Raw genomic sequence first — 65,434 nt, 5'->3', positions numbered from 1 at the left:
GCAGCCTTGACTACCTCCAAAAGCCAGTTTACTGCACAAATGCTTCTGCTGGCACAATGGCAAAATGGGGAACTGCCTCTTCTGCTGGTACTTCATGCCACTTTCAGACCCAAGCTTGTTCTGCCTAGGCTCCAAATCAGACCAGGGCAAGATGGCATTGGCTCAGAGACACATCACTCTATGAGCTGTGAACTTAAATGAACCTTAAGTGCACTGTGCCACTTAAAGCAGTCCTTAATACATGTGTGCTGCTGTACATCCCCTGCCTAAAATTCCTGGTGTCCAGAACAGAAACCCAGCACTCAGAGACAGAAATCAGAGATGAGCTAGCAGATTTCTATCATACCTCAGTTACTTAGAGGTTTAGATTAAAAAAAAAAAATGCACACACATTATTAGTAAGACAGGTTAACCCTTTATTGTTTTGATATTCCTTTTAGACAAATCACAGAAGACAAGAGTTTAGTGCTAAGGCGATCACACTCTGCTCCCAATATACTTGTATGCAGTTCACAACCTCTGATATCACTGCCACTACTGTGAGCAGACCAGAGCAGACCAAGCAGGCACACAAAAGTTGAGGATTTTGAGGAGGTATCCCAGGCTAGTGAGAGCCCTGACATGCTCCTGCATCACAAAGAGCTACATTACCTAAGTAAAGAGCCAATTAAGATAGGGCAGCAAGGCTTTAATATTTAAACATAACGAGGGTGGTGGTTGAAGATCAGGAGAAAATGTTAGCAAGGTGAAAGGTGGTGAAACCACTTACCCCACAACACCTCCTCAGTATCCCTAGGATCCTGTCTACTGCCTCAGACTTGAGTTCAATCATATGCAAGAAAACAACTCCTGCACTCTGTCTCTTAACATTTTCATTTTATCTGTTCTTGTTGCAATATTAACAGATAAAACATGCAGACCAATTTCAAGCTTATGACTACGGCTGTAAGGAAAACATGAAGAAATACAACCAGGTAAGGCAATTCATTTTTCTGAGAACTCATCCTTGGGTCCTGGAAAAACTAAAAATAGAAAAATTCATATACTAGCACCTTGAATGCTACAAAACGAAGGGAAGGGTGGTCTTAGGCAAAGCTTCACCTGAATCTAATAGTCATAATTGTCAGAGTCGATTCACAAACATGGCATATACAGATTTTTGCAGCCTCCCCTACTGATGCAGGGATGTGTCCAACAACACGTCAGCTTACCTGCCATTCCCAAAAGGCCAAGAGTCACATCCAGGTCCTAGACTGGATAAGTACAGAGCTCCTCCCCAGAAATCCTCAAAGTCTACGTTTCAGTTAAACACTAAAATGGGGATGAAAAAAAATAAGTGGAAATGCATACCTTGGTTTTCAGAGGCTACTTGCTGTAAAAATTAAACTTAAGGGATAGTTCAGTATGGCACAATGTAGACTGCTGGGGAGAACTAAAGTATCCTGTATGGAAAAATGGAAACAGGCAAAATTTGGTCTGTAGGAGCTTTATTTACTGTGTAGTCAACACCTGAAAATGCTCTGCTCCTCTTGCAACACTTATAACTCATCTGATTATTTTTTGAGGTTTGCTTTGTGAGTCAAAGGGTGGCACATTATTTTGCAAGTGGATAAAGATTCCAAGGACACCTTCCTTCTCAGACATCTTGCATACACACATACCTGAAGTTTAAATTTTGAAATGGGCAATGTTTTATTCCCAATACTGTGGAAGGCTGGGAAATGGCCCAAAAAAGCAGTCAAGAAGAAAGATAACTGAACTGTCCTTTCATAAGGGTAAGTTTCAAAACATCTTGTGCACGGTCCCTTACCACACTGACAAATAACCATCCTGCACTAAGGCTTTTGGTTCAGATCTCAAAGGATCTCCATTTTAATCTTCTGTGTTCCTTTAACTTCTTCTGTGATGACAAGCAAGACAGGGAATGGGGTCAGGGCAATGAGCAGTAAGACCTTCATCCTCATGGTTTTACTGTAGGCAGTGCAGAAGCAAAAGACCAAGAGAGGTGCTTGCATAGAAACCTTTCTCTAAACATAACTTTGATACCCAGCACTCACTCAGGTCTCCTCCCTCTCTTACAGACTGCTCCTCCTGCGTACAAGATAGAGGAGATAAAGGTGCCAACTGCTGTTTGGAGTGGTGGGCAGGACAAATTTGCAGATCCAAAAGACATAGCAAGGCTTCTTCCTCGGATCACTAATCTCATTTACCATGAGCATTTTCCTGCATGGGGACATCTTGATTTCCTCTGGGGCCTTGATGCAACTGAGAAAATGTATCTGAAAATCATTGAACTACTGAAGAAATATGCTTAGAGTGCCACAGAAGGCAGTAGAAACCCCAGGTATTTCTATTTAGCAGTTGATTATTGGTACAGGTATAGAGGTTTACAAACTACTGACAATTGGTTTGCAATATTTTTACACTACTTCCTTTGGTGTTACACTAATTTGGTGATTGCAGAAGAAGCTGGGGTTTGTGTGAATGACCACTGAAATTACAAATACATTACATAGAAAATTTAGGGATCCCTTACTTTGGAAGATTTCTGTTTTTATATGACTGATTTGATCTGCACTACATATTTCACTTGAGACAAACGTGATTTCCCCTGAAAACCCAAAATGGGAGATAATCTCTCTGTTTACTGAACTTTGCTGAAGTTGAGTCATCTGTCATCCTGATAGTGTTTCACCTGTTTTCCTCTCTTCACAATACCAACAGCAGCAAGGAAGACCCAAAAGGTTTTCACTTGTAAAACTACCCTGGCATTTAAGCAGACAGGAGTTGGCTATACTGGCCCAAATGCAAGAAATCCAACACCACAACATATATGTCAGAGAAAAAGCACCTGACTGTCGGACAGATGCAGATATTCTCTTATCCTTACACTAACTAATGGTTTGTTACCCCTCTTACTACAAAGAGCACAATTGTCTTCATGCTCATAACCGGGCAACAGCAGCAAACTGTACATAAAAGACAACCGCATCCATCTCAATAAATATTCCTGCCACCATCAGTAAACAAGTTTAAGTTCTTCTAGGTCCTCATCTCACCATGTCAGTGCTTGCCTATGGGACTATCCCAGGGGGTACAGATCACACCAAAGGCTTCATCATTGCAGGGCAAGCCAGGAGAGCTCAGGCACTGTGGGTGTTTCTGGGTGGGAGCATAAGCCCAGATTCCTCAGTCAAGACTTGTGGAAGGTGAAACCCATTTGATAATAATCCGGGAGATAGAGAGCAATATAAACAAAACATGTTTGTCTCTCGTAATACAGAAAACACATGCAAAGGCCACCTTCATGCAAACACATGCAAACAACACACCTCCTCTAGCAACCCGTGGTACCACTGGGAACTGAGTTCTCAGCTTCTGGAGGAGTGGTTTGCAGTCCAAGACACAGAGTGGCTTCTCTTGCCCACACCCTCTCATTTATAAATCCCAGTGTCCTGGCTGCCCAGGGAACTCACAGCAGACCTGCCCACCCCCATGAAGCAGCAGGGCAGAGCCAGCACTGGCACAGCAAACACTGCACCCCACACAGACACGGGCTCAGCTCTGCACGGAGGGGGAGTAGGAGCCACAATCCCAGCTCAGGCAAAGAGGAGGAGAGGGCCTCTGTGGAGGATCTGGCAGCAAAGCCCTTCAGCTCTGCTCTCATTCACACTCCTGCAGCACCACCCAGCATTCAGACACGGTGCGTGGGACGAACCTGACAGTGTGACTCTGCACAAAATGTACATGGAAGGGAGGGAAAAACCAGAATCACAGCACTGAACTCCTTCCACCCTCACCAACAGTGCCTTTTCCCTGCTGCAGAGTCAGGGCTAACCATGAACTAGAACTGATTCTCCATGAGCCAGAGCACATGGCTCTGCCCAGCTGAAGAAAGCAGTGGGGATACACTGCCCTTTCAAGGAGGTGAATCTAGCAGCTCCTCAAAATCTGGTTGTGTGGTCACTGGTCTGATATTAAGTTTACTCATCCTGGAAGCAGCCACCAAGAGCTGCCCCAGGACATCAAATTCAATCTTTTCTAGACCATCTTCCCATGCTGTAGAAGAAGAACCAGCTTGCAAGAGTTTACAGGGAAACATTCAGGTCAGTGACCAACAGTTCTTGGGAAAGAGGACTATGTGCACTGTCTTCAATACTGAACACCTAAATCAGGCTAATGTTCAGCCTAATTGCACCTCTGACATAACTGAGTTTTAGAAAGGATTGCCAGTTTTTCTAACAGAAGACAATTTCCTAATACCCATCTGATAGGCTCTCCATTTACCAAAGTTTCCTGCAAGCAAACTTGATCTTCTTATTGCCATCCATCAGAAATCAGTCCTGGAATGCACAGGGTCTGGACAATAGCAATAGCCATTCTTTACATTTCCCCTTGGAAAATCATCAGCTATCCAGACAAAATCCTTGCAGCACTGAAAGTGTCCTTCCCATGACTGCTTCAGGACAGGATTAACTCAACAGTGCAGTGAAAACCCTCCATGGCATAGACTGGAGCCTCTATTTCATAACTCTCTCAGCCAAATCCAAGATAACAAGGTAGGTGCTTGAACATACTGGATTTTTGTTGCTTGCCCAAATCAGTCCCTCCTGTTCTTAAAGCCAGGGCCAAGACCTGTGGTGTCACTCCACAGCCACCAGCACCAAGAGCGGAAGCCAAGCAGCCAGAACAGCCTCACACACAATGAAAGGAGGGAAGGAAAAATACATTACTGTGTTTGGGGGTGCAAGATGAGCTAAATACAAATATCTTAGATCATGTCTAGACTTCCATGTTCAGGTTTGGAGTCCAGGAAAGGCATCAATATGATCAATACCTTCCGAGCAAGTTCAGCAAAAAGACAGCATAAGGGTCATCCAAACTTATCATGGAGTGACTATCTGCTGCATTGGCTGAACACTCAGAGAACAGCAAAGATCTAGGCCAGCCCACAGCAGTGCCCTGCCTCCTCAGAAACCCAGCCTACCTCCTCTGCTTCAGAGGAAGGCCCTCCTGTCCAGCATGCCGCTTTCCAGGTACAGCAGCCTCACACTGCCAACCACACCTTCAGTTATCTTTCGTCCTTTTCCTCCTTACCCACAGCTTCCTCCAAAACATTGTTTCCCCTGAGTTAGCCCTTCCCAAAGTTCAGGAGAGCCCAGGTGAGGTGTGCATGCCCTCCGGTACCCAAGCACATAAAGACTGACTCAGTGATGGCCGGGCTGGCGCCGGTACCGTGGGGAACGCGGAGGGGGCCCATCCCAGGTGCGCACGGACCGTGCTGCCCCCAGCACCCTCCGCCCCCGCAGGGCGCTCCCGCTGCCCTCAGCCCCGGCACCAGCAGCAGCAGCGGCGGGGCTGCGCCGGCCGGAGCCCGCAGCGCGGAGCGGCACGGCTCGCTCGCTCTCCCGGCGCGGCGCAGGCTCCTCCCTTCGCCCCGCACGGTGACGGGCCCGGCTGCGGCGGCGCAGGGCGCTCGGTGCCCGCCGCCACCTGCCCGCCCGCCCGGGGCCGCTCCCGCGCAGGGCGCCCGCGGAGCCGCGGCCCGGCCGGGCGAGGCGAGGCGAGGCGGGAGGAGGAAGAAGAAGAGAGAGAGAAGCAGGACGAGGCCCAGGCCGCCCGGCGCTCCTGCCTCCCCCCGGCCCGCGCTTTGTCCGCGGCAGCCGCCGCCAGCGCGGATGCGAGAGCCGGTAAGCAGCACCGCCCTGCCCCTGCGGGAGCGGAGCGGCCAGGCGAGGCGCTGCCTCCGCCTCCATCCATCCATCTCGCCGCCTGCGCCGGCGGCCCCTGCGGGCACAGCCACAAGGGCCGGGACCCCTTCCGGGGCCGCGGCAGCGGCAAGGGCCGGTACCCGCTCCATCCGCTCCTCGGCCCGGGCAGCGCCCGTCCCCGCCCCGGTGTCAGGTGCGGAGCCGCGGAGGCCTCTCGGGACAGCCCTCCTCCCTCCGGGCAGGGCGGGACCCGGCGGGAGCGGGGAGCGGGAGCGGCGGGGGCAGCGCGGGGCTGTGAGGGGCTGTGCCTTGCGGGGGGCGGCGGGCAGCGCGCCCGGCCGGCCGGACCTGCTGACTCCGCTGCGGCTCGCAAAGGGCTGGGGCGGTGTGGTGGGAGTCCGGAATGGTGCCGTGTGCCAGGGGCACATCAAACCGATAATAGTGTTTTGGCTTTAAATTATTTCCGTATATATGTGAAAGGTGGTCATCGGAATAGAAAGTGAAAGAATCTAAACCAGTAGAAATTGTGGTTGCTGAGCATCTGTAACTCTGTGATGAGCTTTTTCTGTTCATGTACTTGGTTTTGTACCTGCCTCCTTTTGACCTCTCTAGGATCTCAGGTGTCCTTCTGAAGTGCCCTGAGGAATGTGTCTCACTCTTGCACATGCTGCCCGGTTTCAGGAAGGTGCCAGAAAGTCTCTTCTGGGGGAATTCCTCTTGATCTGGAATGATTTGTGTTTAATATGCACGTGGTTCTGAATGCTCTGAGAAGTCATGGGCAGGAAACCCTCCACCTTCTACTGACAATGGGAAGCAGTGAGATTATGAGATCTTGGAGACACTGTAATTCTCAGGACATTCATTCCCCAGGTTGAAGACCAGCTTTGAGAAAGTTCTGTCTGCACAGAAGTGAGGTTTCTCCTCATTCCAGGCTTAAATGGATTACTATCCAAAACTGTAGGTAGCATATATTGATGACTTGCCTTAGACAACCAAGTTGTAGAAAATAGGATATAGACCTAGAACTTCATTGAATGTTCCCAGGAGAATGGAGCCCGGGTTTGTTGTTGTGGGTGCTGGTCGGGCAATTTACTCTGAAACAGATGAGTTTTCTCATGTACTAAATGCATTGCAGCTGGTATATTGCATGTCAAAGTGCTAAATGTTTGGATAACTAAAGGCCAGTGTTTACAAGTCTGGAGTTTCATAGATCACAGGATAGGGTAGGAATGCAGGAAGCATTCATCCCAAATTCTGTATAATTCTGCAGGTACCAGTTTCATAGTTGGGGGTCCTTGTGTGGGTGTGTGTGTACAGTATTTTAAATGGCTGTAAGTACAAGGAGGTATTTTGTAGCATTATGTTTAAAAATTATTTTGATCAATCCTGCAGTCATTTGTATTACTTGATATTGCTCTGCAGACGCTGTGAAGGCATTTATTGTGTGGTTTTCTTTATGTGCATTAAGCCTCCTGAAGGTTAGGCCTTAAGGCTTTTCCTGGAAGTTAATCACCAGGATCAGGAACAGTATAGCTCAAGGTGAGGGATGTTGTAAAATCCTTCAGCTGCTGAGGGAATGGCAAGGTGACTTGTGCATTGAAGGCACTGAACAAATACCGTATAAAACTAAGTTTTTGGTCTCTGTTTGCTGGACATGTATGAATAATGCTTTTTTCTGGTTTTATGAGACTCCTGAAATTTTATTTCTTTACCAAATGTTACACTTCCAATTTTTGTTCTGAAAATTAGTCTGCTGCCATGTAAAGGAAGTCTTTGTCTATACAATTTTGATAAAATTAGAACATTTAGGTTGTTATGCCAGGAAACACATTTTCTGGTCATGCTTTCCATTATAAATAGAAGTATCAATCCATGAAAGAAAATTACCTTGTTTGTGCAGTTCCTGAACAATCCTTGTGCAGTGGCTTAGTGCTGTTGTTGTAAAGAAATTCCTATGATAAAAACCCAGGCTTGTCAATCTTGCCCAGGTGCTGGTGCCTCTCAGAGGTGCTGTGAGTCAGGCAGCTCCTCAGACACAACCCTCTGCCTACCACTTCCTACTGGCAGCTCTGGATGAGTCACATTCAGCTCACAACACAGGGAATTGCGTTATGGAAGCTGTGGGCTCTGCACACAATCAGCATAGGAGCAGCTTTTAGCATCTCTGACCCATCAGCATCTCTGCACTGCTGTCAAAAAGCCTTCAGAGACATCTAATGCTCGATGTTGGTATAAAAAGGAGCTTGTGTATGCTGCAAAGATCAATGGGCTCGTCCTGAGGGGAAAAGCAGATAATTTGAAAGGCTCAAAGGTAGACTGTGGGTAGGTGCACTGGGATGAAGCTGTTGGCCTGCAGGGGTACAAAATGTCAACCAAAAGTCATCATGCTCAGCTTTGGTATTCTGGATCATTCAGCTGACTGTCAAGCAGCCCTGTGAGCTGTGTTACAGCCAGTGCTGCTATAAAACATGTGCTTAACACTGTCAATCTTAGAAACCTAAGTAAGAGAAATGAAATATTGTAACTATCCAAGTAGAACAAGCAGTCTAAAGCTCACAGAAATCTTTTCATAGAACCAGGCATTCCTCTTGTTTTTCCTGGGTTTTTTTTGGTCATAGCATGTTACATCCTGAATCATCTGGAATAGGGGAGAAGGTCAAAGATTCCCTTATGAAATCAATTAACTGTGTTATTTTAATATAAACATTGTACAGCAGAATCATGCTAGATAAAATGGTAGTTGTTCGTACTGATTGATCACACTTCATCCTGTAGGTAATCTCACTATCCATTTCTTACCTTTCCTTACTTAACCATTTTTGTACAAAACAGTCAGAATCCTTTGAACGAATGCCTCAAATTATTTTTTTCTAGATGTGAGGCCAAAAAAACAAGTTTCATTCTTTATAGGCACTTTAATAGGCTTCAAATAAAGTGTGAATTTATATGTCAGAAATGTCAAATAAATTTGGCTCACTTTTATTTTGTCCCCTATATTTTGAACTATAGAAAGTAAGACAGCATAAAAATTTGTCATCTGATAGAAACAGAAATTGATTGCTGCAACCAGTTACTCAGTTAATCAACAAGTGTCCTTGTTAGATGCTATGGAGTCTCAAGTGTTCTAAATTTAGGTAGAATGTATTTTGCCAAAAAAAAAATCATTGCATTTTATAGGAAGAACCAGAAGATTCTTAACCCCTCTAGCCTAGTGGGACCTTGTCCCTGAGAGAAATAGGGATACAGATAAAAATAAATCTGTGACACCTAAGGCTTTGCAAGGAATCCTGCTTTCTTTGGTTCTCAGAAGTGTATGGAGTTGCAGGCCTCTGTGCTGATTTTAACCTCTCATTTGTTTCCCTTAGCAACACAGCTTCTTGTCTTCATGGTGGAAGTTAGTTTTATTACTGATGTAATGGATTGCAAGTATCTCCTTTTTTCAGTATTTCAGTTGAATCATCAAAGAACAAATTGTATAAAAGCAGCTCTTTCTTGTACTTCTGTCCTCTTCTGGGTTACTGTGCCCTGGTGCAATTTTCTTGGGAGATTGTTGTGGATTTCCCAAAGGAAGGAAATGGCACTGTTTTTCTACATCATGTCTAGAACATCCTTTTAGTGGGTCACTGGAAAGATGCTGTTCTGTGTTGCATAAGTAATATTTCACTGACTGCCTAAGAAAGATTTTGCTTGTAATCCAAGACATTCTACCATGGTTGATATTTATCCATTAAGTTAAAAATGCTTTTTTGCTAAAACTGAATGGTGTCACTAAAGAAAGGAGGGGGGAGGAGGGATTGTGTTTTCTTTTAACACAAGAATCCACAAGAGCATGAACTGTCAGTTCACAAGTGCATGTTTGAATGTTTAATATTTCCAGTCCTTTTTTGAGGACATTCTGCTAAAAGTCACTAGTATTGTTATAGACAGAGCTTGTTAACAAATCTGGAAGAAAGATGCCATCTATCTGTACAGCTCAAATGCATTGGGTTATGTTGTAGTAGCACAACCATACTAGATGTTGATTTCAAAACAGCCTGAATAAAAATGAATGAGAAAATAGTTGCCAATCAGAGGTGTCCTCTGTGCTGTGAAGCAATAGGAGAGAGAAGCCTGTAGGCTCTGCATTCACATACTCTGTAGGGAGCACAAGTCAGGTTCTTGCACATGCCATGTTGGACATTATCTGCATATTGTAGTGGTTTATCAGAGTCTTAGAACCAGTAGCAATCTAATTTTATTAACACAGCTTCTTGATGCGGTGATGTTTGTATGTGTGCCAAGAGAAATGCTGTCCTTAGAAAACAGGTAGTCAATGATATTCAAGAAACTACGATGGCTAATTGCAGTAGTCCAAATATTTGCAGAACTATAACAGTCTTCAGACAATTAATTCAAACTTCGTTTTGAAGTGGGAAAACAGACCCTTGTGTCGCCCATTCTTTTTTTAGATGAAAATAAAGCTCAGTTTTGTGATCCAAGATACAGCACAGTGGTCTAAGCATATAAGCAAGACTTGGGTTTGGCAGACCTGTGCATGGAGGATCTCCCCTGCCCGTGATTTCTCCCTCTCAGTGCCCAGGCAGGTGAAGGTGCTGCTGTCAATCCTCCAGTGACACAGAGGGGCTCTGGGCAGTGTGCTGGGACATGGGAGGCACTGCTCCTTCACCGGTGAGAAAGACAAAATGTTCTTGACCCACTTCTAGGAGAGATGGTTGTATAGCTCAGCAGCTGCTCCTGGCAGTTAGTGGAGCTTGGGAGGTGGTCTTAGAGCTGCTGTTTAAATGGAGCACTGTCAGACTAAGAGCTGTTACTGAGATGGGCTTTTCTAGAGCTGAGCTCAGTAGTAGCTGTAAAGAGCAACTTTTCCATTGAAAGGCACAGGGCTTTCAGGAACTGGCTCCTCGCAGTGATTCCTTTCTTTGAAAGGCCATTCTGTTGAGTTTTGTGGATTGGGTATTTCCTCTGCACAAGAAAATCTTCTTGCCATGACATTCAGTGCTTTGTTGGGTTTTTTCCCCAGAAGAGACTGCTTACTATACCAGCTGAATCACTTGCTGTGATGATGAATGCTTGTTACAAAAAGCATGTTGACAGATGAATATGCTGTTTCTTTTTGGAGAGAACCAACAGAAGGCAGTTTGCTATTTAGGCTGGTATTTAGCATCTTTATATATCAAACCTAAGTGTGTGTGTATATAAATAATCATGTGCTGTGCCAATACACGGCCTGGAAAAATGAGCTGAATGAGATAGGTGCCTGTATTTCTAACCTGTTTTTCACCAAATCCACTTGAGTATCCACTTCCAAGTACAGAATTTTAAGTATATGCTTCATGGGTGACTTACTGGCATGAAATGGTCCTTTACCTTCATCTGGCAATCACTGGTGTGACCTATTTAAAGTTTGCTGAGACAACTTTGTTCCATTATGGGTAATTGAAAGGTGTTATTTGCACTTGCTAATTTGGCTATTTTAATGAGGACTGACCTCCTTATGGTTTGACATGCATCTTTATTCTAGGATTCTGTAATCATCACACTTCCTAGTATAGTAACATGAAGTATGATTGTGCTAACTTCTCATGGCAATATTAAAGTAAGCTTTTTCTTGCATGGGATGGCTGCAGAACAGTTCTCTCAAGAGTAGCTTCAAAAAGAACTATACTACATTTCAGCTGCTATATTAGCAAATATTTCCAGATATACTTTAAGAATCCTGATCCCAATGGAGTGAAGTGAATGATTTTGGTGGGAACCTCATCTAGGCTTTACATTCCACAAAAATATGAAAAAAAAGGATGAGTATTTCTGGAATAATCAACCATTAAAAATATTCAGAGAATAAATCATTGCATGGATTATTTTTAACATAATCTTTGAATGAAGAAAGTGCTTTGGAAAACTTTGCCAGTGATCTCTTTAACAAAGATTTTTCTGGAAGATAAATAATCAAAATATTGATAAATGTTGCTGGCAGCAGTGCAGTCCTTGTTATGATTAATTCCCTTGAAATTTAAAAATGTGTTACAAGAGGAAACTCTTTCAAAGTTTCAAGTTTCAAATGTTTCAAAGTAACTAATGTTACAAAGAGATAATGATATATATTTTAATAATATTTATGGAAGTTACTCAGTTACTTGTTTAAGAATCCAAAAGCTCATTCAACATTTCTCAGAACGTCTCAAGAACGAGCGACATTGCTCGTTCAGCCTCTTCTGGAGAACTGAAGAAGGGAAAGCAGCCTCCAGGTGACAACAAGGGGCTGAAATTCAGTGCTAGCACTCTGCAGTCAGTTTCTGGAAGGTCCTGACGCCCTAAGCTTGTCTTTGTGTCCAGTGTGCAGAGCTGGAGCAGCACAGCTCCCGCTGGGGTGCCACAGTCCCTGTGGGCGTCCTTGGGCAGAGCATGGTCCTGCTTGGTGTCCCTGCCTTGGCCGGGACAGTCACCTCCCAGAGCCAGGCTCCATCAGGGAAGGACATTCGGGGTCTGTCCCAGCAAGGCACAGAGACCTGCTCCTTGTGCCAGGCTGTGCCCTGGCTGCAGTGCTGTGCTGCAGGCATTGCAAACACCACCCGTGCAGCTCCTGCAGCACCGCAGCCGTGCAGCCGTGTGTGTCACCTCTCAGTGCCACCCCACACGTGTGTCACGGGGAGAGCCAGCAGGGCATGGGCCCTGAGCACAGCCAGGGTGCCTCTCTTGGCCACCTCCAGCCAGCCTGGCAATGCCTGATGTGCCAGCGTGCAGCAAACCATGAGAGCGTTGGGGAATTTTTGGTGAATTGGGATATTGCAGCTCTCAGAAGGGTTGGTTTGTGCATGCATTCCCCAGGTCTTCTCACACCACCTCTGTCTCATGAGTCTGCTCCTGAGGTACTGGATATGCTTATTCTGTCTTCATGTCCTACTCTTGGCATGTACTTTCATTTAAAATTGTTCTCTCTGCTTTTCATTTCCCTGCTACTTGGTACCATGCTTGTTAGCCTGAACAGAAGGACTTTCAATGCCATTTAAATTGCTGTTTTTTTCAGTTTGCTCTATTTTCTTGTGGCTGAATGGCTTTGATTTAATAAACCTGGATTTGTCAAGGAATAATACATACAATAATAAGATGGGACATATGGGAAAACAAATGCTTTTTGAGGAGGATATGGGATTTGATGAGAAGTGCTATTCCCAATGAAATCAAGAAAAATTTCTTAACCATTGAATAGATATTAGATTATTCTTATTATTTGGTAATAACTATCAGAAAACTCATAATTAGAAAAAACTTAATTTGAATGCTAAATGTCCTGGCATTTCTCCTCAAACAAACATTACCTAAGTCCATCTAAGTTAACTGGAATGCCTGAAATAGTGAAGTAGAAAAATGCATCTTCACTCTTGGAGTTTTGAGCACTTTAGAGTATAATAGACAGCTCCAAGCTAGCATTGGTATTTATCCCCTGTGGTTGAGGTTGGAGTGTAGTTCATTGTATTAGCATAAGTATTTTGTATGTTTGAGTATAATTAGTTTCAGCTATACAGAGAGATTTGGTATTTGAATTTATCTTTACTCTTGTAAAGTGAAATATATTTCTGGAAAACAGAATCACTTGCTAGACCTGGACAATTTTTGTAGGAACTATACAAACTCTTAGGGTGCCCTTTCAAAGCCAGCTCATATCAATCTAGGACAGCAGTGCCTCAGAAAGTGACAAACCTCTCTGCTTTGCTGGCTTCATGGTTCTGCCTGCTCCTTTGCATTTCGATTTGGAGAATGAAGTAAAAGTCCATTTAATTCTAATTTGGATCAGGTACAACGTGCCTTGAAGTCGGTGGAGGCAGCAAAGTGAGAGCACAGAGAAGGATGGTGAGGGTGCGGGGAGCCCCTGGCAGTGCCGTGCCCTTGGAGCAGCTGAAGGTGACTGTGGAGCTGAGCATGGGGAGCGTTATGCACACAGGCATTCCAGGCCCCTGGCACACATGCCTCTGGTGCTGTTTGCAGTAAATCTTAACTCTCTGCATTTTAATCATTCAGAATTCTGCCCGTGCGTCCACATGTTAAGGATAATTTATTGGAGTGCAGTCAAAAGTCAGCCCACAATCTTTATAGGATTTTTTTTCTGAAGTTACACTGCCACCTCTAATAGTGAATGTATTTGAATCTTATATAACATTTTTGTAAAAGGGATACAAATTCATCTTAGTATTTCTTCTTTATTTACAGTGTCTCATTTTTAGTGTGTTCCTGAAACTAAATTTACAAAGACAGTTTCTTCTTTTATTTGCAGACATTCTTCTGCTAAGCTCTTGCACTGTGGCATGTCTTATGTCTGTTGCAGAGCTTCTTCATCCTTTCCAGGCTGTGACACAATTTTGAGGAAGTGTGAGTTTCTGCTATTACCAGATGTCTCCTGTTTAAAATACCTGGTATTACACTTTAAAAAATAATTATAACAAATGCTTCTTTAGGTTTAAAGAAGACTGAATTGTGTTTATAATTTTAATACTCTTAGAGCCAGTCAAGTTGAGAAATATTTGCAAGTAAAGGGTTCCATGATGTCTTCCTGTGGCATTTCCAAAGAGATTTTGGTGGGGGAATACCACAGGGTTCTTTATTAAAGACCTCTTTGGGAGTGCTGGCCCCAAGAAAACACCCAGACCCCTAATTAGTGACTCCTGTATTTGCCACTTGCAGTAACTTCTTTGCAATTGCCTACCAGCTGGACTGAAAGGTCTCCAAGGAATGGTAACAGCTGAAAGAAGCATTTGGTCCATATTCCATGTCTTCAGTGGGAACCATCTCATGAGCATTGTCCTTAATGTCCATTTCCTTTCCAGGCTTTGCAGAAGGCCTCCTAAGGGAGAAAGCCTTGAAAGCAGAATGAAAAACTGCTACAGAAAAGCTTTCTTGCCAGAAGCTGCAAAATGAAATAAGAAATTGGAAAGAAATACATTTCTGCACCTTTACTTTTGAATGATTTTTATATACATGAGTGACTAGAACATTTTGCAGTTTGTTACGCTTGGATGCATATTTTAGACCAAATCCATTCTTCCATTCAAGTATTTTAGCTGTCCCAGATGCTTCTAGGGGAAATAAAATTTAAAATTCACAAGTGATGGATAAGTGAATGGATAAGTATTTGTAAAATATGTTTTTTAAGTCCTTTCTTGTTTGGTTGGTTGGGTTGGTTTTTCGTTTTTGTTCCTGAGTTCCACAAAGTGTATGCATGCAGTGTCTCTGATTGAAGGTTTTATTTCCGCATAGAATCTGGGCTGCAGGGCCAGAAGTCTGACACAAACTGTGCACTGGCCAAGCTTTTAGCTCTGTTCTTCCAGAGCCTTCCACATCCACAGTCCTTCAGCAAAGAAGGGTTTCAGGTGGAGCGAGCCCTAAAGCAGAAAGTTTCTTGGAATAGGCTAAAGCAAAAATATTTCCTTATCATTGTCCCATGGGGCCTTTCTGCAGTTTGTGAGCAGGCAATGAATAGGCTCTCCTGCCAAGGTGATCATTTACACCAGAGCTCCATGTATGTAAAATTAAATGGCTTAGAGAACTATTTTAATTAGCACCGCAACCACAACTAAGATTGTTTTCTCAAATGTATAAGCCTTGCTTATTTTTTTGGTTACAAATTATGCAAGCAGTTTGAATACCTTAATTAGCAAAACTTCTTTAAAATGAATTGCACTAAAAGTTAAAATTAAGGACTGATCTAATAGATAGTATTGCTTTTTGGAAGAAAAATGAGAAAGAGACGAACACAAAAATCGATACTTGAGAAATATAGCATCTAAAAACACATTAGGGCTGTTTTTTTCAACCCAGAGTCCTCTGGCATCTCTCTAGAGAGAGGTGTGCTGAAAAAATGTCTTTGCTGAACCCACTCTATGCTTTTACAAAGCATAAGTAAGTTTATTGCAACCTATGAAGAGCCCATGACATGCAAGATCAAATCTGTTTAGACTGAGCACATAAGTGAAAAAACACATTAGAAACTTAATTTTCACATTTCCTGTGTAATTTGAGTATTTCATTCCTCTCTCAGAGTTGCGTTTCCTTGTTTTGGTTTAGTTTCCTTTTGGGTTGTTTTTTTGATGACCACAACATCTACATTTTTTTCTTTACTTGTTCAAAGCTGTGCAAGGAGGAATTTTTATTCGTTGGCTTGTGAGAGTTGATTGTATTTTGAATGTTGAAACCAGCAAGCTGTGCAGGTGGAACACATGGTGTTTGAGGTATTTTTTGTGCTTTATATTACTGATACAAATTTGTGTATAAAGTTTTATTTCTCATAGTCTTAGCAGAAAATTAAGATACCAGATTCATACTTTTTATAAATATGTTTGTAAACATATGCTCAAGGAAGCACAGATTCTAAATCCTCAAACTTCTGTGTTTTTCACTTAATACTTGAAAGTTAGTGGGTTTTTAAGTTGCTATAAAAATTGTAAAAATAATTTATTGTGTTGAAATCTGCTGAAATAATCTTAGTACAGGTCAACTAGTTCACAACTGCACTATAAGCCCTTATGCATTCCCTATTTAAATTCTAGACACCTGGTAAGTTTTAAATTATTATTAAATGTATAAGTACTGTGCCACCAAAGTAATGAGTGGCTGCTGGCATGCAAAGTTATGTGACATTTGGATATATTTCTCATCTGAATGACTTATTTTTTCCAGCACACAACCACAATCAGCATATCTATATTCCAGTTTCCCTTGGGCTATTAAACCCTGAGACATCTGGTGGCAAATACTGAGCTCAGGATTGGTACTGGCCTTTCAGTCAGATGGAGACTTTGGAGGAAAACAGCAATCTTCTTGGTTTGCAGGCAGACAACAACATGGAGCAGCCATTCACTGTCAGCTCATTGGTATGTATCACAGAAAAGTGTTTCAGTGGCTGAGCAACTTCTCTTTCTATTAGGAAAACTTTCAAGAGAGCAATTTAGCAGTGGTGGCTCTCAGCTCCATGGGTCTTTTCCTGCATGCTGCCTGAAAGTTTTGTTGGAATTTATTATATTTATGTATGGGTGATTTATGGAGTGTCAGCAACCAGAGTTTTAAGAAGTTGAAATGAGCATTTTGAATAGAAAGAGTAAAAAATTTCACCAAAGTAAGAGGGAAACAACTTACAGTAGCCATTTATTTATTTATTAATTACCAGGAAGGTAATGACCATAATAAGCAGCTATGGTTCTTCTTCAGTAATTAGTTTGAACTTCTTAGTCTTTAACTGCCTCATTTAAAACTGGAAATGAATCTTTGAAGTGAACTGTTGACTCACCAGAGGAACTTATTGCTCTTTGTTTCCTGAACTATTTCTAGCAGTCAAATGCTATACATCATGTAATAGGAGTCTGAGTGTTCAGGACATCCATCAAATTATTTCAGTAACTTAAGACAGAACCTTGTAGAATCCATGTGTGGGGGCTTTTAAAGAGAACACACTTTATACTGCCTTTGGTAATTTCTACAGTAATTTACTTAATTTTTTTCCCACAAGTATTTTCCTAATTTTATCCTTTTTGCTGCTGTTTTTGGAGGGAATAAAATAACTTTTCTTTTTGATCACAATTTACTTGCAATTAAGAAAAATGTTGTAATGTTTCAGCTGTGGCTAGAGGTGGAGAAACCAATGCCTATTTTCAGAAAAAAACTAGCTGAATATTTCCCTTGAGCTTCTTGACTGAGACCACTTACTGAAAGCGAAACAGAATGTTTTCTTAGCTAACGAGACCGTTCATTTTCAGAGAAAGCTGGTGGCTATTCCTGACCACACAGACATCTCAGTGAGCCCGGAGGAGCGGGTGCGTGCCCTGAGCAAGCTGGGCAGCAACATCAGCATCAACGAGGACATCACCCCGCGGCGGTACTTCCGCTCGGGCGTGGAGATGGAGCGCATGGCCGCCGTCTACATGGAGGAGGGCAACCTGGAGAACGCCTTCGTCTTCTACAACAAGTTCATCACGTAAGGGAGCAGATCATCAGCCTTTACAGCTTGTAATTCTGAGTGAATGAAATGGAGAGCTGCCCTGAGAAACCCTTTACACAAGGAGAAATTTGTTTAGTGTGTTCTTGCAGAACAGCTCTGTTCTCTGGAAATATTTTGCACTGAGCGTGAGATTTGTAAAAAACTTCCTGCCACCTTTTCATGGGGTTGTCCTATCCACGTGTGAACTGCCAGGCGTGAATTAACCTAACAGAGGTTTGAGTTTACTCTGCCAGGCCATACCATGACACTGTTGCCCCCCATATTCTTTATATGTCAGCATGTTGGCTAAATAAAATTTCTGACTTTAATAGCAATGTTTAAATAAGATTTCTAAGCCTTTAGTAGTTATGTCCTATGAGCATCTGCCAATCTTAAGAATGGTAGTATTGCACCATAATTAAAAAAGCATGAGAAAAGTGTTTTCTTGCTTTCATTTTACTTTTTTTCCCCCCAAAAGGATTAACTATAATTTAATGTTTCTTACAGGAATAAATGCAAAATCTACAATGTATGTTCATGATTATTCTCCTTACCACAAAAGAACAAATCTGGCCAGCTTTCATTACAATTCTCAAAATAGACAGCTGAAAAATATATCACTGGCAGATTTAAACTTTTAACCTAGCTACTTTTGCTGTGGGATTGATTGGTTTGTTTTATTACTTCAGAAAGGTTTGGGGTTTTTTTTACAGTGCCTATTTTAAAATTTTTGCAAAGGAAACATCCTTCCTCCCTCCTTATTTTCTTCATACTCTGAAAAATAGACCAAGCCTTTCTTAGTCCACCTGTTTTCAAATGCATCTGTCTCTATAAAAAGAGGGTCTGGAGGTGAATATTGTGCAAATTGCTGAAAGAATAATAGCAGCTGTGCATTACAAACTCTTTGCAGCTGAGTGTTGCCATAATTTATCTGTGCAGCTTGGTCTGGTAAAAATACCTGCTTCAGTGACAGTCAGTGTTGCATTCTTGTCTTCCATTGGGGAGTCAGCATTTTGGCTAAGAACAGATGAAGAGAATAAAAATAGGATTTACTAGCACTGACTAGAGTGGAGGGTAGTTTTGCTTTTTTTTAACTTAACCCAGTACTAATGGCAACCAAAATATATCAGTCATAGAAAATAGTCTCCTGTCCTTCTTCTGTGTGTCCCATACAGGTCCATACCACAATGTGTTAATTTAAACATGTGTGTAGAACCCTGGTCCAAGTCATCTGGAATTCAGTGTTTAACAGTTATGTGAAACTGATTTTTCTGCCAACATGAGAGCTATTATGGATATTCTTCTGACTAAACACATGCATGTTTAATTTTCTAGGTTATTTGTAGAAAAGCTGCCCAGCCACCGAGACTATCACCAATGTGCAGTACCAGAAAAACAAGATATTATTAAGGTAGGGTTATGGTTTCCTGGTCTTTATGAAATGTTTTACTGAGAACCTCTTCATTTTTCCCAGCCCCTATAGGCCATAGCTTCTTTTTCCCCAGAGCACCCATAGCAGCCATCACAGCTTCAATTTCTGATACTTTTCTCCACTACTCATACATGTTTTATTTTGGAAATTAAATTATTGATCTAAAACATGAATGAGAATGGTCTGAATAAGTTGGTAGATTGTTGGGAGCCCAGGTACATATATTTCTGAATGTTTGCATATTAAAAATGCATATGTTGACAGTACTTAGCTTGATTCTGGTCCCAATTATGTGAATGGATAATGGTCCAAACTGACTATTGCAAACAGAAGGAGAAATGTGTGGCATTACTGGTGCCTGTGCAGTATTTGCTTACTCTGCTAAATAAGTAAAGTATATTTTTTTCTTTATTACCATATATGTATTTGCTTAGTTTTTAACAGATTTTTTCCCCTCCATTTCCATACAAAATAGTTTTACTTTTGTTTTTTTCCCCTCTAGAAAATAAATCCTAAATAAATTATAAGTGTAGCCTTATACTGAACTTAAAACAGCTGGAACTGCCCAGTGAGAGTTGCTAGTAGGACCATGAGTGTCTCTTGCTCTGTGCCCCCATGTTTGCTTGCTTTCTCTACTGTTAAACTGAATGTTTTACTCAAAACCAAAATAATCCATGCCTAAGTTCCAACTGTGGTCCACTAGGAGAACATCCCTACTGAGAAAGGACATCTAACATTGCTTTCTCCTGTGGCACTCAGCAGGATTTAAGCACATGGTTGCTTTCCCTCCCTTGCCTACAGCCTCTGAATTATTTTGTACTAGCCTTCACAAAATAATTGTGAAGCCTTGTACTAGCCTTGTACTAGCCCTGAGTAGAAAGCATTGGGTATTGGTTCTATTGGTATTATAAGAATTGTTGTTTTGCTGGGTCTGTGACAGAAAGCTACAGGCATAACTATTTCTTAAAAAAAACCTTTTTTTACGTCTTGGAAATGGGCATATTCAGACATATTTCTGACTGGGAAGTTCCAGAGAAAAATGCAATGATCCTACCTGAAACTCTCTAAGTTGGTCTTAGCATTTTTTTAAGAATTACGCCCACAACAAAAACATTAGTCATCACACTCCTATTAAACAAGACAGAGATAACACACTCCTACTAAAAGGACTAATCTTTTCCTTGAGATAAGAAGCAGCCATGTATCATGTTTCACTAATGTAATCAATATATTTATTGAAAGCAATGTACTATAGAAGTTTCATAAACTGATGATATAGTGTGTATTTTCTCTTTTGCTTTTTTTTTTCCTGTGAGAAGAGCAGGGTTTTTTTCTGTTTTGTATTTTAAAAAAATCTGTGTTACCGCTGAGTTTGTTTTTCAGGTGGCTCTTTTAAAAAGTGAAAAGTAAATTTATTTATCTTTTTCCCCATCCCACCTCAAAGAAATTGAAGGAGGTTGCATTCCCACGGACAGACGAACTGAAAAGAGATCTTTTAAAAAAATATAACTTAGAATATCAAGAATACATGCAACACAAAGTAAGTTTTATATGAATATTAAATGTTGACATGAATATTTTCCTGTCATATAAAACTTGAAAATTAAGCAGTAAAATGCCAGTTTTACAAAAAGCTAATAATTTCCTGAGCTGCTTAGGAATGACTTTTCATTTCTTCTTGAGAATCAGCTGGTCATTTAAAAATAAGTAATACAAATGTGTGCTAGGAAATACATGTGCTGCTATATTTGCTTAATAAGTGTCTACAAAGATCCAAATACGTTTTTGGTATACTCTGATTCTGTCTTATAAAGAGAATGAAATTGAGTATGAGTATGTCAATAAGTGGAAAAGATTCCTTGGCTCCAAATGTGCTCTACTTTGAATTGAGATTGAAGCCACTGAAAACAGAATCTATAGCTTAAAACCTTGTTTTGGAAAAAGCATCTGAGAAACATCTTTTTTGTTCCATCCATCAATGCTATGTTTTTCATCCCATCTTTGGGGATATAGTTGTATTTTCCAGGTCAGTAACCAGGTTCCAAAAGAGTTCCGTTTTAATGACAGGATTTTATGGTTTTATTGAACTGTTAGATTGCTCCTTTCCTTCCATTTTTCCTAGCATTTTTGGTGTTCTGAGGATGTCACTATGTTGTGTTTCAGAACAAATGTAAAACTGAATTTCTGAAGAAACTGGAGCACCAAAAGCTAATAGAGGCAGAGAAGAAACGAATCGCACACATGCGGCAGCAGCAGCTCGAATCAGAGCAGTTTCAGTTCTTTGAGGATCAACTTAAGAAGCAAGAGCTAGCTCGAGATCAGAAAATCAAAGAGAGTGTGGTTATGTCTGAACAGATAGATGGAAGTATGCTGTCTTGTGTTTCTGTACCAGAGAACAGCTCCTTATCTGCAGCACTGCTGGAGAAAAAGGAGAGGCGCGGCACCTCTGGCTGTGCTGGACATTCGCCGCCCATGGAACAGGTCTTAAAGCCGGCAGCTACTCTAAGTGCTGTTCAGAGTAAGTGCACACATTTCTTTTTTCCCTATTTTATTTTGTCTACCTGCATATGTCTTTATTCACTTTGAGGATGCCCATACTGAAATAACCATGGACAGGTTTGTGCAAACACAGCAGTTCCTTATTGTTTCTTCATTTTAAGAGGACAGTTACACAGTTTCACATTTTCCAGTTGAGTACCAATGGATGGATACAGAGATTGAGATTTAGTGTTCCTGTGAAATGAAGTCTGAATCTTGCCATAGGCTTCCAGGGACCAGAAACAGAACCTGCAGTGGTTCCCCCTGGAAAGCCTTGGCCTGGGAGATGGTCCCAGCTGTCACCTCAGGGGATGGGCTAGTGAGTGTATCTTGTGGGTTGGTGACTTCAATTTAGATGAAGTGTTTGTTCTGTAGATTTATTCTCATTAGAAGTCTATGATGTGGTAAGTATAATACTTCCACATGTGGTAATATAGTGTAATACACTGTGTATATTTCCTTATTTTAGGGATCTTCGTTGTTATAGCTGCTAGCTGTAAATGCCTTTTTATCTCTCTTTCTCTCTTTTTTTTCTTTTTTTTCTTTTTTTTATTCTTGGTTAGCTCAATTGGCTGAAGCACTCAGAGGTGTCATTTTGCCCAGGGATCTCTGTCACAAATTTCTGCTGCTGGCAGAGACAAATACAGTAAGAGGAATAGAGACATGTGGAATTCTCTGTGGAAAACTGGTACAGTTTAAACCTCATATTTTTATGGGGAAGACATGCTTGATAGTGCTGTAATATCCTGTGATGTATTGATTTCAGAGCAAAAGCAGATATAAATGGTTAGCCTTCCATGTAATGAACTTCATATTATAACCTGAGTGGTTGTTTCAGCACTGTGGGCTTGCTTTACTGGGGAAACATCTGCTCAAAGTATGCTGCTATTGCTGTAAAGCCTAGCAAGTTTTTCAGCATGCTGTACAATGAAGGCTTTTTCGAGTACTTTCTCTGGCATTCATGTAAGGTAAGTGAGGTTTAGTTACAGGACAATGAAATATAAAGACTGCCAGAATCCACTGGAGTCATCAAATGAATAGTGGCACAACAAAACAGAAATCCCCCCATCAAGCTGTAGAACATTTGATTTTCAGGCTGTTTTTTTTCCTTTGACCTAGATTACACTTTATGTCCTTTGAGAGCTGGGAAAGATGGCATGGCTGATGCTGACATGAAGAATTTTAGATGATCCCAAGTGTATTTGAACTGCATGAAGGCAAAGAAAAGCAATATTAGTCTTGTTTCACAGAAAATCATGATAGTTTTCTCAAAGCTCTTTTATGTGTTTTTAATTATTTTAAAGGACAGTCTTTTAACACTGATCACTGAGAGCAGTTCAATACAACAGTCTTTTGTTGTGACCAATACTACCCTGTATGCTTTCGTGATAAAATGCTAAGGCATATTTTTAGGTACAGTGTGTTGGTAGAGCTGCACTGGAATCAGTGGAGCTGTACTGTTTTGTTAGCTGACATCTTTCAGATTTTGATTCAGCATTTCTTCCTTAGGCAATCTGTTCCACCCTAAGTCAATGTTTGTTTTGCAGACTCATAATGAATTTACTATTACACATGTAATAGTGCCAAAGCAAACTGCAGGACCAGACTACTGTGACATGGAGAACGTGGAAGAATTATTTGGTATTCAGGATCAGTATGATCTCCTCACTTTGGGTTGGATCCATGTACGTATGATTCATAGATTCTGGTTTTCTTAGAGTGGCTCTAGATACTATGTAAAAAAAAACAAAAAACAACTGGAGTAATACAAATTTGCTTACTGAATTCAAATTGCAGTGCTGTAAATAAGCACTCGTGTTCTCTACAGAGAACTCCTTAATGCAACTGAGGCATCCTGTTGACACAATGGGCCTACTTTTGCTGGTGCAACTTTTTTTTATGTTGATTTAGGGGTATTTTATTACTTTCTAATGCCATATTCAAAAGTCAGGGAGGGGAGTACTGTGTTGTTTAAATTTAATATTATTTTTTCTCTTAGAGATTTTACACAATTAAGTCATTTCCATTTGTCTTGTGCTTCTTCATTCCACCTTTTTCTCCCCATGATTAGAAAATTGCTTGTATATCTGATTGTGAACATGCCTCCATGAAACTCATCCTAAAAGCCTTCTTTTCTCCACATTGAACAATGTAGAACAATATAGACCCTGGGCTAAGAAGAACTTTAGAAATCAGCCTGGGGAATTACTGATGCTTTCACTTGTAACAAATTATTTTTCCTTCTTAAATGTATGTTGACCTTGACCTGTGAGAAATATTTCATGATGTTGAGTTTTCCCTTTCTTTTTTGTAGACACATCCAACACAAACTGCATTCTTATCCAGTGTTGATCTCCATACTCATTGTTCTTATCAGCTAATGTTGCCAGAGGCCATTGCAATTGTTTGTTCACCAAAGCATAATGAGTAAGTTCAGATTTTAAAGTAATATTTTGGTATTTTTCCATGCTCCTTGTCATAAAATCTGATCAATTGCAAAGGGTACATGTCAACTCAGAGGAAGGGCACAAACAATGTGTTGTGACTTTGTTTTCTATAAGTAGCCTAGACTTGCATTTCAGTCAGTCTCTATGTACAGCATTGTTTCTCTCTTCTTTCCTCCACAGACACAGGTTTTTTTGTTGGTTTTTTTTTTACATATTCTGCTCAACAAAGTAATCATTACAGGAGCTATCCTGGAGTACTCATTGCCAATGCCCTACCGCAGATCTGTCTTCATTCTGTCTGCTTAAGAGTGTGGAGGGAAGTTAGGCTTATTTCTCTAGAATGATGTGCAAATTGCAGTTTGCAAAGCAGAAGGGTAAAATTCCCTTTTTTGATAATAAGGATCTATTTTTGAATTTAATTAATTACAAACTATGTATCTGGAAAAAAAACTAGAATAGTGTGAATTTTAATGTGAAGATTTGTAATGGAACAGGTTTCCCAGAGATGTCATGAAGTCTGCATCCTTGGAGATAAGCAAAACGTGACTGGACATGGTCCTGGCAGCCTGCTCAAGGTGATTCTGCCAGAGCAGGGGGACTGGACCAGACAGTCTTCAGAAGTTCCTTCCAACCTCAACAAATTTGTGATTCTCCTTTGATGTGCCTGGCATTTCAGGTTGCCAGGGCTAACTCCATTCTTTAGAGTGTGCATTTCTTCAGCCTTTCCTGCTGGCCTTCTGCCTCAGTAGATGTGAATCCTGTCCTGGTTGCCTGACTTCCTAAATGGGCCCTTCAGGTAGCAGAGCTGTGAACACAGACTGAGAGGCAAGGGCACAAGCACCAGCATTTCTAACCCTGAGCATGCCTGCATGCCTTTCCAAATCTCTGCTCTCACAAGCCTCTCTCACAGTTGATGCTGACACCCTGTAACCAGCTGTAACCTGTAACATTTATATGGTCAGGTGCTGCCCTGTAGGTAATAGGTTCTCTTTGCAGAGGGATGGGATTGTAACATTTTATTCAATACCCAAGGAGTTGTAGCAGTGCATTTTCTAGTGCTTTGTGTGATTACCTAAAAGAGTGGGGAGGATGTGCTCCTACTAGTCATTTACACAGCTGGTTTGAAGGCTGGCATTTTTTTAAGTTGCCCTGGGTGAAATGCAATCCAGAACATGCAAGTTTCTGGTTTGCATATGTTCCTGTGTGAACCAGCCTTATCCCTCAGTGGCCTAACCTGCCTAACAGGAACAGTACTGGGATCCTTTTTGTCCCCTTCCCCTCATCATCTCTTCCTTTACAGGACACAACTCCCCTTGATTTAAAATAGCTTTAAAAACCCAGCTCAGCCGGGGCTCCTGTGTGTTGAAGGTCACCAAGCACCTTCCTGTTGTCCTTCTTTTAAGCAAAGCAATTTGTGTGTGAAACCTTGGATGTGTACAATGGGAGCAGAGTGTAACAGGAGTTTCATGTTCTGCTTTTCAGCACTGGCATCTTCAGACTGACTAATGCTGGCATGCAAGAAGTTTCTGCTTGTAAAAAGAAGGGATTCCATCCACATACAAAGGACCCTAGGTTATTTAATGTAAGTATATGATTCAACACTGTTTTTGCTATTCAAACTCTTGACCATGGTTCTGCTGAAAACAGAAACTTGAGATTATATTTCTTAATACTTTTCCCCCTGTTTTACTAATTCATTACTCTTGGTTCACTGACCAAGGTAGACATCAGGAGACTACTTAAGTAGCCATGAGGTGAGTGTTACAAGCTGCCATTCAGATGGTGGTTAGCCAGAGGTTGTTACTATCAGTCACCCCTTTTACCTGCTTTCAGAAGGAGCAAAACTCACATTTTCAAATTGGATTTACTCTTATACTCTTCCGTTTTTAAGCAGTGAATCAGTTCATCTCTCCAATTTTGGTGTCCCAACAAAACATCCCAGCTGCTTTAAAGTACAGCTGGAAGTAGATTAAGCCCCATTTCCTTCATTGCTAAGTTTGCCCTGGCTTCTCTGAGCATTTCTCTGTAACTGGTGTATCTTTTGATGTTTCAACAGCATAATGGTGTGTGTGTGGCTGAGCAGTACAGTCAGCCAGAACTATCCCCCAGCTAACACTGGCATTTCTGATAAGAGCCTTTACCTTTGAATAATTAAGGGTTTGGTTTTTTCAATGAGGTTCACTTCAAATACAGAAGCATCTCCTATTGATTAATATAAAATGATCCAATACAGAGAAGTCATGCTGAGAGACATTGGAAATTATGTGGTGTCAGGCTCCCTGAATGTCAGCATTAGGCCTCAAAAGGAGAGATCAGAGTTTTTTGTTTTGTTCTGTTCTTTCATCACTGAGTGTAGGAATAATGAGAAGGTAGTCCAACTCTGGAAAAAGTTAAGATTTTGTGTTCCATGTAGGTACTTTTCACTGGTCTTTTACACATGTAATGAAGTTACTGGCTATTTTACTGAGATTTCTGAGAGTAATGCGTTGACTTCTTCTGCAGCCATGTACCCATGTGGTTGGAAAAGACATAAAGATAATCGTGCTGGACCTGAGGTGATACGGATGGACCACAACAATGTACTCTACAAAAGGCCAAAATAGAAAAATGGATTCCTGTTTTTTCCTACATTTTCAGAAATTACTTTTATATTTATACATTTTAGATTGAATGGTTTGATATTTATTGCTCTAGCCTGTTTTGGAGTTATTTTGTTGCTCTGTTAAGATGGAGTTCAGTGGCATTAACCCTGAATCTGTAAACAAATCTCACCCATAAAACACAACAATAAAATGAACTTCAAACTACAGTAACTGTGTTGAAATAAGTAATGTTTCTTTTGTCACTTTTTTGCATTAATTTCCTTCTGAGAATTAGGTGTTTTTAACAGTGGTTGGCTTTGTATATGTAGTAAAGGCAAATCAATCAGTTTAGGTGATTTTTTTTTTCATCTTTTTTTCCTGTCCAACTTCTATAGCTCAGTTTCAGCTATTAAACAGAAGATACTTAGAAGTATCCAAATCCTTTACCTGAGAGTTGATCCTCGTCATTTTGGGATAGTAGGGATGCATCAGAGTCCCTTGGAGAAATGTGTCTTCTCCAGAAACCTGTCAGTAGAGACTTTAAATTGAAAGACACTTCTTATCCTGAAAAGGATTTACACAATCTATCTAGAGTTAGATAAAAAGATCTAGACAGAGTTAGAAGAAAGAGCCATACAAAGTTATTTGCTTTTACAAGAGTTTATTTAGTAACTGTTCCAAGAACCTAGATGACCTATACTTTAAGTAATAAGGTTAGTACAAAGAGGTTTGCAACATGTGTGAACAGGCAGAAGCTGGACAAGATCTGAAACCCTGGGGTTATGAAGACATGGTAATAACAGGTGCTGTTGCAAAGAGCTTACAGTTTGAAATGTAACAAGTAACAGGCAAGTGAGGTAAACTATTGAGTTGAGAGAGGAAAATAGGTTAACAAAAATAAATAGCATCCTTTATCCTGAACTCTAATGAATACAGATTGCAGCAAGTTCCTTAGAAGTGACCTTTTCCAGGTCTGTCTCAGTGAATTCTTTATTCATATATATATACTTCTAAGACAGTATTACTGGCTTCAGCTTCTAAGCATATACTTCTAGCTGATGTGTTTAAGATTATAAATGGAATCAAAAAAACACAGAAAAAGAAAATTGTCAAAATTATTTTAGCTGCTTTGAACACATTACTCCCCCCCTTTAAAAAAAAGTTCTGAAAAGAAAGTATATTAAGCCAGCTTAATTACCCTTTAGATCTTGCTAGAAATCACAAAATAAAAATAATAGGCTGCACTCATCCTGAGGGCATACAATAGAAAAGTCATATGTTTGACCTACTATTAGTGTTTAGATATGCTCCCAAAGGAACAGGTTTTATTTCTTTAAAGAAAACACAGGATTGTTGTGGTACATATCATACACCCCTGGGCCCTGAACTGTAAGAAATTAGCTTTTCCAGCATGAGAGCTGGGTAGTAAGAAGTGATGTGGATAGATAATATTTCTGGATAGAGCAGATGCAAAGCAGTGTGCCCATGATACTGAACATGATATTCCTGATATTGAACAGATGTTGTGCTCCTTTGGTACTGCCTAGAACTTTGTAAGAACCATGGCTGGTTCTGTCTGCAGATTAAAATGTATTCTGAGGCTAAACTTTGAGAACATGCAGCCTGACAGGTGAGCATCTTCTGGCATTGGCATCATCGAGCTAAAGGTACCACCATTTCTGTTAGGCCCAGTGGAGTGTAATAATAAATTCATGTCACAAGATGGAGCTTCAAGCCAGCTGTAATGGCATCTCCACACACTTATGGTGTGGCTTTTGTTTTTGTTTTTAATAGGAGCAGCAATTTCATAGCATATTTAAAATTTATTTTAGGAAATACACAGTATCCAATTAATTAGTTTAATTACGGTTAAGGATTTATGGAATGAAATTATAAGAATGCACTTCCCTGAATACATTCTCACTAAGGATATAAAGAAAAAGCAATTTAAAAGCATTTGCGGTGAACAATGGATGGGCCAGCTTCATCATATTCCTGTTTGCTGATCCACATCTGCTGGAAAGTAGAGAGGGAAGCAAGGATAGAGCCTCCAATCCAGACTGAGTACTTGCGTTCAGGAGGAGCAATGATCTGTTCAAGAAATAAAACATTAAGTATGTCTGTCTACTGTGAATAAAATACATTTTTATACAAAAATATTAAAGCAGTGATCTGTGGTATTAAAAATCCACTGCACCTATGTGCTAGTGCTATCCATTGCTGCAAGCAGCAAAGTTTAGAATTTGTTATATAAATCTATACCCTCAAATTCTCTGCCTGACTCAACCCTCAATGCCCCCTCTCCCTGGTGCACTCATGTACTCCTGAGCATATATGACAAAAGGGGAGAGAATTGCTCTGGAAACATAATGACAGTCTAGGTGGGCTTGAAAAAAATCAATGACCTATGGAGCACTCCTTTTGGTATAGCTGATAAAATGTTTGTAAAGCAAAAAACAGAAGACTTGAAGCAGCAGAACAAAGATTAGTTTGTCAGGTTCTCTTTCAAACTTGTAAGCCAAAGACAAAACCAGAATTTCCTCTCTCCCACATCCATTGGACTAGAAGGGCTGAAGATGCTCACATACAGCCCCAGAGGAACATTTGTATTCCTGGGTTCATGCTGTTCTTTGGCCACATTAGGACATTTGACTGAAATCAACATGAACAAGGAAATGAGAGAAAGCTCTCTTTTTCCAGCACCAAAGTTACCAGTTGGTGATAATTTGCTAGGTACTCCAGATGTGATTCAGAATGTGTTAAAAGCACTCATGTTTCATTAGATCTTTGAGGACTTTGTACATGCCAGCTCATATAATCTACAAAGACTGCACCATACATACCTTGATCTTCATGGTGCTAGGAGCCAGGGCAGTTATTTCCTTCTGCATCCTGTCTGCAATACCTGGGTACATTGTGGTGCCTCCAGACAGCACATTGTTGGCATAAAGATCCTTTCTGATGTCTATGTCACATTTCATGATGCTGTTGTAAGTGGTTTCATGAATGCCAGCAGACTCCATGCCTGGGGAAGGTACAGAAGAACGCTGAGGAAGCAACTCCATACAGAGATTTAAAATTGTTAATGCAGAACTGACATGCTGTTTGGTGATTCTTTGGAGGACATCAGTCTCAGAGCTTTGGAAATCTGGAAAGTCATTTTGCAGTTGCCTAAATTATTTGCTTAAGAGTTCCTTCATGTACAGCCCTCCTCTCCCCCTTACACACAACAAGTCCTCCTAAAAAAGAAAGTTGGGGGTGTGGAATAGCAAAGTTTCCACTATACTTCTGCAGGCATTCTCAATTGTCCTAAGAATTCCTTATATGGTCTTGGAATAATTTGTTCTCTTTTTTTTCCTTTTTTTTTTCCTTTTCAAATTAAGTCAACTCAGATGCAGAACAGTCAAAATATGTCCTAATACCTCTAGGCATGCAACTGCTTTATCTCTGAGTTGAAATTCTGCCTATTGGCAGAACTGACACTGGATTTTTGTGAGACCTAGTTGCAAATCTGCCTTCATGGATGTTGATTAGCGTGGCATCATCTTGACTTTGCTCCGAAAAGGCAATGAACCATGGATTCGGGATTTGGAGCAGTCTTTTGCAAAAATAAAAGTAGGTCTTGCTGCCTGCATGCCCCTCCCACCTCTTCCCACTCCTGGCAAGCACATTCAAACATACAAAATGGTACAGGCCCAATGCCAGAAGGCAGGAATAAACATTGTGGGTTTATTTTGGGAAAGCATTTTGGCTAATTGTTTAATGTGAAGTTCTTCCCACCACATTAATAGACCTGTGCTAAAAGACTGTTTTATAATGGGTGCTAGGACACATGCATAGCTGTGGGTGAGTCAGTAATGGAGCACAAGCAAAAGGAAATAGGGACTTGGTATTTCTGTACTGTTTACCAAGGCAGAACAGTCACTGAACCCACCAATGAAAGAAGGCTGGAAGAGGGTCTCTGGGCACCGAAAGCGTTCATTCCCAATGGTGATCACCTGACCATCAGGAAGCTCGTAGCTTTTTTCCAGAGACGAGGAAGATGCAGCAGTGGCCATCTCATTTTCAAAGTCCAGGGCCACGTAACAGAGCTTTTCCTTGATGTCACGGACGATTTCACGCTCCGCTGTAAGGAGGATTCGATCTTTAAAATGGCATTCAGGAAGGACCCAGACACGTTGACTGCTTGCTCCCTTTCACCCTCCAACACCCTCCCTGTATTTTAAACAAATCCTCTGCTAGCTTTTCAAGGGGCTTTCATGTGGGAGACCTTCCCATGCCTATTCAACCACTGAACAAGGCTCTGTTTCGGCGTGTCCTTACCGGTGGTGACGAAGGAGTAGCCGCGCTCTGTCAGGATTTTCATGAGGTAGTCGGTGAGGTCGCGGCCAGCCAGGTCCAGGCGCATGATGGCGTGTGGCAGGGCGTAGCCCTCGTAGATGGGCACGTTGTGGGTGACGCCGTCCCCAGAGTCAAGCACGATCCCTTTGGGAGGGTAACACACGGATCATCGCCATCATCCCCATGGAACCATTGCAAACACCTGTGCCACGTTCCCCTGGGGCTTACCTGTGGTACGTCCAGAGGCATAGAGGGACAGAACGGCTTGAATAGCTACATACATGGCTGGCACGTTGAACGTCTCGAACATGATCTGAAATGCAATTAAAATAATTGTCTTTACACTAGAGGGTTTAGCTTAGTTGAAGCAATTTACTGAAAGAGAGGTAGAATGCAAGATGTTGATATTTCTCTATGCTTGGTAAAAGCAAGAAAGGAAAATACAAAATCTAAATCCAAAACTATTTGTCCTGTAAGGTATCTCCCTGTATTTGGCCTGTATTTTTATCATATTAATATAGCCATATGCACGTATTAAAGATAATTTCATAATGGGCCTGGGTATAAAAACAGATTAAAATGACAAAGTTTGGACAGACTGGAGTGCTCACATTCAACATGGATACAGTGATTTTCTAAACTATAGGTAATAATATGTAAATATGACAGGTGGTCACTGTGTGCTTTCCATCTTCCATAACTGAGAGAGACAGACTGCTGGACAGCACGACTAACTGGAAGGATGACATTCACATCCTGTTGAATGGAAAGGTTGGACTATGCCATGGCTTTAGTGTGGCTCACCTGTGTCATTTTCTCACGGTTGGCTTTGGGATTCAGGGGTGCTTCAGTCAGCAGAGTTGGGTGCTCCTCAGGTGCAACCCGGAGCTCATTATAGAAAGAATGGTGCCAGATCTGAGGATAGTGAGAGAAGCCAAGAGAAATAAAGAAAACCATCAGTCAGCAGCTCAGCATCACTTCCAGACACGTGCTGAGATCCAGCACTCTGCTTCAGCTCTAGATACAGGCTGGTGATGTTTCTCATGCAGTTGTTCTTACTGCCTCCACAGAGACTACCAGAACAACTGTAGAAAGAAAAGCACCATCCTCAGGCTTTACTTCTGTAATATATGACTTAATTTAAGGACACATAAGGAAAATGAATACTGTACTCTTACAATAGAAAAGACAGCACAGGACACACTTGGTTCCAGCAATGCTATTTCAATAGTGACTGAAAGGGAAACAGTTCCAGAACAACTCAGAGAACATACACAGAGTTCAACAGATAATGGGTCCCTTGACAGTTTCCTCTTTTGGTTTGTACAGGCCAGCCCAAGAAGTCAAGAAAAGAAATGAAGATAAATAGTTTGTGAGGCTGAAAGTCAACTTGTGTTTATCACCTCCACATTACTTGTTCCTACAAGTTGTAAAAATTTGAGGCCAAATGAGGCAGTGGGGAGGTTAATACACTGATAAGTAAAACAACCAGAGATTTCAGTCTGAAGGCCAAGAAGTCTTTCCTAAGCTTGTTTTCAAGCTGGTGGTCATTGGGGACTGGTTGATATGTTTGGCATCTAAAAGATTTTGCTTTCAAGCAAATTCTACAATACTGAGAGTCAAGTGCTGGGTGACTCCACACACTTCCAGTGTGTTGTGTTGTCCAGACCGTTCCGAATAACAAGTTTTTCCTTGAACCATACTGGGTAGCATGACTCTTTCATCTAAAATTTAGTGGATATTCTGCAAATATTTGGTTCAAATAGTTCTGTTTAGCAGTAGTACACATTGACTTTTCACAGCTGAAATACCTTCTCCATGTCGTCCCAGTTTGTAATGATGCCGTGCTCTATGGGGTATTTCAGGGTTAGGATTCCTCTCTTGCTTTGAGCCTCATCACCCACATAGCTGTCTTTTTGACCCATACCAACCATCACACCCTATAAAATAATACAAATTGTGTTAGTCTCTCAGAGAATAGTGTCATAAAGTAGACAGAACATCAGCTGTGAAACAAATCCAGTTGCCAGTTATACTAGTTACAACATAGTTTACTAATACTAACAAATGGAGTATTATGTGTTGCTCTTAAATTGCCAAAATTAAATATTTCATTATTAAATCTGTGGAGTTCATATTTCCACTACAGTTGAGTAAACAGAAAAAGTACAATATTAAATGTATCAAGATAAAGTGGGAAAACTGAGTTGGTTTATGTTTGTTATTATTTAGGGATGAACAGTCTGCTAAATGATAATAAAGTGAAGTAAAAGCAGAAAGTGATATTGTGCCATCTAAAGGTCAAGATCGAGTGATACACAATTTACATTTCCCAAAGCTTCAGTTTCAACATTTTTTAATCCTCTATTTGAATGCCATAATACTGTGATTAGGGATGGACAAATTAAATCTACTGTGTGGACTTCTTTACAGATATTTTCGTGGATCCAGTAGAAATTATTAAAAGAACAGAAGCTGAAAACTACTCTGGATATATGCTAGTCTCTATGTTAAAATCAGAAATATTGAAAGAAAAATAGAATATAGTAGGATCCTTTAAGTGCATAATACTCCTATCAGAACTTAGTCATTAGAGAATCCAAACCTTGGCATCTCTAAATCCATGTCTTAAAAACAGGCATCCCAGATTTGCAATTTTTAATGGAATGATCCATCCTAAATGATCAGGAAAGAAAGGTTCTAGAAATCTGTATTTGTTTCCCCTGTAACTATATGGCTTGGTTTTGAGCCATTATTATCATTTCCACTAGCTACAGATGATGGCATTTGCATGCACTTTTCAATTTATGGTAATTCCCAGAGGCATCAATTAGCCCTCCAGTCCTAGTTTCTGTATTGAAAGGCAGGTATTTCTCCAATCCTGGAGAACTTAAAATGGATTTGCTGGGTACATAAAGTCTGCATCTGGCAAAGAGCTTGCCTCTTTCCACCAGGGCCTTGGATGACATAGAAGCAATTAGGTGGATCTGTTAATTACCTGGATTATTTTGTTGTGACCTAGACAAGCTGCTCTAATTCATGCTTATGGTGATCTGTCTCATAAACTCTCTATAATTAACAGCTCAGAAAATAAATGTGTTCTGCAAACTATTAAAATATAGTGGAGTGCATCATATACTCAAATGTAAACCTTGAAGCTAAGGAAACTCAGCTCTTAGACAGGTACCCATTTCTGGTACAGCTTAATGAATAAAGCCAGAAAGGTTATGAGAAAGCCAAATGAAAACTTCTGCTTCCTCCTTTAGTCTTCTGCACATCACCTATTATCAGCTTTAAGGGCAGTCAGAATTTACAGATCTTCCCGTGTGGGGCTTATTTGGATTTTGAGTTGGGTTTCTTTAACCTAGTTTTACTCACCAAGTTCTCTGGGTGATTCAAAATTAAGGGGAAGGGAAAAGATGGCATAGAAGGCAGTGAAAAATTTAAAAGGATTCCTTTACAAGGCATGAGACCTCCCTTGATTCAGAGGGGAGTGTGCTGCTGTAGTCATTTTGCCTGGAAATACCGTGTTACACAGATGATCCTGGGCTGGACTGGCCCCAGACACAGATGGCCCTGGCTGAAGAGCTGGGGACAGGGCAGCAAAGCCTTCTACAAGCCCAGTAAGGAACAACCAAAGTAGTTCATCACCTGGTGCCTGGGACGACCCACAATGGAGGGGAAAACTGCTCTTGGAGCATCGTCTCCAGCAAAGCCGGCTTTACAGAGCCCTGACCCATTGTCACAGACAAGGGCAGTGCTGTCCTCTTCCTCACACATCTTCTACAGCAGTGCCCGTGGCCTTCCAGACAGAAAAGAGCCCTGTGAAAACGGCAGGGAAGAATTAAATCAAAACCAAAATCACGCTCAGGTAGCAGAGCCACCCTGGCCACCAGAACCTGCAAGGAGGGGAACGGCCCCGGCTGGGAATCACAAGGACTGCAGGGCTTCCTTCTGAAAGCATGAGAGCTATCAACCATGCCTGGGTGCACTAGAGATTATCCAGGGAATTCCAGAGGAGACTTCCAGCCCTGAGGCACGGGCAGAGAGATCAGGGAGCAGCAAATGTTGGTCTAAATTTGGTCTCAGAAATCCACGGCTGGGGGAGGGAGATAAAAGAGAACTCGGGACTGACAGCTGCAAAAACAAAGATTCATTTGAATTGAATTCAGCACAACTTCTCCTGCTTTTCTATCATCCTGACAAAATCCTGACCATGTGGATAGCTGTTAAAAGGTAAGAGCACTTCAACTTCCCATTCTAGTCTTGGGTTTCCCAAAAACTATCTATATTAAATGCTATACATGTACCAGGGGTGTTTTCCTGATGCAGGTATTAATCCACTGATGAAAATGGCCAATTAAGTTTACATTTGACCTTTTAAAAAGGTAGAAATTTTTCAAATAAAAAATGGGAATAAAAAGAAGCAAGTCTTATCCAGTTCTCCCCTAAAGAGTCAGAAAAATAAACCCACCAGAGACAGTATGTGTTTTAAAACAGGCCATAACATCTATCATCATTTCAAAGCAGCTAATAAACTACATTTGTAGAGTGACAGAACAATTTATGTTGGCTCCTTGGCTCAGTAAAAAGAAACTGGTTTTTTCCTCTGGCAACAGGAAGATAATATGAGTAATAAAAATGCTTTGAAGGCTTTGTATTGCAGTCAATTACAGAAACAAGCACTGAATACCAGGACTCAAGAAGAACTATTTGCTCACAATTTATAGCGTGGTAGGGAATCATTTGGCCCACTCCAAGCCTGGGCTTCCATGCAGAGTTCAACAAATTGCAGTGTGTTAGCAGCTAAGGGAGACAGCTGTCATCCACGGACCAGCTGGCTCCACATGCAGCCTCCAAAACCTTCTGCTGCAGGAATACTGGAAGTGCAGGCAGAAATGAGAATGGGCTCAGCAAGAGCCATGGCCAATGAGCAAGGGAGGCCACAATCTGTTAAACCTCTACAGTGGATGGAACAGGCACAGACAATTCTCCCAAATGCCTCATTTGAGATCTTCTGCCTTTCCCCAGCCAGGCAGCCACGAGACATTGCTGCAGCCCTGCTCCTGCAGGCTGTGTGGGCAGAGCTCCCAGGAGAAGACAAGGATTGGGAATTCCTAGCTTTGTATTCCAGATATTTTATCATTATAACTGTGGAAGGAAAGTAAGTTGCATTTTTTTCACTTAATAAACTCCTTAGGCTCTTTATATTAAAAATGTACTGAATGGAGTACAACTGTTATCTAACATGAATGAACAGGCTGGTTTGGACAAACCATTTCCTAATTAGGAAATATGCTTTTCAGCCGTCTGTTTTTGGAACAGCGTTTGAGGTCAGGGGGGTTGCTCAAACCAATGCAGCTCATGCAATGCCAAAAATCACTTGGGGGAGGGAAGAAGGGGGCAGGAGAGGCTACATTTCTGAGCTTAGTGGACTCTAAATGAAAACCATATTTAGTAATAAAGCACAAAAAGTTGAAAAATCAGACAGAGGGCTCTGCTACCAACAGCTCAGGACTGCCATGGCAGGCAGTAGCAAGATCTTAGAGCAAATGTCACTGAGTGCTGTGGAAGAAAGGAAATTTTTCTCCCAATAAACAGTCTTTAGCCTCTTTCTTCTCCCTGTGTTACATGCAAATATAATCAATCACCTCCCCAACCTCCACAATAAATTATAAAGAGAACTCCAGCTCCACAAGTGCTGCGTGTAGCCTGTTTGTTAATGAATGTTTGGCATTTACAGAACAGTAGTTTCATATGCATAGAAACAAGGATGAATACACATGCATCCTCAGTTTATCCTATTAGACACTGCTGATTTGCATACTTCCAGCTCTTCCTGCAGTCACATTCCACGAAACACTCTTTCACCTCACACTTGATTTAAAGCACTAAAGCAAATCTCCTAAGAAATACTACTACACACCCCACCAGGAACTCTGTCCCAAACTAACACCCCAATGTCACACAGGCTCATTTAAACCAGAGTATATCTGCAATTCCAGCAGTGGCATTACACAAACCATTTCTTTATACAGATGCTGAAGTGCTGGTAGAATCAGTTAAATTATTAGAGCAGAAAGAACTTTTCCTTTCAGAATATAAAATAAAGACACGTCAGTATAGACACTACAAGCATTTTTTCAACTCAATTCTAATAAGTCTTTTAAGCAAATTACAGCGCAGCAGTACATCCTCCTGAACAGCTTCCACTTGACATTATTTAACTGAAATCCTCCAGCAACCTGTAAATCATGCATTGGTTCCGTGCCACTTACCCCGACAGCGCTTGGCTGAGGATGGCTGCTCTGGGGTGGTACACTCTGTATCTGAAACCCCAGAGGTTTTATAGCCCCTTCAGCTCTTCTCCTCCCACCAGCCTCCCAAACAAGGAGCAGAGACAGACAGAGACAGAGCTGAAGTCTCTAACAAAACCATATAGGGACCTTAATACAAAAAACTCTAATCTGGGTGGCCACAGGTCCTGGGTCTCTTCCACTGCATTCCAGTGTAGAGCTCATGAAACAGGAGGAGACTTTCAGCTGTGTAAGGTAAACACTTTTAAACTTCAGGAGAGTTGCTAAAATCCAGAGAGAGTGTGCCCACAATAGACATCCTCTGGCAGGAGGATCATGTGTTCCAACAAGAGAGGTCCAGGACTCCACAGTAACATCCAAGAAGCAGAATGAGAAATTGGAAGAGCAGTCATTTATAACAGGGAAAATCTTTTTAAACAAGCACCTTGCTGTCACTGAAGATTTTGATAAAAAACAATGAATAAATATTTTTGGCCAGCTAAACAGCTGCTCAATTTTTCTACAAAGTCTCTTTAAAAGCTTATAATTTTGCTTGTATAAGAAATATTGCCCACAGGCTTAAGGGTAGTAAAAAAGTACCAGCTGTTGTACAAGACTCACAGAGAAGTCCTTGAAGGTTGTGAAAATGTTCGGTAAAAGATTGTTATGATCCTCTCTGCTCTGTGATGGGTTAGAATCCATTCTGTTTCTTTGAAAGCTTATTTTCCAGCTCCAGGTTCTGCAGGCCAAATTTACCCTAGAGCTGCTCCATTGATGCCCACAAATCTAGACTATCAGAAACTCACATCCCAAATTGTTCATAATAAAGTTGTTGAATTTTATAACCCCAGCTATCTTTTTCATTGAACACACTTTTAGCAAACAAAGGAACAGTTCTCACTGTACAAGTTATTTTCAGCACAGGCCTGGATTTCTACAGCTGTAGCCAACTGTTGTGTGGACAGATTAATTCTGGTGAAGCAGCCCTTTCACAGCCAACAAGGTTTTGTCATTAAGTTTGTACAACAGACAAGAAACAGCATCTCTTAACTCCAATACTGAAACTTACAAATTCAAAAGTTCTCCAAGCACACAAGCCAAGAGAGATGTGATAATCCAAGCAGATTCTTGCTTTGCAAGTCATGTTACAACAGGGAGAGGCACCAGGCCTTTGTTATGGAGTGCTTGCTGCCTGAGTAGCTTTCATGCAAGAAAACTTCCCAGAAACCACAGTTAAAGTTTTTTGATGTGAAAATGTAAGGAATAAGCTACTACCCGAGATATTAAATAGGCAGAATTATGGATTGAACACCAAAAGGAATTTAACTTTTAAGGAAAGGAACTTCTAAGGAATGTAACTGCTTTGGAGAGTCAGAAACAGAAGCTAGCAAGTGCTGGAACGTGAGCCATGCAAAAGCTATTTGTTATTTCACTTCCATCACCAGGGCAAAAGACAGAGATACTAAAAAGAAAAAAAAAAAAGGGAAGAAAAAGAAAAAGGGGAAGAAAAAGGGAAAGAAAAATGGAAAGAAAATGAAAATACCCATTGTGGTAAGCAACCCAAAACTGAGGATCTTAACAGGCCCTTTTTTGCACATCCCCAACTGACATTCAAAGGACAGCCAAAACCAAATTCTTAGTTTTTAAACAACACTCAACAACATAGCTGAGAAAACTTGCATACCTCATACAGAACATATGGTATTAGATCAGGGAACCTTGGTCAAGGGGAAGGGGAATTTCACAGAGCAGAACCCTTCAATGCAATATCATGTCTGATTTCAATACAAACACAATTACCTTCTAGATCAGAAGAAACACACTCCAAGGTTTTCAGAAACATCATCCTTGAATACCTAGACTGGGACAAAGATTTAAAAGAATCCCAACTTTCTGCCTTACTGAGCAGAAGTTCACAATCCCAAAAAAACTTGGTGGTGATTGCACTGTGGCAAGTACAGCACAAGTGAGATGGCAGAGCCAAGTAAACAAGCTGGCACATTGTCCAAGCAGAGCTGGCACATCATCCACACTGTTCCCTGGCACAGCCAGAAATACAGGCAAGAGTTTCCTACCTCTGGGAACATAAAGGAGACAGTGGCCACGCAGATACCAGAGACTGGACCTCTGTTAAGCTCCATCAAGATTCCTGTAACCTTATCCTAGTGTAATTACTGCTGGTGGCAGTGGTGGCAGGAGCAGCCCTTGGCTGCATTCAGGAATGGTTATCTGGGTGGGGATCACACATCACCCTCCCTGCCATGGGCACAGGGGATTTCAGGGTGCTCATGAAAAAGATAGAGCTGACAGATACAGAGCCTCACTCAGAGCAGGCAGGTGTTGACATGGGGATACAGAGTAAACACCAGATCTTTGGAAGGAGCTGCCCTGTGAAGGATATTAGTTAGAGGCAGGCACAGGCAGGCTAGAAGAGGCTGACTGAGCAGTAGAGAATGAATTCACTGCAAGAGCACAGGGAAAATGCAGAGGTGCTTCCCAGCCACGCAATCAAGAGCAGTGCTCAGCAGGCAGCTTTTCTCTGCAGTGGGACACTATGGAAAATGCCAGGGCAGGAAGGAAGGAAGGCAAACTGGTGAACTATACAAGGAAATTAGGTCAGTCCAGCTCCAAGGACATTATAGAATAAAAGAATTTCTTTTCTTTTTAGTGGCTCCATGCTGAAGTTATGATCACGAAAATATTTCTATACATAAAAGCTCATGTGAAAAAAATGGCATTAGTAGGTTACACCTTTCTTCTGAGTAACTTAGGTCATTGCCAGAGGGGCAAAGGGGAGAGGGAAGAATGAACTCGGCATGAGACATGAATGAGAACCTCAAAAGGATTGCATAGAAAAAGTCTGAGAATCAAGCCTAGATGCTGGGGATCAAACCCTCCTCTGCAGCTCTGGGCAAATAAGAGCTCATCTGAAATATATCTATATATATGGAGTGGGGCTTTGGGTTTTTTTGTTTTTCAAGAAAAAGAACAAAACACCATTCCTGAAAGTAGTTTAGCTTTCCCACTGGAGGCCACTTCCAACACCAGCTTCTGCTGCCTTTCAGTCCTTATCCCACTCATTTGTACAGAAACTGCACAGCAGAATTTGCCTGGTGTTCCCAAGAAGAACCCCAAGATTCTTCTTTCCTCTTTATTTCCATAGCCAAAACCTGTGGTTTTTATTTAACTCCCCTGAGAACTTCTCAGGTCTTCCATGCTAAACCCTTTTACAGTCTGCATCACAAGAGTATGTCTGGAGCACAACCACAGAAAGAAAAAGAAGAGGAAAAACTAATTTTGCCCCTCTCTTCAGTATAATTTCCCCTGATCTCTTTATAAAGATCCCAGCAAAGCTCCAACGCACATTGGGTACTCTCCTGTTGATTTCCAGCATCTTTCCACGTGTCAGTAGAAATTTAGCTACACCTTCCTTAAGCTCCTTCTTTTCAGTAACTGTGGATTGGACACAAAGTGTGCCTGGGACCCCAGAGCAGCAGGGGCTGCAGATCCCCCCGTGCCAAGGAAATGGGCTCCTGCTGGCCCCAAGAGTGCCAGCTCAGAGGCCCAGCACCAGGGGGTTGATGCCATACTTTTTTGGTAAGGGAGGACAGAAGCTGCAGGCTTATCCCAGTCTATAGAAGAATGTGAATAAAGTAATCTCTTTGCTTTACTTTATAAGGGAAAACAACTTCTGAGATGTGTGTGGAGACCTTCCTGCCTCCATCCAATTGGCTGTTTAGGAATGAGGCTCTGCTAAATATGTCTCTGGCTCCCTTTTATTTGGGGATTCCTTTCATCTTCGTAACATTAGCAGAATCTCTAAATGTTTTGGTTTGTCTGGCTTCAGGCCCTCTCCTCTCTCATTGATAGGCTTTACACATCCCCACCCCCTATTTTGAGAAAGACAGGAATAAATAAGCTTTAGGGAGCAGAAAGTCACTTTAACAACCTGATTCATTGCAGCTGTCACACAGTAAGCATCTGTAAAGTGTCAGATTAACCATAAACTGTCAGACCCATAGATTAGCTTTCTCTGTGATTGTCAGGCTCCTGCTCTGGTCCCTTTCTAATAACTAAGACAAAATTGTTCTAATCATTTTCAAATATGGCAGTTTTCAACCTTCAAAATTTGGAAAATAGTTTTGCCTGTGCTCTTCAAGAGCTAGAGGAGAGACAGTGTTTGCCATCTGGGCCTCTTAAGTAAGCTGATAAAGAATGTTAATTCACAACCTTCCTTCATCTTCTTAACAAGGTATCTTCCTCTGGTAATGTGGTAAAATTATCCTTCATTCAAAATCAAAGGAACATGTTCAAAGCAAAAATGAGATAATGTCTCCCCCATCATCCTTCTTAGCTAAATAAACAGCACATCAGCACAAGTCCTGCTGGGTCAGGCTGATATCCGTATAGCTCAGTATCCTGCGTCTGAGATTTCCTGAGAGCAGATGCTTGGAAAGAAATGGGACACCTACACTTCCTATATCCTCTCTCCTTCCTTATGTAAGGATTGTATATGTAAGAAGGATTTCTTGAGACAGGAGTATGTACCCATATCCTCATGCATAATAGATGCAGATATATTTCCTATTTTCCCTCCATAAATTTGACTAATTTAAATACATAGTTTTGAATGCCCTTCAAGAGTTTGTTTTTTTTTTTTAATAGAAATAAACTCTGCATTTTGTCTGCAAGGCATCTCCTGTAGCTCACAATTTAACTGGTGTAGACATCCCTAATATTACAAGGAAAGCAACAAATATAACAGAAAGATATTCAAAGCAACGCTGTGCATACAAGAGCTGCAAATCCAGCAGAGATGCTGGGTCAGCCCTCAGGCCACTGGCCAGGGCAGAGCTCTGCCCCACTGCGTGCAAACTCTCAGCAGCCCCTCAGTAGCTGGGTCACAGCTGGTACTGACATAACTGCCCAAAATCACACTGCAGGTAAGGCCTCACAATAATGTTACATTGGAGCATCTCTCAAGAGCCACATTCCCCATGATGATTAGAACCTCTGCAGCAACAAGCTATCCCAACTTGCCAAAATGTAAATGACATCTTCCCAGCCCATCACTGTGGCAAACAAGTGCTGTACTTCCAGGGAAGTCACCCTACACAGCCTGTGTGGGACAGGGAGGGCCAGGGGCCCTTCCTCCAAAAACTTCCCAGGCTCAACAAGGTCACCGCTTTCACTAGCACATTTAATAATCTGCTGTAGTGCCAGAGTTTCACTTTTTGGCTCTAGATGATGCAAATTGTGGAGTCACTCACCACAAGTGCCACCAAGGTGGAACCAGCCTCTCCCAAAGGCCTAGCCCTGGTCTCCATCTCTTGCTCCTGGCACTGGGTTTAGAGCATTTGGAGTTTAAGTGTCACTGTAGGGCAGGACAAGAAGATGTGGCCGCACTGCAACTTCCTTGTCTTCTGTATGAGTCACTCAGCACAACCTACAAACAGCTGAGAGCACAGCTGAACTTCTTTTTTTTTTAAACTTCACAAGAACCACTAAATAACAGTGAAGGAATGAGCGTTAAGTGGCAATAAACCAAAGAATGTACAAAATATACAAGGGGAATTCTATCACCTTTGTGACTAAAGTGAACACATACTTTTAATAAAAAGGATAAAAAGGAAACTTACTTTTGGATTTGGCATGCTATTATATGAAAGTGTGTGCTGTTATATGCAAAAAGTAAAAAGTAATGTGGCAAATGCAGTCATATTGAATACATGTGCATTTTCTGTATCAGAAAAAAGAAGTCAGAAGTCAATTTGAAAGTTTGCAAAAACTGTTTGGGGCTTTTTTGATTTCAACTCCACTGCAAGAGGATGTTAAAAGAGCCATCAATAAAGCTGGGCATGGACATTGCAGCAGGCAGGAATAGCCTGCATCCACACAGGTGTTACAAATAGGCCAAAGTGCCTCCAGAAAAATCAACGCTTACTTTCATTAGCCCTTAAAAATGATTGTGGGGTTTTCCCCAGGAAGAAAGGCAGTTTAACAAAAATTTCAAGTATGTAATGACAAGAAGTAGTTAATTACAAACATGCCACATGAACACACCACTCAAAGTCAACCTATCACAGCTGCCAATACACAATTCAAACAACAAAAATAAAAGGAGAAAATATAATAAACATTGAGAATAAGGCTGTGTAAAAATGAATTCTTGTAAATTTTTTTGAGGAATATTATAAACATAGTTGTAAAAGCCCTCTAAACCCCTTTACATTCTAAAACATTAAAAAAACCAAACAACTGCAAATCCAATATATACAGAGTAGCATGAGAGCTGCCTCTGAAGCCTTACAGCACAACAGTGCAGGGAAATCTCTGCTGAGTGGGTGGAATTCTGTGGGACCAGCACTGGCTGCACACTTTAATGCCTTTATCAGTGATCTGAACAATAACATAAGTTACAGAAAAAAGTCACAGATAAAATCTGTGTGAGCACTTATGTATTTTGATAACTTGCTACAACCTACATTACAGATCTAAGATAAAACAGACTTCTCTCCAACAGAATCCTGTTCATAATAGGAGAATTATTTATAACAGGAGAATATTATAGAATAGTGAATTGTTCAATAATTTCATTGGTTTTCTGAAAGTGTAAAAGCATTTTCCAATCAAACTTAGGGTTTTCTTTTCCTCTTCCACTAAATGTGTTTTACATGCCCAGCTTTATCTGATTGCTCAAATTCCCTTACAGGCCAAAGAGCAAAATTTTGTTCCTTTCCTTTTATGACTGTAAGGAAGACTTAGATACATAATTCTGAAACAAACATAACCATCCTCCTGAAACATGGAAAAACTCAGAATTCTCTAAAGCTTTTCCTCATTCCAGCCCATTTCAGGACCAATTATTGCACCACTGGTCTCAAGGGGGATGCAAATTGTCAGGACTCAGGTCTGGCCTGCTAGTGGGAGATTTCTGCAAACTCAACTGCTTTTTGGTCCATTTCTGTTCTTCTTGCAAGCCAGTAACATCACTAAAAAAAGACAAGTCTCAGAATTACAGTTTCTACCATGCTGCTAGTCCTGTAAGTACTTCCCAAGTTTCCCTTTCTTTCAGTTCCTTGCTAGCAACTTGTTGAAGGCATAGTAACTCCTTTCACTGCTGCAGAACACTGCTGTACAAGCATCCTGAAAATGCCTGGATAGTTTCCACATCAGGATACCAGAACTATGTACAACTCTTCCAGCTTCCTAATTAAAGCCTGTTACTCACTGCATTGTATTCAGCTGTCTCTGGGAATTAATTTAGAAGGTCAAAGCTCAGACCTCTTCAATATAATATAAATCATTTCCCTGCATGCTGATTGCTCTGCACTGCACAGCATGGACACATTGTTTAATACCAGGAGAAAAGGATGCAATTAGCAGATCTTCAGCACAGACACATCCCCCTTTCTGAATGGCATTTAAATAAAGCAGTGTTGCTATAACATTTTATTGCATTAAAGACTGAACACCACTCAAACTGCAAATGTGTGAGGCCTTCTAGGAAAAGGGGCTGGAAGGAGCAGGGCACAACCACACTTGGGAAAAAGGGCTAACATCTGTGTTCTTTTGCTCTGCATACAATACAAGCTACTGTTTTCATGAGGGCTAAACCTTCCCTATCACCTTGCTTTTAAAAACTTACTATCCTTTAGTAACTTTGCCAGATCCTGTTTACCATGTGGGCCCCCTGAAGAGAAAACCAGGTGGGGTTTGTACCAGGTCACTCAGGAATAGTGGGGCAGTGGCTGTGAGGACAAGCAATAAGCTCCATGTGCCAACAGCCTTGCACTGCACCAAGCTGTGACACTGCAGGCTCTGCCATGCGCCCAGTGCAGCACAGACCCTGCTGCCCCTGCAGGGAGCTGAGGGAGAAGGGGCTGGTGGCCAGCCCTGCCTCCCCATGAGAGGCAAATCCCAGGTATTGATATAATATATTTTCAATATGCTTTATGCACAGCTAGTGAAATCTTAGCTTCAAACAAGGCAATATCAAAATGACCATTGATCTCAAAAAAAAAAAAAAAAAAAAAACCACACTAAAAAATCATGACTCTCTGAAGTGAATAAATGAAAGATGAGAATTCAGTCCAAAACCTCTACTTCCAGAAGGTAAGACCATTTCCCTACACTGATAGAAAAGGCATGTGACTTCCTCCTCATTTCCCACATGAAACTGAGGAGCTGCTCTCATCTCAGCTGGCTGCCTCCAGGCAGAGAGGTTTCTGAGAATCCCCAGGCTGGGAGAGACTGTATGGGAAACCTGTGCCTTTCAGAGCCATGGCTGCACTGCCACCAGGCTCTGCTGCCCATCCCAGGGAAGCAGAAATGCATGTTCTGCTGCCCATCCCTCTGCAGTCCCTCATCCCATTCCTGCCTCTGAGCTGGCTGACAGCAGGAGAGACAAGTACTGTGCAGTAGGGAAAGGATGCCTCTTTCAAAATACTGGCCTCCAAGAAGTATTTGAGAATTTATTCAGCTGAAAAATAACACTGATGTCTTATCTGGGAATTGAACAGACTGCTTCAGACAGCTACCACCACTGCATTCCTTCTGGTTATGACCACCCTTAGAGATGCACAGCTATTTAAGCACAGCATTTAATTCCTGATGAGAACCACCAACAGAAAACAATCCACTGCATTCTGACAGAAATATAAATCAGTCTGTACTACATACTCAATCCATCTGCTACAGCTCACAAAACCTTACTATGCAGTGGGCTGTGCAGCTGAATAGAGAAAATATGACTCACTCCTGTAGCTTCAGCAGCTAGCCAGGCCTCTCTCCTGTTTGTGCAAATGTGTGGTACAAGTGGGGGAGTTGGTGAAGGCAGGGATAACCCCCTGACCTCCAGCTTTGTTCCTAGCACAACAGCCCCTCTCTACCAGGATCTAGCTGTTGCAGAGCAGCTTCACCTGAAGCACAAGTGCTGCTGAGAAGCACACAGCCATGCCCAGGAGACAAACACCCAGAGTGAGGTCACTGCATGCTGCTCTGGCTCTGGTGTCACAGTGGATGCCAAGCTGCATCGATGTTAGTGGGAGGGATAAGGCTTTTCACATCACTCTTGCGTCTTCCCCACCCCCCAAGGAATTTCAAAGGTTAAGTGATATCAAAAGAAACCAAAACAAGAACGTTTGGAGTCTCAGCCACAAGAGACTGCTTTTATCTAAGCCTGCCAGTCTCACTTGTCAGATGATACCCCAGAAAGAGAAGCATGACAGAGCAAAGCAAAACAGTGGAACTGAATTCCAAACTTGTAATATTTCTTACAATATCAGAAACCACAGCATGCTAAGACCCTTTAAAATGTTTCCTTTAGCTTCTCCTCCTCACAACCACATATAATAAAATTTCTTTTCTTTAAAATTGTAAGGAAAACTTCCTTGAAGGGTGGCTCAGCATCACTTACTCTACATGGGAAATGAAGCCATCAGGTGCACCTGTTTAGGCCATCTTCAGATTAAAGGTCAAAAGCAGAACTAAAATCTCCTTTTATTCACATTTACCTTTTAACTCCAGACATTTCTCTATAGATTTTTTCCTCTTTCATCCTTAGCACAAGGATTCAGCCTTGGGTTTATCTCACAAATGGAAGAAACCCACAAATTAAATCAGCGGTGCTCTGTCCAGGCAGCACCTGAAGGGAAAAGGTTTGAACACTTCCTCACTCACCTCTGAAGAACATTTAGCATCCCTAGCACATTATCTCCAAAACTTTTACAGTTGATCTGTTACACATTTGACAGCATTTGCTGTACAGCAAGCTTTGAAAGTATAAAGCTTAATCTTTGTAATAGCATCTTCAAAAAACAACTAAGACCAATTTGCTTGAAAATAAAGAGAAAATATCACCAGCCAGCTTCTGAAACAAAGCTGCCTGCTGCTTAATCTGGATGGATACAGAGCTCTGCAAAACAATTAAAAAGATGCATTTACAATCTATGAAGTCACAAAGTCAAATTTTATGTCAGTCCATGTAATGTGCAAAATATTTGGAAAATAATGCAGCATTTAGAATCTCAGCATTCCCTTGTACAGTGCACAAACAGAGGACTGGGACAGGATGGTCCCATGTCTGAAATAAAGTCAATAATCAACCCTAAGACAGAAACACATCTACATTTATGGTAAGGTTATGGTGATTGGCTGTAGGAGCCACCAGGCATCCAGCCAATTTGCTTTTCCAGTCTAAGGAAATGCTCAGTTTGTTTGAAAAATGCTTTTTTTTTTTTTCCCTGCTGTGAAGAATGCATTGACGTCATCAAACTGGGTCTGTTGAACAAAAGCATGGACCCAGGGTAGTGTCAGGAAGTTAAATTATGAGAAAAAGGACACATATCTGTTTTGATATTCTTAAAGAATGGCAGGGTTTATGGCCAGTTCTCCTGTATCTCCTTCTCCAGAGGAGAACTGCTAGAGGACACAAGTTACTTGCTGTGAGTTTCAGTTTCCACTCTGTTTTGTTCCAGGCTGGGCTTTTGTTTCCATTGTTTTCTTGCTAGTGTGGGTTTTTTCAGATAAACAGTAGCATCTCTGGCTCCACAGGCGAGTATATCAGGTCACTGTTACTTTTAAAAGGAGTACACTGCATGCCAGAACACCCTGATCTGTGATTTGATGCAACACCAGGCAGCACCCTTATGAAAAATCCCCACAGGGTCTTCATAAACCCCTCTGGTCACACCCTGCTCTCCCTCTTCTGTGCTGGCATGTCAGCTTCTCCACACACAGACCAGGGTGTCAGGGCAAACAAAGTGCTTCACTACCACATCACGTTACAAAGAGCCTTTCACTGCACCACAAAACCAGGGGATTGGAAGTAGTGGTTCACAGTGGTTTATGAACAAAGGGTGTCAGAATCTGGCCACACCGCACTGCAACAAATAGCCATATTTACAGTGGTTACAGATCTTCTCTGGTCTGTGAGACCATAAGGCAAAGGGTGCAGCAAGGTCACTGTTCCAATGTTTAACAGAAGATCTGGAAAACAATACAAGTGTCATAAAACTGTCCTGGCCAAGAGCTCATTATTTAAATACTGATGCCACTCTAATGATTTCCCAATAGTGTTAGCTGATGTTTGTGACATAAGTCACATCACTGAAGAGGTTTGAATCGAAGATGAAGGAGATATCATCGAACTGCATGAGTAATGGATCACTCACTCTCGTACTTGAACAAAAAGCCAAAAGTTGGCATGAACAGCCAACAAAGGTTGGCTGCTCTTGAACATACATGAGGGAGAGGAGAGGCAAAACAGGAAAGCAAAAGAAAACAAAAGACAGAAACTGAAACAAACAAACTAAGAAACAAACCAACAATGGTCTTCCAATGTGTATTTAGGTCAAAGGAGAATTTAAGTTTGATGGGACTACTTTGGTCAAGTTATACTACACAGTTAATCTATTGCCCAATCTTAGTACAAAAGAACTGCTAAAGATTACAAAAATGCCAAAATCTAAACAAAATATTAAAAAAATTAAAATTAAAATTAAAAATTTCTAATAATTTAACAGAGAAAAATGTAGTAGAAAGCAAGTCAGATCTTATGCTTCCTCCCCCATTATTTTCCCTCTGGAATATAAATATGGATTCAATATTCTGAGGTGAGACCAATATAATGCACAGAGCCCTTAATTATGTGTTATTGCACCTTGACAAGCTTTTCTTCACCTGGAGAGGCTAGCTAAGTGAACCTTCTCAGAAACTTAGCAATCCACAATATCATAATACATCAACAGAATCAGCTTGCTTCTTTAGGTGCAGCAGCTTTCTGGAGAGGGAAGAAAAGGTTTGATGCCAGTTAAAGTGTGAATAACAATTCCAAATCAGAAACACCAAATGCAAGAATACTGTCACCATGTGTGTCCAAAATTATTCCCTGGCTGGTTTTGCTCAGAGCAGAATTTCCTATGAGCAGTGTACATGTGACATAGGACAACAATTGCAAGGGGGAAAAAGAAACACAATGCACACCTACACACAAATTAAACCATCACAGTAAAAAAAACAAACAAAAAAATCACTTCATTTCCAGAACCTTACATTTTTAAAGCTGGAATTGCAAAGGAGCTAAAAAGTGTGTGTTCCTCGAGTTGCATCCTGCCCCAGCCTGACCGCTGTTCCCACATTAGGCGAGGCACAAGGCCATCTGCTGGCAGAGAGAAACTGCAGAGCCTGTACTGCTCAGCAGGCCGCTGCTGACACAAGAATTAAGCTTTAGATGAAGGGTGGGTAAAGAAAAGAGTGGATGCTGCCACTTTTACCAGCTGAAAAGAAGCTGCTGCAACACAAGGAGCAGAGCAAAGGTGAAAACACTGACCTTATAGTCCTCACTGATACCAACTATTTGTTTGACTATTCTCACAGTTAGAATAGTCAAACTGTAGGATCATATTTACAGGACATATACTAAATGAACCAGCCTAACCTTCTGGAACTAAAGAACGTCATCTTTGTGGATAAAAAAGCTGATGTTGCAAGAATAAAGAAGAAGCAGAAAAGTTGCTGACAAACATAGGGGTGTCAACTCGAGTAAAATGACACAGCATCTACCAATTAGATTAAGGAAAAGATGCATGCTTGCCTCATGAACAAAGCAGAGCTACCAATCAAGAGATGCATGGACAAAACAGAGCTACCAATTAAACAATGCGTGACTGTGTAGGCCAAGATAAGAAGTAAATATAAAAAATGTTTAGAAGCACCATAAACAGCTTTTGCTTGATTCACATTAAATCATGCAGAGGCCTTTGTCTTCTCATCAAACAACAAAAAGTCCTCCAAACACATTTCTCTTTCTTCATTACATATATATAAAAACCCCCCACAACTACAGTTATTAACTACATAAGGAACGACTTCACGTCATGTGCAGGCACTGCTGTTTTGACATGAATCTGGTGGCTTCTCAAACATCTCTCAAAGCTCCCAACCTAAGAGAAAAACAGCTCACCGCAAAGAAGCTACATGCACACAGTCATCACACCCTGGGGGCAGGGAGGAGTGCAAACCACATGCACCCCACAGACTAGAGCGACATCAGAGGAAGGTACCGGGCAAATAGTGCGAGAGGCACACCGAGGTGCTGCTGAACCCTGAGCAATGCCTGCTGAGGGCCCAGCCACATTCGGTTTGGATTTTAGGGCAAAACACAATCCCCTGGAGAGATGGATCTGGAAACAATTCTACCAAGCTTTCTGCTGCACCAACGATCCGGATCTGGACAACACTGCTTGCAGTCCCTACTCCACCCCTACCCGCACGCAAATTTCCACTAAAATTAGCAGCCTCACAGACACGCTGCTTTGGGTTTGCCCAGTAGGAACCAGAGACGTGTAACCCAGGCACTGCACCCAAGAGAGATGCCTCTCCCTCCTTACATTGCATACTGCCACTGGGAAGGCAAAAAGTGGATGGTAAGGCTACTCCAAAGGCAGCATCTCTAAAAGTGTGTCAGCAGTACTTTTGGTTCATCCGGAAGTGGTTTAAAAGCTTGAATTATTTAAAACAGTAGCTATTTTTTTGTCGATGTTATGTATTGCAGCTAAGAGCCCCATACCAGCAGAAAAGTAGAAGAGTTTTTGAAAATCTGAGTCATAAACCACTGAAAAATGGTGTTTAAAATGAAAATGCCATCTCGATTGCAACCATGGTCCTCCCAAGGCAATCGAATCATGTCAAAACCTGAAAGATGAAAACACATATCGATAACTAACTCCATCATGTCATCTTTAACTCTGCAAAGGAGGCCAGACTACCAGCATTTCAAACCTCTGAAAGCTCGCAGGAAAAACACAAGTACTGACTGAAATAGGCAGAAAATAGAAGTCACGGGCTTGCACAACCCTTTCAATAAGACAGCAAAGGGCAGTACTGCCTGCTGCAGTGAGTTTAGCCTGTCCTGAGTGCCTGCTCCATTCTACCCATACGGGACTGCCCGCCCTTGGCAGTACTTGAAAAACAGTTTCTGCCCCGGTAGGGAGGCAATAGCTCCAGCCAGCACCTGAAGCGCAGGAATCGAATGTGTCATTCCCAGCACTAAGGCTGCTGGCTCGGTGACCTCGGGGCCTTGCCTGGCCCCCGAGCTGCCGAGTAGGTGTCCCCGGCCAAGCACCCGCGGTCCCCGCGTCCCCGGGACACCCGAGCGGGAGCCCCGAGCGCTCTCTCTCGGTCACCGCGGGGCTCGGGGCTGTCCCGCCGGTGTCCGCGGCTCGCCCGGCGGCCGGAGCCCTGCCCGGGGCCGGATCACCGCGCCCGGGCTGCCCTGCCCCACGGCCGGCCCAGCCCAGCCCCCGCTCCGTGCCGAGCCGTGCCGGGGGCGGGCCGTGCCGTGCCGTGTTTGCCAACATGGGAGGAGCGGCGGGGCATGGGAGGGCGCAGGCAGCTCGGGCTGTCCCGCAGGAACGGGCCACTTCCCGTCGGAGAGTGCCGGGCAGCGGCGGCATGGGGACACTGCGGGGCGGCGGCGGCGTGGCCCGAGGGTTCCTTGCCCTGCTCCTCGTAAGTGTCCGCCCCAGCGGGGCAGCGGGCGGGCGGCGGGACAGCCCCGGCCGGGGCGGCGGGGCCGGCGGGGCCGAGGAACGCGGCGCCGCGGGGCGAGGAGCGCTGCCCGGCTGCTGCTCGTTGCCGGCCGTGGCAAACTTGTTAGCGACATTTCAGTCAGCTCGTTGGGCGATGTTTTAAGTGGAAAAAATTCACTTTTAAGTTGAGGCATTTTTAAAAGGTCTTCAGTGAAGTGCGTGTTGTGTCAAGCGGACGGAGGAAAGGGGGGATGGATGCAGGTGGCTGTAGGTGGGGGCACCCAGGGACAGCTGGCGCTGGTCCGCAGGCACCCACAGCGGCCGGAGCCGCGGGCCAGGCAGGTGCAGAGCCCCCGCTCCGCCAGCACGGGGAGGTGCGGGACGTGCCCGGGCTAAAACCGGGCTGGGTGGGAGCCGACCTGCGCTGCACCTCAGCCGATCCCTACCAGCGAGCAGGGAAAGCAACGTAAAAGCAAATACCTATGGAGGAGAAGTTTGAACCTCTATGACAGTGGCCCAGGAGAAGCCAAAGGAATGGTCCAAGCCTGCCGTCAGCATTTACTGGAATCAGTAGGGCAGGGCCTTCCTTTTTGCATGAGCCATGCCTGTGCACACAGTGAGTCCCTTCTGAGAGCTTCCGTCTCCTGTCTCACTCTCATCAGTAAAGTTACCTTGACAAAGATCCATTCCGAGCGGCCGCCGTCAGCAGCAGGGAAAGCAGGGAAGTGTCAGTGTGTGTCAGTGGCCAGCACAGGGTCTGCGCTGCTCCGGGTGCGTTGCTGCAGCGGCAGGGAGCTCCAGGGCAGCACACCTGGGCAGGTGCAGGGTGTGCGGCTGCCCTGGCTCAGTGCCCAGGTAGGGCTGCCCTAAGCCCAGGGATGCCGGGCGATGAGGCAGGTGGCAGTGAGCCCTGCTGGACAGCACAGCCACCTGGAAGTGTGCCTGCAGAACACACTGCTAACCCAGCCCAATTCTCCCGTTCCAGAGACACCTTGCTGCAGCTGACCTCCCAAGTCTCTTTGCAACGTGGTTTTATTACAAATCACAACACAAACTGTGTTTGTTAGCCAGGATAAAATCTAGTCTTAATGTATAAACCACTCAAATTGTGGTCTGACCAACTGCATAACAGGTAGTAAAATACTTAAAGTATTTCAAAGAGCTCTATCCATGCCCCTGCACAAATCATTAAAGCATAATTAAATACAAAGGAGGATTCTCATCTGCTGACAGAAGTGTGTATTACCTTTTCCTGTACAGGAGCAGCCAACTAGTGACAGAAAAGTCAGTGTAGCTCAGTATGTTAGAACAATTCAAAATATATATCTTAATATTAAAAATAATTTCATTTATAACAATGGTCCAGAGAATATATATATATTTTCTCTTATTTTCCAGTAGTTTCCAAATTTCAGTATACCTTAGAAAGACTGTAGCATTCCTACATAATCTCTATTTTTAAAAAGGTTTTTGTTTTAATTAGCAAGTTGTTTCATTACTTATAAAATAAACATGGTCAGAGTTTGGCATGTTATTTGGTTAAACCAGAACATGAAAACAGTTTGTTGAATGAGACCTCAATTTCGCAAGGAATCCATACTGCACTCAAGTAAAAGAAGATTTAGGGATAGTCATGCAAAAATAGCCATGGTCTATGAAGTTAGAAAACATCTGAGTTCTCCATGTAGAAAAAGCTACAAAGCTACGTACCACTGAGAGACAAACTTGTATCAGTTCAGAGACAGATTTTAGGAGAAAATGCTCTGGAATGAATGTTTCCTCTAAAGAGAAGGGCTCCAATAATCCCTTTTTGCCAATGAGAGAAATGAATACTAGTGGGTGCAAGTGAAAATAATCCCTGTTTACTAACAAAACAAGATACCCACAAGACAGAAAAAATAAATTGAACCTTATATCCCCAACCCAGCCCCATGGCCAGGGGGCAAGGATGGTGGCTGCTCCCTTTGTCTCAGGAAAGGGAAGAAAAAAAAATCCATGCAGCAGCTCAGGCAAAAAGTAGATAGGAACCTGTTGAGCTTCTGGCTTTGGTCTGCTCCTCACAGCAGATGAAACTGGTGGGGTTTAGTGTCCTTTATTTGCTGGCCTGGGTCTTTCCCACCACCCCCATAGGCTCCCTGGACTGCAAGCCAAAACAGATCAAGTGGAGAAATAAAACCAAAAAGAAACCACTGAATGATTTCTGCTGAAGTCCAGGGGGAAAGGTGGGGAAAGACAAAGAAGAGCTGCTTTCCTGAGCAAGCAGGGATGCAGATGGAGCAAAGGCAGTGAGCTAACAGTCCGAGGCGCAGCCTGAAGCGCGCCAGAGAGAGAGAGAGAACCGAGCCTGCACCCGGCCTTCCCAGGCCCCAGCCCAGCCTCCTGCTTCATCTCCAACCTCTCCTGGCCTTTAGGGAATGAAGTACCACCATAAAATCACCTCAAGACAGTCCTCCACAGGAATAGGCCAGAGAGTGAACTGTCATGTAAATATTTTGTAATTATGATATGACCACAGAGCAGGCAGTTTTCCGGAAGTTCAGAAGATGTACCTTTGAAAACAAGGTTCCTGCATTACTGCATTGGCCTTTCTTCCTCATATCATGGAAAACTAATACACAGATTTACATGCATAAAACAGCCATAAAATGGTGGGATGACCCAAGACTCAAGTGAGAAGTACAAAGGCCCCAATTCTGGAAACATGTCTGTGCATGTTTCCACTGTAACCACCCTCATCTCTGCAGTAACTCACTGAACAAAGAGAAAATCGTAAGAAAACCATTTTGTGTTAGAAAAGGAGAAGGGTGAGAGTTGCTAGATTTCTATCTGACAAGCTCTAATTCCTGCTTAGCTTCAACAAATTGAGGTGAGAGCTGTCAATATCTCTCCCAACTCTCCAAATAGTGTAGTATTTACTACACTTACTACTGTAGTATTTACTAGTAGGTGCTTAGTAGTACAGTACTTCTGAAGAGCAAAACCCAACAAAATAACCAATCATAGAACCCCCAGCCCCAGTATGTTGTTTCAGTTTGCATGTGAGTCAGCTGAGATATGAAAGAGTAGTGGATTGAATCTGAACAGTGAGTGTTTGAAGGTGCTGAACAGTCTGAGGCTATTTGCTCTCACAGGCACTAAACACACATTTCCCTTGGAATTTAAGAAGCTCAGGGTGCTTCTAGATGTGGGGAAATACCAACTCCCATTGCTGGGCTTTAAAAAATTGATTTTTGTTCTTTTCATAAAAGATTTTAGAATGTAAAATAATATTTTTAGAGGTTGTTTTGGTACTGAGATTCAGCCTTGGTGGGAGAAAAAAAAAGACTTGGAGGAAAAACGATACTAGAGGTTTTGGAAGAAGAAATTTCTTGTCGCAGTGAAACAATTGGAGTAGAGTATCCTCTTAAGATTACTCTTTGAGTGAAATTGCTCTTTGAAAAGGCCAGCCTGACAGAGTTAATACAAGGGAGATTAATTACAGAGAAAAGCATATTAAAATGAAGCTAGTTCTGGCAACTAACCTTCCACAAGACAAAAAAAAAAAACCAAGAAAAATCCCTCCTCCTCCTTTTTTTAACACTTAGAAAGCCCCTGATGAGCTCATGCACCTAGGTCCATGTAACAAATATGGAGTGGAAAAAAAAATGCCACATACTGTAACCATCAGTCTTCTCATCCATCAGCATTTATAGATGAGAAATGGGAGAAGGGGCTTGCTAAAAATAAAATGTATTACAAAGATAACAGGAGAAAACAGAGACTTTTTTTTTCTCAGGGTTGACATTGTAAAGTTTTAAAAAGTCCTGTATGCAAATTACAAGCTCACACACTTCCAAAGCTGAGATTACATACCTATAAGCTGTGTCTTGCAGAAGCTTTTCTGTTGAAATAGATTGAGATGTCATGAAGAATACTTTGACAGAGGAAGAACTGGAGAATCCCAAAATGACACGAGTATTCAAAGAAATGAAAGTTCTTGTCACTGTGCCCTAGAAATGCAGATGAAAGCAGGTTTCATAAAAGTGTCCTTAGCAAATACCTGTTGGTGAAAGCATTTTGGAGGGCCCTGTTGTAATGAAGGAGAGGAATTAGGTAGAAAACTCTTTTCATTGTCTGAGTAATGCAAATGCAGCAAAACCAGAAAACCTGGGCTCATATTTTTATGGGTTCTGCTAAGAGTAGATGTCCCCAGCTGATTGATCTTATTCCCTTTGACTGCTTAGTGCAATCTAAGTCTTCAGTTTAGATACCAAAACTAATTTTTTTTTAGGTTGAGAAAGTTAAAAGAGAGTCTCTGTGACTCATTTTGGGCAGAAAACATACAACCACTGCTTGAGTGTACATGTCATAAAAAAGCACCTATCATCCCTGTCTAAAAGCCCCTAAACTGCTTCCTTTCTGATATTGGTGTTTACTGCTCAGTGACAACCGAAAAAGCAACTAAGGTGTGCACAGGAAGCTAAATGAGTATTGATTCTTTTCTGGTTTTTTTTCCTATGAGACATCCCCAAATTTTTAAATAGCAAATAGATTGCTTTTACAAGGGCGCAAATCCAGGAGGAAAAAATGTTTGAAAAAATTAGGGCGTTGCTTTGAAGAAAAGCCTTCACAGTTTTATCATTATTCCTTCCACAGGAAGATGTTGTAAGACATCCCTGCAAGCAGAGCCAATGTAGGTGTTTGGTGCTGCTTGAGTGTCAAATTCTGAGAAGTCAGCCCCACTTCTTGTAAGTGTACCAGGAAGTTCATCTCTGTGAGCAGGAGCCGAGGGCATCCATCTGAAAATGTTCTGCTTCTGTAGCCCCTCATACCAGCACAGCCCATTTGTACAAAAGCATAAACAAGAGGCAGGGAGCTTTGTTGGTGTGAGGGAACACATCTCTGCACTCACTGTGTTTGCAGGCATTTGGTAAAATAAGCAAGGTTTTACTGGTATTAGTAATTTAGAAATTTATGTTTCCTTCTTTGATTATATTCTATTGTCTGCATGACTCTCTCAACATTTCCTTCATACTGCTTTAGGAAAAACCAAACCAGACTGGTCATACATCCCTGACTATATTTTAGTGATTATTTTTTAATTGGAGTTTCTAATCCAGTGTTTAGTGAGGTAGATCTCCTAGACAAAAGGAAAACAAATCACACTAATTTGGCACATCCACTTGAAAGCTTCTGTGGAGACTTTAATTTTTTAACACTAGGATTCAGAGGAGAGCACCCTGAAAGCTTTGGCAGCAAAGGAAGAGAGAGCACCAAACAGGGGAATTGATGGCCATCCCTACTCAGAGTTTCTCCAGTGCTAATTATGCTGTTTCAGCTGCTGGAGCTTCACCTCCAGGTGCAAAGAAAGGCCTTCTTAATTACGTCCAGTAACTAATAGTATATATATTTTAAACCAACAGCTGCTAAGGAAATAAAATTCTTTCCACCTTCTCACTTGTGAATAGACTAGAAGATGAAAAGAAATGGCTACCTGTAGAAGGCAATGGTCTTATTGGTTACATCATTAGTTAGCAACAGATAACACTTCCTTCACTTGAGAGCCCAGTTTGATATCCAAAATGTTTTTTCGGTAATTTAACATAAAGAGTTTTCTGCATCTAACTGAAATGGTGGTCAACATCCATAGCTCCATTATGTAGACATCTCATATTTAGTGTATGCACAGTAAATATAGAATTCCCCAGAAAATGTTGCTGAGAAGAAGACAAACTATACCAGATTTATCCTTATCATTCTTCCTCCTTCTTCCAAAATAATACAAAAACCATGGCTTGGCCTCTGGGCCACAGTGCTTTATTATTATCATGAGAAGAGGCAGGGCAGGGTTCACCAGTAAACCTCTACTGCCTAATGACCGAAATAAAAACAAACAAACAAAAAGCTTCCAGCATTATGCAATTTACAGTGCAAATTGACAGTGCAATTGACAGTTGCAATTGACAGTGCAAAAAGTTCAAAGAAATGGATCTGCTGTAAAGTAATTTGAAAGGAGAGTGTAGTGGTAGGGTTCATGGCTTTAATATGGCCCTCATTGTCTATTAAATCTAAAGCAATGAATAGTTTTAATAAGGGAGTGAATTTTATTATGTTTAGTTATAGATAATGCTATTAATGTGACTCTTCTACACAGTTTTAGTGCACAGTCCTAAACATTTTTTGTCTAATTTTCTGTTCTCTCCTAGGTGGCTCTCCTAGTTATTGAAACACAGTGCAAAAATGATACTGCAGCTCTAATAACATCCAATAGGAGAATCATTTCCAGGAGGGAAGTTAACTGCAGGGAGGATGAATACAGTTTAGATAGTCAGTGTTGCAAGAAATGTAGAAGTGGTGAGTATGATGTGTGTTGAGAAGTCATTAGCAGGGGACACCACACAAGCACATTGCTTTGTGCTGGGATACTGGGGAGGCATGAAGTGGTTTCCTGGATGCAGTACTTCATTCCAGCTGTATCTTTGTTTTGTTACAGGACATTAGCCACTTCAAAGGTATTTCTTAAGCTCAATGCACCAATAACTTCTCACTACAAAGAGTAGTTCTCTCATAATGTGATTGTTAGAAAAGAGCCAAAAATTAACATGCACATATTTGAAAAAGGTTGAAAAAGTGAAAACACATGCTTTTGCCTACAGGATTCCATAGATTTGTGGGTTTTACAATTTTTCATGTAGTTTTGTTTAGTGTGTTCTCCTTCAGTATTAAATTAGAGGAAGAGTGGGGATAATCAAAAGTTATGTATACTACATTCCTGGAGGGCATCTACACATGCACAAAGAATATACATTCCATATTTGGAATCAAAAGTATTTGGGATTAAAAATGAAATTCTGATGTTAGTCTTAGAGCTGGTGGCTGCTCTCTAAATTGTTGGTTTTCTGTCTCTACAGGTTTTGTTAAAAATGTCTCCTGCCCAACAGATGTTACCAAACACTGTGCTCCATGTCAGAAAGGAAAGGAATTCATGGATCACCCCAATGACTTAGAAGAGTGTTTTAGATGCAAATGGTGTGACAGCCACTTTGGTAAGTCTATAGAAATAGCAACTGTAGCAATGGCTCCTCTTTCACACAGGATTTCACTGAAAAGTCTCCAGAATTCCTAGTCGTGGTTAGCACGCAGAGTCAAAACTTTTAGTGGTAGGACATGAATGAATTTGTGAGAAAGTAGTAAGTTTATCCTCCAGCTCCCTTTCATCAAGCACAAAGTAGGAAGACAAATAGTTGGTCCATTATTTCTCCAAATATCTGCCTTTGCTTAGCCAAAGTCCTTGCTAAGCTGACACTGTACAAACTGGTTTGAGTCAAGGAAGGCAAGTTCTCCCTCTTCTTCATCCTCTGTTTAAAAGAGGGGTGTAAAAAGTAATGATTTTTTAATAGTATTTCAAAAATTGATAATGTTCTTTAAAACTGATTGTGTCTTTTGAGAGACACTCAGGATGCAGTTTGGGACAGTGTGTGAGGCTGAGGCCAGCCCTCCTGGGGCAGAGCAGGGGCCCACCCAGCCGGGGCTCTGCAGTCAGCAGTGCAGGCACGAGGGGCTGTTCAGGGATAACACAAACCAACCTGTCTGCTCTCCGTGCTCTGGGCCCTGCAGTCTGTCAGCATCCACAGCTGAGGGAAAGGACGCTGGAAGATCTGTCCCTACCTAGTCATTTCAGTGTCTGTTTATGAGCCCTCTGTTCATGAACCTGCTGGGTGACAGCAGAAATTCACTACCTGTTGCATAAATACCCATCACAGATTTTTTTTTTTAAAGTCCATTAAACTCATCTCCTACCAGTTCCACCAGGTGTCCTGTAGATGTCCTCTGCTTGGATTTAGGGAACGACAGGTCTTCATTCCTCATACCCAAAATCAAGTTTAGTGAATGGACAAACAGTTCTCAACTCCAGTATGGTTGTACTCAGATCACCTGTTGGAATATCAATTTTTAGTGCTCTCCCCTTCCTTTAGGACTTCAATACAGATAGAAAACTTTCCTCTCATTTTCTTTTATAATAAGCATTTTTGTGTGGGTGATGAAATTGGTAAGAGTGAAACAATTCAGTATTTTATGTGTCACAATTATTAGAATTGAAGGGAGGAAAAGGGTAATGGCTAGCCCCAATATTGCACAGACAGTAATGTAGCTGAAGAGAAATCAGTAGACTGACAATAGGCAAGAGGAAAATTACCACTGAAGTTCCCTGTGAACCATTCTTATGATCATTCATATCCACTATTTTCATGAGTTACTTTAGCACTGATGTTACAGTAGAGCTTCATCAAATTTTGAAATATTAAGTAGTTTCAAATTACAGCAGGGCACTGAATGTAGTAACTCAAAAATTTGTTCTGTTTTTATATGCCTATGAAAATAGCTTTCATAGTAGGGAGATACAGTAATTTTTAATGCAGAAGTATATTTTTCATGGATGGAGATAGCATTATCATGTAAACTGAGGAGAGGAGAAAATTAATAATTTGTTTTGATTCTTAAGAGGAATACTTAACATTGATATGTTAGCCAAAAAAGAGACAGTGGAATTCCCCATCAGTGGAGGTCTTCAAGAAAAGGTAAAACTTTTTGTCTGTCAGGGAGTGCAAAGAACCCATCTCCATTATCAACTAGGGAGATTGGCTGTGTGATCTTCTGAGTTTCCTTCTGGAAACTCAGAAGTTTACAATACTAAATCGGAAAAAGAAGTTGGGATTTGGCTGTGCTAAATGAGTCCTCTCCTGGAGAGAACTGCATTGTGTGGTGAGTTCTAGAGCTGCACTGTGTGGTGAGTTCTAGAGCTGCACTGTGTGATGGGTTTCAGAGCTGCGCTGTGTGATGGGTTTCAGAGCTGCACTGTGTGATGGGTTCTAGAGCTGCACTGTGTGATGGGTTTCAGAGCTGCGCTGTGTGATGGGTTTCAGAGCTGCGCTGTGTGATGGGTTTCAGAGCCGCGCTGTGTGATGGGTTCTAGAGCTGCGCTGTGTGATGGGTTCTAGAGCTGCACTGTGTGATGGGTTTCAGAGCTGTGCTGTGTGATGGGTTTCAGAGCTGCACTGTGTGATGGGTTCTAGAGCTGCACTGTGTGATGGGTTTCAGAGCTGCACTGTGTGATGGGTTTCAGAGCTGCACTGTGTGATGGGTTTCAGAGCTGCACTGTGTGATGGGTTTCAGAGCTGTGCTGTGTGATGGGTTTCAGAGCCGCACTGTGTGATGGATGAGCTTTCTGCGCTCCCGTCCAGCAGAGGTCTCTCTGGCAGCTCTGCCAGCCCAGCTCCTTAGAAAAGCTCCGTGTGCGTGTGATAAAGCTAAGCCTCGTCAGTTCCAGCAGAGGTGGAGCAAGTCTGAGGACAAGACTTTGTGGGCAGAAGCCTGCTTTTTCAGACTAGTACACTTAAGAGATCTGTTTTTAGGGCTGGAGGTTGTGAAGAACTGTACCCCAGAAGAGAACACGCAGTGTGCCTGTGCAAAGAACCATTTCTGCAGTTCTACAGAATGTGACACTTGCATTCCATGTACCATGTAAGTTCATGCCTTCATCACTACATACGAAATTGTTAATATGTAATCACATTTGTTTCCAGCTGGTTTCAAGGCAGAGGCTAAGGTGATCTATAACCTCAGGGAAAGCATACCAATTTTCCTTTGCACCTGAGCTGAGTTCAGTCAGTTCAATTTGCAGCCATGAAGGCTTTCTAAAGGCATATAGAAAAAAAATATATATCCACTGAGTCTCTATATGCTTTTCAAAATTGCTAATAAAGTATCTGAGCTTTCCTGTTGTCTTTGTGTGAGCTACTGTTACACTGAAAAATAATTTCATACATTTTCCCACAGCTACAGATTTTCATGTTATTAAATTCCAAACCACAAGATCAGGAATTTAGAATATGAAACTAGCATATTTATCAGCAAAATGTGAAATATTTTGCTGATAAAGCATTTCAGAAGATTTGATTTGCTCTCTGAACAGCTTAAGAGAGAAAAAACATCCCCTAATAATTTGTGTTCATATTTTCTGCAGATGTGAAAGCGGTGTAATTGAAGAGCAATGTACTGCAGCTTCAGACACTGTGTGTGGAACCAAAGGTACCAATTAAAACGCAGCAAGGTGCAGCACGGGCTGTATTTTGAGAGGCAATTGCAATTGTCCTGTTCTACACACTGGCTATAGTAATTCCTGACAGCTCAGGGCCTCAGTCCCACTGTTCCCTCTACTGATCTGCAGAATATGATTTTCCCTTGATCCCTGTGCAGCTGTAGGGGCTGTTACCCCTTTTTAGGGGCAGCTCACCATAGGTTATGTCTTTAACATATTTGGCTTTTGTGTTAGGAGGGCTTTTAAAACCTGACACGGTCTTGTTGAAAATTTGGTGTGCTGCTGTATTGCATTTCTTGACTTATCTTTCATGCAAATTTTCCAATGTTCCAACAGATCCAGCAACGCTGGGGTTGATCATTGCTGGGGTACTACTATTACTATCAATAATAGCTGGAGCAATAGTCTGGTGTAAGTGATTCCCTACTTATTCCTGTTATACTCTGAATGAGGTATTCAGATGCTTATTCAAATATAATTTTATATTCTTGGAGTCCAAAGGAGAGATATCCTACCCTAAATTTTAAAAATGCTTTTTTTGTTTCAGACAAGAGAAGAAAACAGAAGGATCTTGAAATCAATACACCAGGTAATGGAGTTTACAAAGGAGAGCATGTAAGTATTGTTGCTTTGATCATAAAAAACTCAGCTTTATGCAAAGAACTGTTTTCCATTTAAATTGCACTGGGTGTCCCCAAATATTTGTATGCCTTTCTTCTATGACATGAATGAAGTAAATTTTACCACAAGAATTCTTTTGGGAGAAGTAAGAGAAACCCTGTATTACTTCTTCAGGATTGTCGGAATGCTTCCTAAATCACATAACCATGATCAAAACTTCACAAATCATCAGGCCTCCACCAACCCAGGATGCTTCTGTCCCCATGCATAATTCTAGGCATTAGGAGGTGATTCCCCAAACTTACCCAAGTCAAAAGAGGTCTGTCTGTCTGGTCTGACTCTCCCATTCATAAAACAGGAATCCTGGAGAAAACTAAAAGAAAATCATAGATTTATCATGAAATGTATTTATCCTCTTAGATAAGTGTGGGATTTTACAAAGGTTGTTTCTACTTATTTCTCTCCTGCCTTTTTTTTTTTTTTTCAGGTGGATATACCTCTTATAGTTCAAGGTAAGAAACAATTTATCAAAATTCAGTAGAAAGAAAAAACAGATACAGATAAAAAATTCCTAAACTAAAAAAAAAAAAAAAACAGAGTATTTTTGTGTAGACTTTGCCACTGTCCAGACCTGTCATGCCAGCACAAAAGTGAACACTTGCTAAAGAAGTGCCAGTTCATATAATGCTCATCAAGGCACTTAGTGGCATCATGGAAATCTTGCTTCAGGAGGAATTTCTGTTGCATAGGGAGCGATCATGCATTGTCTACAAGTGAATTTCAGTTCTGCATGTGGTACAGACAGTAGGAAACAGCAAACTGTTTCTATAACCATGGATATTTATGACAGGGGAACAGTCCACAATGGGATTGAAGATTCACAAACCTACATTCTGTTAAAGGGCAAATCCAGAGGAGTGGTACACAACAGGAAAAAAGATAAGCTCCAAGACTGTATCACAACAGAAGACCTGTTCTGTTTCATGACCTCTCCCAATGCTATTTTGAGAAAAATGGGTACGTGAGAGGTGACCACACTTCCATGATAGAGAAGGACAGAATAGGTTACAGAGGGAACTGAGACTGTTTTAGGTGGTAGAAAGCCATATGGCTACAAGCCTGAATGTTTGAAATACCTAGCATCTGGCAGGAACTTCGTAAAAAGAGACCTGCCATATATTGTAAAAAATCACACGTAAACCATACTGAGTCACAAATACCTGAAACTTAATCTGCTTTGGATAGAAGTATCAAATCTGAGTGCAGGTGATAAAACCCAGTAAGATAAAAGAGCCAGGTGCATTAATTTCCTTTCCTGCTCCTAGACGTTGACCTGAGCAGATACATTCCTGGTATTGTGGCAGAGATGACACTCACAGAAGTCAAGACATTTGCTCGTCACCATGATGTATCAGAACCTACCATAGACCAAAGCATTCAGGATTTTCCTGGTGATACATCTGAACAGAAGATTAGGCTGTTTCGAGTCTGGTATCAAAGTCATGGGATGAAGGGAGCCTATGAAACCCTAATACGGAGCCTGAGAGAGTTAAAAATGTGTGCTGCAGCTGATAAAATTGAGAAAAAACTGAAGGCAGCTATTTCCAGCTCTCAGGAAGGGGGACAGTCTTGTAATCCTGACACTGAGCAAAGCAAAACTTGCGCTCAGGAGGGTAGAAACTCTTACAGTGAGAGTGCTGAGCTAAGCAAAGCCTCTACTGCTAGTTTGGAAGAGACCTTACACAGAGTAACTTGAAATTTATTTCTGAATGAGTATTTCTCTAATATAAATAGCAAAGTTCATTTTCATTGGCAGTTCTGATTGAACTCAAGTAAGTTATTACATGTAAAAGGAATAATTGCAAATTTTGTAGCAATATCTTTCCTTTAAAAAAAGTTCTAGCCTTTTTTGGTTGTTAAGGACTTCAAGAAGTTTATGACTTGTTTACTAAAAGGTGCAATATAAGACTCCAGCTATAGGAGTCATTACAAGAGGAAAAGTTATAATTTGAAGAAAAGGAATTGTTTAAATGCATGGTCCTGCATTATTTAATCAATGTAACATTCTACATACATTAAAAATGCAGGCTGTTCCTTTTTTTTTTTTTGAAGGGAAAGCTCATGTTATGAGTCTACATAGGAAGAGTACTTGAAAAAATAACGTTACCTGCCTTACACCTGATTAATCTGAAATATAGGTGTTGCTGTGTAGGTTCTACTCTGCTGCAAATACAATTTCTATTTTTCATGAAAGCACTTCTTTGTGTATATGGAGTTTTGTATATGTGTGCAAGTTTTCTATACTAAAAGCTCTCAGTTCTAGGTAAAAATAATTATCTCTGTTGTTCTCAGCAATGTTTGTAAGCCTCTTCTAATGTTTGAAACCTTCAGAGAAATAGGAGCATGGGGTTAATAGAGTCAGCAGCACAACATCATTTCTGGAAGGCAGCCTTCAGAGTGTATGATGCTTTTCTAATGCAGAAATTGATACAATAAAAGCATCTTCTTCATTAAAAAAAATCTGCATAAAACATGACTTCTGTCTTTATTATCGTGCAGTATATAGCTGTCATGTTCAAGTTTGCTTTTACTCAGGTTAGCAAATCAGAATAAAGGAGATCATTGTAATGAAAAAACACCTTACCTTTCTTCCATCACCAAGTGCAGAGGACTCGGCTCCTAAATTCAAAGGACCAGTGAAGTGCTGGCAGCTTTGCTGTGAGGCCTTTCCCTTTCACGCACCAATTTGTGCAAATCTCACACAGTCCTTCAACAGAAGGGGAGACTTCACTGGAAAGGTTTGATTTTTCCAGATTACAGGGTAAGAAAGATGTCTTTCTTTGGTTCTGTCATCAGTTCCCTGGAGAACATCTCCAGCCACTACCAGGACTC

At 41.7% G+C, this 65,434-nt stretch overlaps 4 protein-coding genes across 6 annotated transcripts in view; 3 read left to right on the top strand and 1 right to left on the bottom strand.

Moving 5' to 3' along the window:
- The window catches only part of LOC132076518 (lysosomal acid lipase/cholesteryl ester hydrolase-like), an 8,950-nt gene extending 6,635 nt beyond the window's left edge, over positions 1-2,315 (top strand). The window contains exons 8-9 of the mRNA XM_059477651.1: positions 906-974; positions 2,082-2,315. Coding sequence (XP_059333634.1) covers positions 906-974; positions 2,082-2,315 — 303 coding nt within the window. The remainder of the gene's footprint in view (positions 1-905; positions 975-2,081) is intronic.
- Positions 2,316-5,493: 3,178 nt separating this feature from the next.
- Positions 5,494-26,920, top strand: STAMBPL1 (STAM binding protein like 1). 3 transcript variants are annotated; one of them, XM_059477005.1, is made up of 11 exons: positions 5,494-5,690; positions 16,416-16,576; positions 17,456-17,673; positions 19,012-19,087; positions 20,553-20,648; positions 21,272-21,626; positions 22,210-22,292; positions 23,194-23,331; positions 23,961-24,073; positions 25,576-25,675; positions 26,596-26,920. In XM_059477005.1, exons 2-11 carry the CDS (start codon positions 16,493-16,495, stop codon positions 26,650-26,652), a joined length of 1,320 nt encoding a protein of 439 aa, XP_059332988.1. In that variant the 5' UTR covers positions 5,494-5,690; positions 16,416-16,492; the 3' UTR covers positions 26,653-26,920. The 3 variants fall into 3 exon arrangements, with proteins under 3 accessions (XP_059332988.1, XP_059332986.1, XP_059332987.1); XM_059477003.1 differs by having other exon boundaries at positions 22,210-22,334; XM_059477004.1 differs by having other exon boundaries at positions 5,498-5,690; positions 16,383-16,576; positions 22,210-22,334.
- Positions 26,921-27,316: 396 nt separating this feature from the next.
- On the bottom strand, positions 27,317-37,325 carry ACTA2 (actin alpha 2, smooth muscle). The gene is made up of 9 exons (XM_059476582.1): positions 37,295-37,325; positions 34,668-34,838; positions 32,828-32,956; positions 31,821-31,931; positions 31,245-31,329; positions 30,999-31,160; positions 30,610-30,801; positions 29,519-29,700; positions 27,317-28,766 (listed from the first exon to the last, which is right to left on the bottom strand). Exons 2-9 carry the CDS (start codon positions 34,794-34,796, stop codon positions 28,623-28,625), a joined length of 1,134 nt encoding a protein of 377 aa, XP_059332565.1. The 5' UTR covers positions 34,797-34,838; positions 37,295-37,325; the 3' UTR covers positions 27,317-28,622.
- A 14,345-nt stretch (positions 37,326-51,670) lies between these two features.
- Positions 51,671-65,073, top strand: FAS (Fas cell surface death receptor). The gene is made up of 9 exons (XM_059476971.1): positions 51,671-51,823; positions 58,029-58,176; positions 58,734-58,868; positions 61,236-61,344; positions 61,847-61,911; positions 62,258-62,332; positions 62,469-62,536; positions 63,030-63,054; positions 63,868-65,073. Exons 1-9 carry the CDS (start codon positions 51,671-51,673, stop codon positions 64,296-64,298), a joined length of 1,209 nt encoding a protein of 402 aa, XP_059332954.1. The 3' UTR covers positions 64,299-65,073.
- Positions 65,074-65,434: the final 361 nt, after the last annotated feature.

Source organism: Ammospiza nelsoni, chromosome 8 (genome assembly GCF_027579445.1).
Source record: "Ammospiza nelsoni isolate bAmmNel1 chromosome 8, bAmmNel1.pri, whole genome shotgun sequence".
Classification (NCBI taxonomy): domain Eukaryota; kingdom Metazoa; phylum Chordata; class Aves; order Passeriformes; family Passerellidae; genus Ammospiza; species Ammospiza nelsoni.
Note: the sequence above shows the minus strand (reverse complement) of the source record. Positions and strands in the feature narration are given on the sequence as shown.

Bases quoted from the DNA above. Each gene is read 5' to 3' on its own strand.
- ACTA2 (XM_059476582.1), bottom strand. From the start codon at position 34,796: ATGTGTGAGGAAGAGGACAGCACTGCCCTTGTCTGTGACAATGGGTCA. The intron at 29,701-30,609 runs GTGGGTTCAGTG...TACCTTCCCCAG, and splicing joins CTTCCAGCCTTCTTTCATTG to GCATGGAGTCTGCTGGCATT. The intron at 28,767-29,518 runs GTATGTATGGTG...TTTCTTGAACAG, and splicing joins CTAGCACCATGAAGATCAAG to ATCATTGCTCCTCCTGAACG.
- FAS (XM_059476971.1), top strand. From the start codon at position 51,671: ATGGGAGGAGCGGCGGGGCATGGGAGGGCGCAGGCAGCTCGGGCTGTC. The intron at 62,333-62,468 runs GTAAGTGATTCC...TTTTTGTTTCAG, and splicing joins AGCTGGAGCAATAGTCTGGT to ACAAGAGAAGAAAACAGAAG. The intron at 62,537-63,029 runs GTAAGTATTGTT...TTTTTTTTTCAG, and splicing joins GAGTTTACAAAGGAGAGCAT to GTGGATATACCTCTTATAGT.
- STAMBPL1 (XM_059477003.1), top strand. From the start codon at position 16,493: ATGGAGACTTTGGAGGAAAACAGCAATCTTCTTGGTTTGCAGGCAGAC. The intron at 16,577-17,455 runs GTATGTATCACA...GTTCATTTTCAG, and splicing joins CATTCACTGTCAGCTCATTG to AGAAAGCTGGTGGCTATTCC. The intron at 23,332-23,960 runs GTACGTATGATT...TCTTTTTTGTAG, and splicing joins TCACTTTGGGTTGGATCCAT to ACACATCCAACACAAACTGC.